The 72,089-nt window shown below is 36.6% G+C and overlaps 4 protein-coding genes, 1 long non-coding RNA gene and 1 other non-coding gene across 6 annotated transcripts; 4 read left to right on the forward strand and 2 right to left on the reverse strand.

The window, feature by feature from the left end:
• Positions 1-18,040: 18,040 nt before the first annotated feature.
• Positions 18,041-19,952, reverse strand: LOC110864525 (E3 ubiquitin-protein ligase BOI). The gene is made up of 4 exons (XM_022113613.2): positions 19,719-19,952; positions 19,551-19,648; positions 19,186-19,460; positions 18,041-18,838 (listed from the first exon to the last, which is right to left on the reverse strand). Exons 1-4 carry the CDS (start codon positions 19,763-19,765, stop codon positions 18,338-18,340), a joined length of 921 nt encoding a protein of 306 aa, XP_021969305.1. The 5' UTR covers positions 19,766-19,952; the 3' UTR covers positions 18,041-18,337.
• An 8,743-nt stretch (positions 19,953-28,695) lies between these two features.
• Positions 28,696-37,544, forward strand: LOC110863706. The gene is made up of 4 exons (XR_002549303.2): positions 28,696-28,835; positions 29,348-29,414; positions 36,402-36,468; positions 37,284-37,544. It is a non-coding gene; the product is annotated as an uncharacterized LOC110863706 (long non-coding RNA).
• A 1,510-nt stretch (positions 37,545-39,054) lies between these two features.
• Positions 39,055-40,669, reverse strand: LOC110863707 (vesicle transport protein GOT1). The gene is made up of 5 exons (XM_022113051.2): positions 40,585-40,669; positions 40,245-40,336; positions 40,076-40,156; positions 39,442-39,539; positions 39,055-39,360 (listed from the first exon to the last, which is right to left on the reverse strand). Exons 1-5 carry the CDS (start codon positions 40,613-40,615, stop codon positions 39,273-39,275), a joined length of 390 nt encoding a protein of 129 aa, XP_021968743.1. The 5' UTR covers positions 40,616-40,669; the 3' UTR covers positions 39,055-39,272.
• A 4,780-nt stretch (positions 40,670-45,449) lies between these two features.
• On the forward strand, positions 45,450-49,721 carry LOC110864526 (ras-related protein RABH1b). The gene is made up of 6 exons (XM_022113614.2): positions 45,450-45,740; positions 47,535-47,605; positions 47,707-47,795; positions 48,246-48,357; positions 49,132-49,222; positions 49,297-49,721. Exons 1-6 carry the CDS (start codon positions 45,621-45,623, stop codon positions 49,435-49,437), a joined length of 624 nt encoding a protein of 207 aa, XP_021969306.1. The 5' UTR covers positions 45,450-45,620; the 3' UTR covers positions 49,438-49,721.
• Positions 49,722-50,806: 1,085 nt separating this feature from the next.
• LOC110864527 (glycine cleavage system H protein, mitochondrial) lies at positions 50,807-52,655 on the forward strand. The gene is made up of 4 exons (XM_022113615.2): positions 50,807-51,049; positions 51,149-51,237; positions 51,715-51,885; positions 52,409-52,655. The coding sequence occupies exons 1-4, from the start codon at positions 50,950-50,952 to the stop codon at positions 52,535-52,537; spliced, it is 489 nt and encodes a 162-aa protein (XP_021969307.1). The 5' UTR covers positions 50,807-50,949; the 3' UTR covers positions 52,538-52,655.
• Positions 52,656-61,920: 9,265 nt separating this feature from the next.
• LOC118479999 lies at positions 61,921-62,040 on the forward strand. Its single transcript, XR_004861639.1, has one exon. It is a non-coding gene; the product is annotated as a U5 spliceosomal RNA (small nuclear RNA).
• Positions 62,041-72,089: the final 10,049 nt, after the last annotated feature.

A 72,089-nucleotide genomic window follows, 5' to 3' on the forward strand; every position in this document is an offset into this window, starting at 1 on the left:
GCCACCGTCTTTCGAAAAGGAGTGTAATTTGTAGTCAAAAAGCTATTAATATTCACGAAATTTATGATAGTAACTTTTCTTTTTTCTTTTGGCTTTTGTGTTTTTATGAAATGTGAAATATAATTCACCTTCTTTAAACTTTAATCTAAAGTTGTTAAAGTAAATTAAACTTTAATCTAAATTTGTTAAAGTAAATAGTAAGTAAACCTTCTTTAAACTTTAATCTAAACTAGTATTAAACCACTCGTGTTGCGGTGGGGCGTAAAACCATGAAAAATAGCACCAATGTCACACCATCGTCAGCAACAACTAACATTGCTGTTGCAGCGTGTTAATGCGAAGAAATTAGACTGAAACATAAACATAGAAAGTAATAACTAAGGCGATTTAAGACTTGCACGTCGCGACGAACCTGTCAAACGGGGAAAAAAATTAGACGGCATAAAAACATTGAACCACACATGCACGTTGCGCCATGTTTACTCGCAAAATTTAGAACGAAACGTAAAAACGTTGAACCACACACACACGTTGCGCCATGTTAACTTGCAAAATTTAGAATGAAACGTAAAACAAAAAAATTGTGAAATATAAAAAGTATAGGGGATCAAAGTTGAAAGTAAAAAAGTTGTGAGGTTAAATTGGAAATATGAAAACTTTTTAATTAAAACTATACAATAAAATAGTTTTGGGCTAAAAGTGTAATATGATTTTTTTTTTTTTTTTGAAAACCCCCCTAAACATAGGTTACAACACCTCTATGCATCAAAGGGTTGCTTACTTATAGTAAATAGTTAACAAAAATTCATGTCACCGGTCCGATTTGCACTTGGGTAATTAGTGAACCATAGCGGTCACCGGATGACATCATTAGATAAAGTTTCATTTTTTTTCTTTCAATCTATTTTACTATTTTAGATCACATCTTATAAGTATTTAAATTCACATGAAGTTACGAGGAGAGTGCGGTGACTGACTTTTACCCATGGGGAACACCGCCGTAGACACCCATGTTACCGCACGGTGAGTATAAAATCGGTGATTAATCACCGCTCCATTATTTGACCGATGTTTATGTTTTGGACCATTGGAGGAGGCAACGGCTTTATAGCCTTTTATAACACCCACAAGCCATGCAGATAATTGGAGTTTTGGGTGTTCTTGGAGTTGTATCAGTGCTCTTACTTTATATATAAAGAGTTTCGACCTCGTTATGGTTCAAACCGAAGAAGATCGAATAGTGTCTAAGAGATCAAGTGCTCTTGTTTTATTTTTTTTTTTAATTTAATGTAATGTTTTTTAAATTTATTGTACTTTTATTTTGTTAAAAATATGTTTTATTTGCTAAAATATGTTTTATTTATTAATGCTAATTTATAAAAAAAAAAAAGAAAAAAAAAGTAGTTTACCTCTACCTAAGAGAGGTGACCACCCCTTAGGGTGGAGGGAGTGGCCACCAAACGGGGAGTGTTTAAACAATTTTCTAGCCAATAATATCATGACATGTTAAGTCCCCACTCCACTTCCTATTTTGCACTCAATCACAGGCAATGGTCAAACACATAGAGAGTAGTAAACAATTTGAAAAAAAATGTAATTGTTTGAAAAAATGTGGGGCCCACTATTAATCTCCTCTCTCCTCTACCCCTTATCTTCCCGCATCGGTGAGTAGTCATCGTTTTAATCATTCACCGAACACCGAATGGGGAGTGGCGGCAATATCCCGATCGGCAAACTTGCTTCCCGCATCCACTCCCCGATAGGACTCCGTCCCCCCTTATGTTTTCGTGCAAGATGAGACTTAGATAGTGGAGTTGACATGACAAGAGATGATTGGATGAATGAAAAGTTTACCTCTACACAAAAAGTGACCACCCTTACACCCTTATAATACCCATTACGTATGATTTAAGGTAATTGATTTGATGATGGATTTTATAAAACCGTTGTTACAAACTTAGTAAAAAATGTTGTAAGACATGATGCGAGTAACTTTTTAACTAATGTATATATTATCACCCTAAATAAAATGTTGTAAGACATGATGCGAGTAACTTTTCAACAAATGTATATATTATTATCACCCATTCGCATTTGGTTCAATTTGTGTGCTTCCCACCCTAAAATCAATTTGTACATTTGCTGACCCTCGTAATAAAATTCTTTAAAAGTGTATAAAGAAATATGAACCATTAATTAAGTCAGATCAATTACTAAGATGACGCGATAACTATTTCGTATTAACAAAGGGTTACATGTCATTTTTGGCCTCTTTTTCTATTTACATGTGTTTTCATCATTTTTTTAAACATAAACAACTTTTATATATTTTACTATTAAAAGAATATATATACAAATATTGTCTCTTTAACTTGAATATAGCATTGATATATTTTCTTTTCTAGAAAATAATGTTTGTTAACGAGTTAATGCACCGTACTTACAACGATGCGTCTAAAACTTGGACAAACATTGCATCTAACCCAATTTTATCGGTGTGCGTAATACTAAATCGACACATCAAAGTATGAAAGTATCAAGATCTCTTTTGTCGTTTGTTATTAGTTTTGATTTACTATCTCTCAATCCTAAAGTACATATGTCGTGTCTTAGTAACTTATTACAATTTTAGGATTTTTGGTCTTCTTAAACAAATTAACTACCTTATAGTGTTCAATACATAACCAACTTAAATTATAAACCTATGGGAGTCTTATAATTTTTTATTTTTTTTTTCAACTTAAGAATATTTCATTCCAATCATCAGGACAAATTACATAAGAATAGCAGGTAGACGAGCAACAAACTACGTTGTCATCCCCTTCTGAATAGAAAATCCTAATCTACTAAAAATAAAGTCTCGCCCCTGAGGGGTCGAAAAGTTGCTGTGGACCACACGTTGAACTCTAGCCAAAAACCGAATCGCCTCCGGCGCCAAGGAGCCGAACATGTCAAACGTCAGGGGGACAAAGGCATGCTGATTATCCTTACAAGTTTTCGCGTGATTTTCCACCTTCATTGACTCTGCTTTCAGTACCGCTTGCCCTACCACAAACCCATTTTCCCGGAACCCGGCTAGGGGGGATACAACTGTGAGATCGACACAAGCATGTTTCCCGCTCTCCCAACCAAAAACTAGCACATCAGTCGGGCGTAGGGTGGACCTCCCTTCCGCCGGGTATGTAAAAAGATTAACCGGTGCCTCTTTCTTTGCCGGTGCCTCTTTCTTATAATTATAAACATATAATGCATGAAAGATAACCATATGTGGTTCCGCTAGTGACACGATGATACTCCAGTCGTGAGTGGTCCGTAACCAAAACAAGTAATTGGTATGCGCACATGATTTGATGATGCAATGAGATCTTCAGAATCTGAGTGGCGTATACGTAAAAATAGTTGAAGTGGAAAGAGGAGAGAATAGAATACATTTTGAAGGACCCACTTGTTGTTCGATGCTTCAAATTTTAAAATATATTCTCCCACTCAATATCATAGCGTGATCATCTTATGTACACTCCGTGTACACATAGCTTGGAGCAACATTTATAAGATCAACAACTAACTTAAAACAAGATATGTCTAAGACTTATAAACCAAGAAAAATAATAAATATCTCTAACTAATTAATATACTATAATGATTGAACTAAACGTCAAAGTAAAAAACGATAAGACCACCCGTAGTGGGGGTTTTTTGGTGTTTTTCCCTTAAAAAAGCCCAATAATGCCCTGCAACCGCCCGAGGGGCGTTGTTTATGGTTTTTCGGGTTGGGCATGCTTAATAAAATGCCTGACTGAGAAGATGGGGGCCAATGAAATATTTTTGATGGGTTTTTTTTTTAATTCTATTACACCTCTTTTAACATAATGCCCCACAATGCTCACATCTCCACTACACCAATTTATGAAAAACGCCCCATAATGCCCCATTGCTGACTGGACTGGCACATGACGCAAAACACTAAGGGTAACGGCATTATTCATACACACTAATGGAAGGGAGGCAAGAAAACAAAAATAAGGCTTAAAAACTGAAAACAAGAAGAAGTAAAAAAGTGGAAACAAAGGGAAAAACTCAATAACATGGGTTGGATATATATGTAATTAGGGTTGATAAAATGAACCGAAATTATCAAACCGAACAAAAACCGACGGTCTGGTTTGGTATTTTATGAATTAATGTATTTTTAGATTTAGTTTCAGTTATGTATTTTGTGGAAACTAAAAAAAACAGAACCGGACCAGACCGAATAACCGAAAAAACCAGTATAATACTTGTTGTTGAATTTATAGATTAGATTTTTTGTTTCCAATGTTATTAAGTGATAAAAAAATACTAAATAATGTAGCCTGAAAAATTAGTCATAAACGTGTAATAATCAATAAACCATTAACTAAGAAAAAAAAATTAACTCAAAATGTTCAATCCCATATTCAATATTTTAAACTATTTTTTTCCGTCCAAAAATTTTAAACTCAAATGGGCAAATCGAAAAAAAAAAAAAAAAAAAAAAAAAAAAAAAAAAAAAAAAAAAAAAACCAAACGCACCGTGAAAACCAAAATACCTACACCAAACGGCTATCAAAATCGTCGGTTTAAGCCCAATCCAACCCAAACCGAAGTATATACAATACACCCCTAGATTTAGGTGATAATGTAGCAAGTGACTCCCTTTCTTCATTGTTTGTCCTCTCTTATTTCAAACATGTTTTTCTTTTTCAGTTTTGAGGTCGATTTTATTATTATTATTAGAGTTAATTACATAGTTAGTCCCTGTGGTTTGCACAAAATAACATACTTAGGTACTAATAGTTTAAAATCACCTTCTAGGGTATTAACTTTTCATTTTGTAACGTTTGGGGGTATTAACTTCTAGGGTATTAACATAGTTAGTCCCTGTGGTTTGCACAAAATAACATACTTAGGTACTAATAAAATGTGATTTTAAACCTACAAATAACGTTAATACCTCCAAACGTTACAAAATGAAAAGTTAATACCCTAGAATGTGATTTTAAACTATTAGTACCTAAGTATGTTACTTTGTGCAAACCACAGGGACTAACTATGTAATTAACTCTTATTATTATTATTATTATTATTATTAATTTTTTTTTACAACTCTACTCTTTTATGGATAAATTTCACTGTTCAGAAGATTAACAAAGATGAAAATAAATTAGGCTCTCTTACTCGTATATTGTGCAGTAGTAATAATAATTAAAAAAAGGAAAATTGGTTTTTAATAAACCAACATTTGTCCCGTTGGTAAATAATAATCTTATCTACGTAATTGGTATACAATAATCCTACCTATCAACATGTTGGTACTCAATGAACTTCCGTTAATTTTTTTAATTGAAGTTAGTTTTTAAGTTTTATTTATTACACAAACAGTCTCTGTAGTTGTAATTTACTAGTTTTAACTATTTTAAAACTAGTAAATTACAGTCCCTTGAGGTTTTTTTTGTTTTATAAAATAGTTAAAACTAGTAAATTACAACTACAGGGACTTTTTGTGTAATAAATAAAACTTAAAAATTAACTTCAGTTAAAAAAATTAACGGAAGGTCATTGAGATTATTGTACACCAATTACGTAGGTAAGATTATTATTTATCAACGGGGAAAATATTGGTTTATTAAAAACCAATTTTCCTTAAAAAACAACAGACTAAAAACATAGAATCATTAAAGTTCATACGATTCTAAGCCTCCAAAAAACAGTGATGCCTATAAAAGATATGAAATTGACAAATGAATAATGGTTGGTCTAGTGGTTAGTGACTTGGTTTCTTTCCTTGAGGTCCCAAGTTCAACTTCCACTAGTTCGAAATAGAGTCGATCCGGGTTTTTCCCGGAACTGGTGGCTTGATGGTTCAGGTATGCATCCAACTCTGACCATTATGGAGGAGGGGATGCATTTGCTCGATTGAGGGTATCGCAGGATACTAATCTGATGATTTAGTCGGCCGTTCAAAAAAAAAAAAGAAAAAGATTCAAAGCCTCACCATGATATATATATCTCATCATATCAATACCCTCATTACTTGTTTTCCAACTCCTCTAAGTGAGTTTAGATACTGAAAAACCTTTTTTTCCCTTTTTGTTGAAGACAGACATAAATTTAACATATTATATATGATCAAGATAATGAGTTTAAGCAAGAATTGCATGATAATGCAGGGTAAATAAAAAGTTAACATTACTTTGTGGCAATCAAGGTCAATGCATGTGGGGTTTCTTTCTACAAGGTCCACCTCACACTATTTCCACACGTTTATGGCTTTTAAGACTCAGTCTCATATACCACCAAACGGGTGTTACGCCAAATGGGAAGTTGAGTAAATCAAACTTCGGGTTAAAAAAATTATTAAAAAAAGTTAATCTTGATGCATTCTTGTGTTGTACTCAGGGAGGGGCGAGGTGGGCGGCCCAATCTGCTTGTGTCTCGATTTTTTAAAGAAAATTATATATATATATAGAAAAAGTGTATCGTACAATTGGCCTTAACGTACATTACGTACGCAATTCGAAATCGCATGTTATACACAGACTCGTACATGTCACAAACTCGGACATATCATAATCGCATGTTATACAAACCCAGACATGTATAAATTCGCATGGCTGATAAACTCGGACTCCCCATAATTGTATGTTATACAAACCCGGACATGTATAACTTCGCATGGCTGATAAACTCGGACTCCCCATAATCGCATGTTATACAAACCCGGACATGTATAAATTCGTATGGCTGATAAACTCGGACTCCTCACACATATCGCGTACGTAATGTACGTTAAGGAATATTGTACAATAACTGGTCTCTCTATATATATATATATATTACATAATATATTTAGTTTATACATCTGTTTATAATACATTGAAGTTTTTGTTAGTTTAGTTGAAAAAACCATCTTAAAGAGAATGTAGAGGTAAAAAAAGGAAATGAATTGATCAAATAGGCATGTGTCTGATTTCTGAAACCTCTTATTGAAACATGTTAACCTGTTCTAGAGGGTTGCATGGTTGGATCTAGGGGTTTTGGGAAGTTTTTAGGAACCCATCAGTTCGGAAAAATTAGTGAAAACCTTGTATTATTTGAAAAAAAAAAAATAGTGAGATTTAGTAAAAATCTACTAATTAAAAAGAATCCTCTAGGACAGGGCCGGCACTGAGAATTCGTGTACCATGTTCGAGCTCCAAAAAACGTGCCCTTAGGCATTAACGAAATTGGGTATTGGACTCAATAAAAGTCTAAACCTAATGCGAATGGGTTAATAACTAATATAAAGCATAAGAATAGTTTTGTAAGTGGGCCTATATTGGCGTTTGTATAGGTATACCCTATTAAAAAAAGAAACTTTTACATATACATATCCAGTTTTTTCTAAAAATAGTTTTGTAAGTGGGCCTCCCCGCCCACCCTCAGGGCCGGCCCTTGTAACACCTCGAAAATTCATGTCCAATAATGTATCGACACGTGTCATAAGCTTCAAACGTGTAAAAGAATACTTTAGAGGGACTAAAGTTGACAAACAAGGAAACTATGTGAATATAAGGGTCCAAAGTGTCAACGATGGATAAATATATTTTTAAAATAGCCCTACAAGATGTTTATACCCTTAAACGAATAAATCATGGATCATACGAAGCGAATTGTGGAAGAAAGTGAGGAATTGCAAACTACAGGGGTTAAAAGTGTCAACATGTTTAAAGTATACCTCTGAGTGACCTTTTAGCAAACCCTAAGTTTTGTAATGATAAATTATACTCACTAAAATGTGTGATAAAAATTTCACAAGGTTTCGATTAAGTATGAGAAAGTTATGACAATATTCGTATACGGGGGGTTAAAAGCGTCAACGTTGAAATTTAAGACTTTTCGGTGAACGTATGAATAACCGGGGACTAAACAAAGTTGGTTTATGACTTGGAGTCCTTAAAAGTCAAGTTTGTGGATTTAAAGTGCAATAAATGAGCTTAAAATCAAGTTTGGAAGGACCAGGGACCAAATGTGCAATATTTAAAAACTTGTAACCTGAAACCAGACTTCACGCGGGGCGCGTAAGCCCAGGCAGGTCCTTTACGCGGGCCGCCTGGCACTGCCAGATGCAGATTTTCATCACAGCTGCCTGTTACAGCCGGTTTAACCGACTTAAATGCCTGGTTTTCAATACTTGGAGCTTGTTTGATGGTTTTAAAGAGTCTAGGGACACTTGGAATGATCCCATAACATCTATAGACTTGTGTATGATGATCTAAAGGCATCAAGAAACCTATATAAAGGCCATAAGTTGGGTTTCTCATTTGCTCATTCACTTGAAACCTTCACAACTCACTTCTTGGAGGTTCCTGGAGCTCAAGACTCATTCCTAGTGATCATTAGTCGTGCTTAGGACTATTGTAAGTATGCTTAACCTCCTTTAATTCAGTTTTGCTTAGTTAATTAGCGTAAAGTCAAACCGTCGTAATTAAGATTTGACTTCGTCATTAATCTTAATTGCTCCAGTCAAATTTCAAACTGAAAGTACCTATGAGTTGGTAATTATGTGGGCATTAAACCCTTAAAAGGTCACCCTCTGATTCCCACTCTAACTAGGTCAATTGTCGAGTCAAACTTGATTATAAAAAGTCAACAGGAAGCCTATTTTCAAATAAATGCATAATTAGCAATGTAAAGGCTATGCAACCTGTTTTGTCATTAATATAACTTGGTAATTAATATAAGAGCATGTTCAACTCGACAATTTTCAGATTAGGCTCGGTTTGGGACCGAAAGTCGCATAGTTTGACTTATGCTTTGACTTTCAGTTCTGACTCGTTTGAGTATGAATTAGGAATGCCTTAGAGCTTTATTAGGACCAAGTTACCTATAAGTATAACCCTCTGAGATTATACAACTTGGTTCATTAGTTATCCGATTCATATGCATGATTCCGTTAAATGCTTAAATGTGGACTATTATGCCCTTATCACCTTAAAATGTGATTTTTAAAAAAGTGAAAGAATAGAAACCTTCACCACTGATTTATAAACTTGTACCTAGAATTTGACATCAGTTTGAGGTCTAGATTAAGAGTTACGCTCAATAGCGTAATTAGAAAACTTTTAAGTAATTAAATGGCGTAATTAGCATATAGCCTATCTAAACCCAATTTTTGATACCAAACTTTTTACCCACTGATGTAGAATAATATTTTGGGATTTTTGGAGATTTTTATTTATTTTTAGGCTGATCATAACCTAGAGTTCTAAGCTTATTTCGGTAGTTGTCGGTTTTACCCTTTTAAGCCATAAAATGAGTTTTACCAAACCTTTTGACACCAAACCTTTTTCTACTGATCTAATATGATAAATAGAAGATTTTAAGCCTTCTGGAATAGTAAAAATATCAGCTTTCCTTTAAGAACCCGGAAATAGCTCAGAATCGCCATTTTAAGCGTTTTAAACACATAGTATGTATTAAAACCATGTTAGATATATAGGACTTGATACCTACTGATGTTTTACGTAAATTTTTATACTTTAGCAGTAAGCAAAAGTCTTAAACTCAGATTTCCAGTTTTGACCCTTTTAAGCCTATGTGAAATTACCAAAATGCCCTTAAGATGCATAGTTTGGTTATAAAGGATAGATTTTACATATATATGATACCCTACTGATATAACTTAGTAAATTAAGTATTTTTACTGATTACATCAGATCCAAAACTCAGAATTATATTTAAACTCTTTTATAACCTTTTAAAATGACCAACATGCCCTTACGAGGCATAATTTGAGTATTGGGCATAATAGAAGATATCTTACTGATGTCACAACATATTTAAGGCATATTAACTTAGGAAACTTGCATATGACTCATTTGGTTACCCGTTACGCACTTTTCGCGTTCGGATTGGCTTATGTAACTAGTTTGCATATATTAGCCGAAACGGGTCAAACCATATCGTTTTTGTCTCAAAATCCAGAATGTATTTAAGTTACCCATATTAAACAAGCATGCAAGCTTGTCGGGTAAAAACCACATTCTGAAACGGTCTTCGCTTTATCATGCATTTGAACCGTGTCTTCCTTTTGAAAACTAGCTGGTCTAAGTCTCAACTTAATTAAAGGCCCGTTAGGATTTTAATAGGTTATTTAAAAACCTTCGTTCCAGATTAGGAGCCCAGTAAAAGCTACGTGCACTTGCTCTATTTGATTTATACTTTGCTCAGGTAAATAATCTTAACTTATTTTCCCTATACGGGCTTGGGATACGGTACTATAAAAGTACCGCTTGGTCGGGTGTATGTAGTCATTTAAATCGTACTGTGATTGATGTATTTACATAACCTGTTTGATATGTATTATTTGGTGTATGGCCCTTGGGGGTTAAATGACCATGTCCCGGATATCCTTGGCATCATTCAAAGAAATGGCCACGACCTAAGCACGGGGTGTAGGCGTACACCTGACAGATGCATTATGTAAAAACTGGTATCCCATGTAAAGGAATCAACCTTATGGGCATTATACCTGTGGCGTGTCAGTTAACTTAAGTCCGGCCTTACAACCGGCCCTAATGGATGACAAATGAGTAAAACTGTATACAAGATTATTTTGAATAATTGTCCCAAGTTATAAAAATATTTTTGCCGAAGTGCATTCAAATCAATTTTCAAACTCTTTTCAAAATGGGTCAGTTAAGTTGTATTTACCAGTGTAAACTGACGTATTTTCCAAAAAGGCTAAGTGCAGGTACTATACGTAATAGGCTGGCTACTCCAGGCATCAATAATCAAGTCTCGCAAGCTCTAGATGTCAAAGTCTGTTGAACAGTTTTCCTTTTATTTGATCCGCCTGTGGATCTATTTCGACTGTTTTGTGATACTTAAACATTACAGATTATTCAGTTGAAATAAATCTATCTTTTGCTTCCGCTGTGCATTTATATGTTGTGTGTTGTTTGACTATGATGATATCAATTACGTCACGATACTCCTCACCGGGCCCACCGGTGACACGTGGAAAATAGTGGTGTGACAGCCCTGCTCTAGGAAAAATTCCTAGATCCGCTACTTGAATGTTGCGAATCTGCTATAGTGCTATTGAAATAATGAAACTCTTATTACACTTAATAGTTTTTGTTGTGAAACTAACCTAATAGCAAAACAATATAGTAGAGATGAAGGGGAAAGGGATTGCTATTTTATTAATAGGTATGATTTACAATGAGATACAATAGTGGTATATATAGGTGTACAAAACTTGGAGAGAAAGCTAATCTATTTTTGGTGTTGGTAACCACATTAATAATAAATATATTCATAACACTCCCCCTTGGTTATCAACATAATACGCTTGATGCTAGCTCGTTAAAAACCTTGCTAGGAAAACCTGGTGGGACAAAACCATACCTAAGGGAAAAAGAGTGTAGCGTGTAATGCGCATTAGTCCCCCCTGATACTTCTAGATCAGGTATGTTGCCTCATTAAAAAACTTTACTAAGAAAACCCAATGGGACAAAACTTAGTCAAGGGAAAAAGAGTGCAACTTAAATAAGTCTCCCCCTCATTTTAACATGTATCCTTTAAGTGACGAGTGTCCATCTTTCTTGAAAGTTGATCAAAGCTTTTGTAGTCAATGATTTGTCGCTTGATCCTTTAATGTGCAATCCTTTATGTTGAGCAATGTTGTATAATCTTCTAACAAGACTTTAGGTGCCTTCTTCCAAAAAAATATCATATGTCCACGACTGTGTTTAGTTACAATCCTGCATCTACAAGACTAACCAAACTTGTTTTGATGGGTTAGTAAAATATAATCAAATATCGTTTATACCTGAAATATTTCGTTGAACTCATTCCAATTTCTCTTCGCTTGACAAAGGTTATATCATGACAATAAGCTCAAGTGAAAGATATTCTAACCATACATAGCTAGCAAAACATTTTTAGTGCACACATGCATTTAACGATGGTACTTCTAGAATGAGAATCTCTACTTTGGTAGGAGATGATAATAGGCATTTCTTATAACAAATGACTTAACAACCTTTAACATAATTTAATGTTCAACTATGTCCATACTAAAATATCCCAACATCATCTTCTAGATGTGATTGAGGGATTGATAAAATATAATTACATATATTCTCGAACTGCAATTCGAGTAATAATTAGATCATGCCAAGGTCATTAAAAAAATTCTCCCTCTAAAAGCTCGACAGTTTCTCTCGATGATGCCTAAGCATCATCACTGTAAACTGCGATTATAATGAACTTTTAAAAGTAGAATGCTGATAAAACATGACTAATTTAATCAAACTTATATCTCTCTTTATGTGAATATCTCGAGTTGTACAACACTCGACTCGACTATTTTAGTCCATACATATTTTGTCAACTTCATATAGTATGCTCTTGAGGTTTTGACATTAATGCTTCTAGCATTATCAATCCATGAGGGAATTTGTTCCATCTTATCCAAATATGCACGTGCTTTCACTCTTTAGAAGTTTTGCTACATAACATTTGCCCATTTAACACATAGATATCTATATCATATGCAAAAATGTCATGAACACTTGCTTTTATCTCCGAAATCCACATTGTACCATGCGTGTACACTATTTATTGAGATATCACAATCACCAGGTATAAGTTTTCTATGTATGTTTCTTGGTGCACAGGTATTACATCGTTAAGATGTTTCAATTAACTTTTTAAGCACTCAATTGCTTTAGAAACTCATCAGGAGTTCCAATTATATCCAACATCTAAAATATTCATAACCTGATCAAATCCGAATATATATAAATGATCACATTGTTCTCGAGAACTTACTTTACATGACTTACATAATTTAATCTTTCAGGACTTTCATGTAAACTTTCAGTATCAAGTGATTCATAAGACACATATTAATTCTCTCTTTATATTACTAGACTAATAAAATATTGGAAAGTCAATATTAATTCTCTCTTTATATTACTAGACTAATAAAATATTGGAAAGTCATGCATCCACCACTGGAGAATACGTCTCCTCATAATCAATCATGGGTATTTGTGAAAATTCTTGTACCACCAATTTTTCCTTATATCGCTCAATTTGATTTTCACATAATTCAAATAAAAGACCCGTTTATATCTAACATATTTTACAACTTCAGTTGTATGGACTGTTGGTCCAGATACTTTCCATGTCATTAGAGAATTCAACTTTGCCTTATTTGCGTCTTTCCATTTTGGCCAATCATTTCTATGTTTACGTTCATAGGTAAATCTCAAATCTTGATCCTCATCATTTAATCATTTCAAGCGCTAGATTATATACAAAAATATAACGACGTCGATTTTTATTTCGATTCCATACATATCTTAGACATGATACACCTTATCGAAATCTCATTATTTTCAGGTACCTGAGGTTCTTCTTGAACCATCATGTCTATTGTCTCTTCAGGAGACCTTTTTAATATAACCTCGACTTGACCATCTTAATTAGTTGCTCCAACTTTCGAGGAATTTTATTATTGGAATCGACTGGTCTACCACGCTTCAGACGTGCAATAGACTCATTACAAAAATGTGGTGATTGTCCTTCTAGGACACTCATCTTAATTGGAGCATTAACAGTTGGTATATGTGACATAGTCACCTTTTTAAGGTCAGTGAATGCGTCTGGTAATATATTCGCTAATATTTGTAAATGAGTTATTCTTTGAACTTCTGGTTCACACTTTTATTTTTGAGGATCAATGATAATTCTTACCAACTCATTTCTTTTCCAACTGCTTTTTATCTCCCCCTGATGTTGGGAATGTTAATCCATTTAGATGGATATCAATTATTGAGCCATAAATAAATATCTCGTGAAAGGCTCTATATGTTATCATATATTCCCAACCACTTTTTAAGGTCCCATTTTTGTGCGTAGTGGTGGATCAATTTCAATATATACCGCACAACCAAAATCTTAGAAAGGGCATCTTTGGTTCCTGACCAAAAACCAACTATAATTGGGGAGAAATTATTACAACATATTGGCTTGATGTGAATTAATTTTATTTCATGTAAAATTACATGTACTCATATATAAACACGAACTTGTTCTCATGATTATTGGCTTTGCTATCAATCGTAGACGTTCAGTGATCGTCTTAAGAAAAGCAATTCGTATATGAACATAATCTACATGAAGTTCAACACTTATTCCGTCGATCATTAATAGCTAGGGAAATAAAATTATCGTCACTACTAATAAATACATGCAATCTGGAATATTGTGCTTGCTATCTTATTAGCTAAGCCATAAATTACACAAACATCCAGTTGTGAATTTGATAACCACTTAGACGATGCATCGATTTAAAACACTAAATGGTATCATGTTGGGATATGCATTTCAGAAATATTTATGAATAAATAATTAAATATTATTATCAGTGTAGTGGTGTACCATGCCAGAGTTTCATTTTCATAATCATTAGTATTGTTGAATGATTAATTAAGGATTGTATAAGTGAAACCTGCCATGGTGCTATTGAAACCTGTTATTGTTAACCTGATCGATTGAATTTTGATTTTTTGAAACCTAACTAGTGATCAAACAAGGAGGGCATGCGGATTTTGAATTTGGTCGTTTGATATTGTTAATCTGATTAATTGTATATTTGTATTAAGGATGTCTCATTGTGTTTCAGAAGCCTATTTTTTTCTAGTCGCTCTGAGCCCTTGAATTTTTTGGGATTCCCAGGGACAACCCTGTTTGTACTATGCAAGTCAATAATGCATACTGTGACAAAGGATGAAAGGAAATATATGGTACCCACAATTTGGATGTAGAAAAATGGCGTGGACAAAAGAGGCCGAGTTTCATCTACAAAGGCGAGAAGAAAAGGCAAGTGTACATAAGAAATAAAAATAACAAAAAGAACAACAAAGGATTAAAAGTAACAAAAATCAGGGTAACAAGACTCGAGCCCGGGTGATAGATTCGTAGAAAAGCGACGCTTGCCACTTGGACAAAAGAGTTAGCATCTATATGCTGCTAGAAATAAGTAATTTTGCTACGAAGCAAAAAACATCAAAACTTCCTAAAAATTTGCCACGAAGCAAAAAACATCAAAACTTCCTAAAAATTTGCCACGAACCTACTATGCACCAAATCTTTGCAAATGCCTCAGAAATTTGCGACCAATTTTTGACCAAACCATTTGATAATATTGATAATTAATAATAATAATAATAATTAATATTATCACTGTTGCTGTTATTAATATTATTATCCGTCAGAAACGTGTAGAAATAATAATAAATTTGTCGCAAATACGTAGCAAAGTTTGTATGCAGATACGTAGCAAAACTAAAACAAAATTAAAAATAAAACGGTGATAGCATATAGAGGAAAATTTGTCACAAAAATTTGTTAGGTCTATCTAATCCAACAAAATCATTTTTGTCACAAATGGGTGTTTGCAACGCATTTGCCATTTTGTTTTTTTTTGTTTTTTTTTTTTCCTTTTGTGATTGGGTTCGATAAGGGAGAATGAACTGGTTTAAGTATATTCATGCATGTTGAGTTGAAGATACATGTTTATTTATTTTGGTTACAATTGCGAACTTGGTTAAGATTACAAGTTGGAATTTTCGTTGGGCTTATGACTGCTTTAACTATTTTTGGGTTCAATTAAAGTTCGTCTCAGTCTCACATTAATTTGTGACAACTTTTTGGGTTCTATGATTGTTTATAATTAATTTCTATGTACATGTTGGTAACATGTATTATATAATCCGATCGATGATCAAAGCCTCTCAAATTAAAAAGAGATTTTTTTTTGGCCCATTGTAAGTATTGCTAGTAGCATCTTGGGGTGAGATAAGTCTTAGAGACTATTAGGGTTTGGGTTTGATTTCCAGAAGGGAGTTTTTCCCAGATTTGTGGGGTTTTCTCCTAAATTTGTGTATATGCATTATTGCTTAGTGGAGATGGATATGATCAGGGGCGGACCCACCTTATGGCGTGGGTGGGGCGACCGCACCCCTTGAAAAAAAAATTTAGTGCTATTTTCCGCGAAAAATCCTGACCGCACCCCTTGAAAATTTTCGTCCGCACCCCTTAGAAAACATGTTAGGAATTTATATAAAAAAATGTGAACACGGATTGAAACCCGGCCTAATTATGTAAACAAGTTAGCCCACTAATCTTTTTAATAAAACTTGTATTCTTGTCACCAAACATCAAGCCCAATTATGTAAGTTAATATCATTCAAAGCCCAACCCAAAAACTAATTCAATTAAACAAAAATCAGTCCACTAACCAACAAACCTAATCGACGATTCCAACTCCCGCCCTCCCTCTGCCTCTGCTGCCACTGCCAGCGACGTGCGACGACGTCAATCCCCATCCCATTCGACGACAACAAAAATTTCGGCCACCAACAAGTTCAAATCGCAAATATTATACAGGTACTTGTTTTGTTTTTAGTTATTATGATGTCTACGTGGTTTGTTCGAGAGATAATAGACATATATTTGTTAAAAAGGTTTAAACTTTAATGTCTTTTGAGATATTTTTGGGTTGTTCTAGTCTTTATAAGATGAGTTTGTTGTCTTTTATTTATTATATGATTCTAGTATAGGGTTTGAAAACTTGAAATTCAAAACTTGTTGATGTGAATAATCTTGAAAATTAAGGAATATTGATGGTTGAACTACTTCTTTGTATGAGTTGTTTGAGTCCGTGTGATAATTTTAGTGCGTTTGACATTCCAAATATACTAAAACTAGCCGAAAAGTATCCATATGATTTCGATGAAGCCGAAAAACGAAGGCTTCTGGCTCAACTCGGAAACTACATTGGTTTTGTGAAAAAAAAATACATGATTTGCCAACTTGGATGGTTTGTCGAGTCTTGTGAGGTTAATGGTTTCAACAAATATTCACATAAATTTTACATTGGTATTCGTTTATTGAAGTTTGTTCTCGTATTACCCGTCGCAACCGCAACCGTTGAAAGATGTTTATCGACAATGAAGAATGTGAAGACCGACTTGCGTAATCGGATTGGCAATGAGAATTTAACTGATAGTTGTATATGTTATATAGAGAAAAGACTTGCTTAAGAAAGTATCTCTAGACGATGTTTTGGATAGATTTCAAAAAATGAAAACCCGCATGGCGACATTTTAAATATGTTTGTAACAACGTTTGACGTGGTTTTGATGATTATATAAATTTTAGTTTGATATTTTTTTGTTTTACATGACCCAACCCGAACCAAACCGAATTTTTATTTATATATCTAGGCGCCTAAAATTTTTAAAAATATTCCGCACTCCTATGGAAAAATCCCTGGGTCCGCCACTAGATATAATCGGGTGGTTTTGCTGGTGGCACGATGATATTCCAATGGTACGTCGTTGATCCAAATTTGCCGCTAAAAAAGGTGTTACCAAGTCAACCCAAATCCGAGCTTAATGATACTCGAGCTTGGGTTTTTAAAATTATAAAAGATAGAGCTTGGCTGGGTTTGAGCTTGCGTCTTCAAAATCAAGCCCAACTCATTACACAACCATAAGGCCGGATTACAAATTGAGATGGACACACGTGAACTATGGACTTAAGAAGTCGAGATGGACACATGTGAACTACGGGGTTTGGTAGGATTACAAATTTACAATGATACGTGGATCGGATAAATTTCTCTTGTACCAGCTCGTTTAGACTAGCGAGGATAAACACTAGACACTCTTTATAAGCAACTCTCTCACAATCTTCGCCCAATGGTAGATCAAGACCATGGTTGGTAAAATCCGGACTAGACGCTGATTAATTACTGATTAATCAAAATTAATCTCGATTGATCGCTAGTCCCTACTCCCGCCCGACTAACGACTAGCGATTATTTAACACTACACATAAGAAACTCACATCAGTAATCTGTTAAATTATGTGGTCATGATCACAGTCACACCCATAAAACATTTTTAATGATAAAAAAGAAACTCATCATTAATTTAATTTAAAAAATTGTAATCAATGAAAAGAAAATGCCACATTTATTATGGCTATGTACATAGTACATTACGTCTAAGACACCAATAACAAATAAAGAAAAAAACAATGTGTTTGGTGGGTGGGTTAAAGAGTAAATTGCAAAATAACAAAATAAAAAATTTTGGTAAAAAAATATAAAAGAGGAAATTTAATTATTATTCTTAATATATATAATATAATCTCTCCTCACATTTTGGAAACTTTTTTTATTTTTTCCAAATTTATCTTTACCAAATTCCAATTTTACCCTTGGTCAGAATCTGGATTCGTGGGGCCCCTTTTATGACATGTAAACTTCAATGCTTGAACTTCTCAACGAAAGGCATAACGGGCACGCCTGAACGACGTCGTCACACTCACTACAAACACACAGATGCCGACACGGCAACAGCACCACTGAGGCGACTCGTTTTCCACACGCTTTACAACCGGGTCCACTCACCACCACCACTCGTTCCGGGTCAATGTATGACGACTCGGCGTCAGCCGCCGCCACCTCTTCCACCTGAGACACACAAGTTCCGGCCACCACCGCCTGCTGCAGCTCCGCCTGCAAAGCCGTCGCAACCGCCTCTTGTGCTCTCGCTTTCGCCTCCCATACCTGCGCTTCTGCGCTTAGTTGTGTGGCTCGAGCCTCCAGCTCGGCGTTGCGCCGAGCCGCTCGCTCCGCCACGGCTTCTTTTTCTCTTATTATTCGTGTCGCTGACTCTTTCACTACTCCGATTAGCGCATGATAGTGCCGTTGCCGCTTTTCTGCTAACTTACGCCTTAATTCCTCTCCCTGCAAAACGGATGAAAAGTTTGTGAGGAATTGTCACAGGCCCAAATATTTGAAGGTCGGAATAATACAGGCTGTGCTTAAACGCTAGTGTTACTAGCTAGTCCGGGACTTTATTGGGGACGGAGTCAGTGTGAATGAAAAAGTGTACGTGTCTAGCCGTGCCTATGCAACGGATGAACACACCACTGGTTAAGAGCTGGCTCCGCTCTCTTGATGAGTCTGATGAAACCAGTGACCCACACTAAGAAGCAGGATGGATTGGCTTGTCTCCGAGGATTTGGAGACGCCACACGAGGTCGAAAACTAACCTTACCTGAGATGCCTACACTAAATGATTATTTTGTTACCTGCGCTTGGAGATAATGCTCGATTTCGTCTCCTTGTTGGTTGATTAGGTTGGAAAAATCTGACGGTGATACGAAACCGGAGGATTGAGGATCGAAAGAGTGGTGGTGTTGTTGATGGTCATTGAAAGCCAACCGGAGACCGGTAGAAACGTCGACGTTTCTCGAATGAATCTGAGAGACATCCATGAGTTGATTACTATAAGATTGTTGATGAAGACTTGACATGAATTGATTCATATTATCATCTTCTCTTCTTCGTTTTCCTTGATTCACAACTGCAATGATAGAGAAATTCAATTCTTGTGTATTAGATCAAATATGTAATAGCTTATGCATCACACATATATATATTTATATATATATACCTGGATAGTTGTTGAACATTTGATGATGAAGAAAATTACCACCTGGTTGTGGTGGCAAGGAATAGTTATTTCGGGTATGGTGTTTGCCTAAGGAGGTTCTGCATGGAAAAGGGGATGATATAATCCGATCTCAGAATGACATTGGGTTAATTAAGAGGATTATCAAACCTGTTGAGAAGGAGAATATTTGAAGAAGAATGAGCTTGAACCGCCATTGTTGTTATTGTTATTACAAGAGGTGATTTGTGATTTGAGTTGAGTTGAGTTGAGTGGAGAGAAGGTGGAATAGAGAGATGGGTCAGCGTTAATAAATGCAAACACAAACACAAAGACGCATGATAGAGAGGACGATGCGATGCGATGTGGATGCTCTATTCAAAACATATTGGGCGGAGTCTTCAATGTACTTTATTTATTTTTTACACAATTAATGTGTTGATATTATGAAATTTACTTTTTTAATACTTATCAAAAGAATATATTGAAATCCATTATGTAACGGCACTTTAATAAGTACTACTATTGTTATTGTGAGAAAGGAAAGTGTTAAAAGATGAATTTTGTACATGGCTGTGACGGTACTGGAACTAGGGTTGTTCACTAGTTGATCCGAGACAAGTCAGAACAAGCTTGGACTCGGCTTGATTATAAATCGAGTTGGCTCAATTCAGATCGAATTTGAAATTGAGCTGAATATCTTAGTTCAAGTTGGGTTTGGTTTTTAACCGAGCCGGTTGGCCGATTCGATTTGGCTCGAATTTAACAATAAATATTAACTATTGCTTTTAAAATTTAATAGTTTAAGATATCATTCAATAGTTCAAAATTACAAATCCAAAATAAGTTATACCTACTATATTACAAGTCAAAATCAAGTTCAATAAAATAAAATAAGTTTCAAATGTCAACGAAATACAATGTAAGTTCATTAGCATCCTAATCAACCCCCAAATATGTCATGAATATCTAACGACACTCCTACATATCTGCAAATAATAACCAAATTTCTATGGTATACTATATGTATATAAAATAAAGCATGTTAAAAGTAAATAATCCGAACTAAGCCGAGCCGAGCTAACAAGCGAGCCAAACCGAGCCTCGGCTCGACTCAATTTCAAACCGAGCCACATCAAGTGAACTCCGAGTCGCGAAGTTTTTGGACAGTCCTAACCGGAACTTATTGATAGGGGGAAATAATATACCATTATATGTTTTCTTAACGGCTAAAGGAGGTTTCAACTTATGCCTTTTCTTTTAACGTAGATTATATAAAAAAAACACACACACAATTCAACCGGTCAACAGACCTTGTTACCTTCCCCTTAGTACCACCCCTAGTAAAGGGAATCAAGAATCTCTCTTATATGTTGAAATCTAAGCGCATTCATAATGAAAAGATAGGATGTAACGAAAATTAGGCCAAATGCCCTTAGCAAGTGGCAATCTTCATGGACCGCTAAATCGAATACAAATTACAAAAAAAAAAAAAAAAAAGAGAGAGAGTTGAGATTTTAGATTATTACATTTATATGACAACATACATACCATGATATTAAATTGCAAAACTTTGTAGATAGCTTGTTTTGGTGTCTAATTATTGGAATTACGAAATGCCCATGACAACCCATATGGACCATCATTTGGTTGGGTGGTCATAAGTAATTGCAAAGGAATAGAGAAAGCAACGCCCATATCTTTATGTATGAGCATTATTTTCTTTGTGGATTAAGACCATATTATAACACCTAAATAAACCAACCCTCGACTCAAACATTGCTTTAAACATGGTTTTTGTTGACCATTATATCCACTTTCTTGTATACTTCTGAAATACAACCAAAAAGATACCTAAATGGCTATATGAATATGTATGTATCCATGGGCGTACCTACGTTATTAAGATGAGACCGGTTGACCCCTATGAACTCTTTTCATGTTTAGTGTATGTAGTGCAATCTAATTGTGACCGACCCCTAATATATTTTGACACAAGACCCGGAATCATCTAACTCAAAGTCTATTTTAAAGATAAACAATTAAATTTATATCTATTAACAGAGGACTTGAAATGAATAGTGGGTGGACACTTGTCCACTTGTTGTTCGCTGTTTTTTTGTTTGTCTTTAAAAGTTATTGTTTTCGGATAAATATGAATAGTTGCGTTGGTTCACTGGTTTAGGCGATTCTTACAATGAATAATTCGGTGACAAGACAAACAACTTTATAATAATTCAAGCCAAATGAGCAAGGCAATTAAACGAGTTTAACAAGTGGTTAACGAGTCTAACAAGTGATTATTAGATTTATTTGAACAAGCAAGCAACTTTGTAATAATTTGAGCCAAGCGGTTATTAGATTTATTAGAATGTTAGCTTGAAACATGTTGGTTAATTACTTGATTTGGGCTTGAATGTGTGACTCGACCCAAATTGAATTAAAAATTTTAGTTAATGATGGACAATTGGCCCTCGAAAATTTCTGACCCCATCAAATTTTTTGAGTCCGCCACTATGTGTAATTGTGTATGAATGCATGCATATATACACATGTATATAACTAATGCAAAATGCATGTATGTATGAATGTATGTGTGTATATATGTACATGCATGGATGGATGAATAGATAGATGTGTTCTTTAGAGAAAATTACAATACACTTCTTGTCATACACATTTTTTATGTAAAATCTAATGTATTTCAACTTTTGTTTAACAACAAATTTTTTTTAATTGATATATTCTTTACTTACACAAGAAACTTCGTTTTATAACACGGGCAATTTTTGGGACACCTTTGTGTTGCAACTCCCTTTAACTTTAAATTGAATCATTAATTGATATTAACTTACAACCATTCAAATATATATTTTGCAAGTCATATACATCTCTTTTTAAATCATACAATGATCCCACTCATGATTTAAATAACTTTTTTGTTGAAAATCTGTTCAAGTTATGTCTTTGTTTCAAACATGTGAACAACTTTCACCACTATGTTTATTAGATCTTGAATGATGAGTATAAAGAAGAAAAAACCATCTCTCCCATTACCTAATTTGTCAACTATGTATGCATATAAAGGTGGAATATATGCTAAGAAAGTTAAAAGGGTTGGTGGTAGTGGTGGTAATTAATCCTCAACCAAAGAAGGCCATTATTTGCTTTAATCAATGAGGGTGGTAAGAATTAAAGAGAGAAACCACCAAACAAAAGTTGAGAGACTTAAAGATTAAAAAAACACAAGAATGTGAAAGAGAGTGGTATCATGCCATTTTTCTTCCCTTTGGTCCCATGGTGATGGTGGGTCTCCTTTCTTTGATACACAAGGTCATATGACAACATCTTCCAATGTCTTTTAATTATTAAAATACTATTTTAATCATTTAAAAATACAATCAAACATTTTCTTTTTTTATGAAAATAAAACTTAGTTTCTCTCTCACATGCACACAAAAACAACTCATGAAAATAATTGTTGTTTTCTCCCTCTTGAAGGTTAAGATCCATTGATGCTCCTTAAGAGAATCCCCTTTGTCTCTTTCCTCTTAGGGTTTTGCTTGTGCCTTTAATAACGTATTGTGACTTTGAAATCGGTGAGATGCATAGAAACTTACAATTTACAGAATATCACATTGCTTGTTCCTTTCATAGGGGGGCTCTCTAGATGCTAAATATATAAAGTAACATACAAAACTAGATTCGGGTGTTGTATATACGTGGTATTTTATACACTTTGTACATATATACACGGACGCGACGCGTCTATTAAAAATCAACCTTAAATCATCACCATATATTAATACTAAGCTAAGAAAAATGAATTTATCGTTTGTTAATATCTTATAATGTTTATAGAAATACTATAAATCAGAGGATTTTCACCAATAACAAAACAAAACGTTAAGATCTTATGATTCCAAAATCTTGTAAGGTTTGTGTTTAGAGGCTATGATGTTCATGGAATTACGGTATGTTTATGACATTCAGTGAGAAACCCAGTCGTGAGTAATTGGCTTCACTAACAGATCATTGTCGAAATGTTCACCAACAACGATTGTGGCACAACGGATATATATTGTGTTACATATCACTATCGGTCTATCAATGAAAATTATTGTTTATATATGACGTTTAAACCAATTGCATGACATTTAAACCAATTACATGTTGCCTAAACCATCTTATTTGGACAAAGTTATTTCTAAATGCTGCCTAAACCGTCTTATTTGGACAAAGTTATTGCTAATTCTTTATACAAAGGTGCATTACAAAGAATATAAAAGAGCCTACTTGTTAGCCGTATGCATGATACTTTTTGTAGGTTAATAATTTAGAGTTTTAATTAATGATGTAAAAAGATAAGATTGATAATATATTACGTCGGGTCCAATAAAAACTCCTAGAAGAAAACAGATCATCCATCGTCCATGTATATTCTAGGAGCTAGGTTAGAAACCCATGTGTTACATGGGTAGAATAAATAAAATATTAAATAGTTAGTAATGAAAATTTAGAATTATAAAACGATATTTTAAGATAAGACATGATTAATTAATTTTAATTAACTTTTTAAAATTATGAAATAGTATACTATACCAAGGATGATATATAAGAAGCGGGGAAAATAATTTTACAAAATTGTGATAGATGACGCACAAGTAATTTATTTGTTGTTAGGTATATATATCATATATGTTTACATGTTTTAAATTCATCATGTTTTTATTGGTAGGATTTGGTTGAAACTTTAAAACGGAATCTTGAAAACACACCAAACATTTTTCCACCACCATTGTAGTACCTCTTGGTCGTGCATGACACATTGGAAGAAAGTCATTATAATGGAGCATTTTCAGTGATAAATACTTCATATATGTGTGTATATATATATATGTATATACAGTCTGAGAGGTATATCAATTCAAGAGAAACTTGTGATACGAAAGGATAGCTAATTAAAAAGGAGAGGATGACACGTCTCATTCTCCTAGATATCCAATTTTTTAGTACGTCCCATTATTTACTTCATCCCTGTCCCAACTTTCTAAGTGTGCGGTGGACGATAAAGAACCACGTTTATTTTTTAAGTAATCTGATAGAAATAACGTGTCATGTGTTAGAAAGTAATCTGATAGAAATAACACGTTATATGGTATAGAGATGTCGATGATAAAGGATTAATGGTGGTGGATGGGCAACTAATTGAGACGAAGTTGGTGATGCCGATGATAGTGCTTAACATGGTGATGACTTTTTTTATTTATTTATCCCATATCCTTTTTTTAGTTCTAATCACTAAGATGGTTTTAAAAATATTAATTAAAGCAAAACAGTCCATCATGTCATTAGCAACGAAGTTGTAGGTGAGACATCTAACTTAATTTAGTGTTAGTTTCATTATTCTAATTTCATCATCATTTTACCGCTACTTTTAACATCTTTCACACGTATATGTCGGATGAGTTAAGTAAAAACTATTGATAAGTGTGAACCAAAAGAGGTACCTTTAAGCCTTTGATCATGGAATAAAATCTGGGAACACTTACGATTTAAGAAGCGTAAGAGATATAAGAGATGACGATCTTGATTCTTGATGATCCACTGAAATGTGATTAGTTGAAAGGCTAAAAAGTGGTTTCTCGCCTGAAGTAGTGTGATTACCCTAACTAAGGCCGTGGGGTATGGTGAGGCGGGGGTTGGGACTTGGGTTGGGCATTGGTTGACATGTGGAACCGGGTGGCAGAGATGGGAAACCCACTACAACACACGGTATGGTGGGGCGGGAGTTTGGGGGCGTGGGTTTGGTGGGCTTGTGGGCTGACCGGCTGGGCTGACCCGCTGGGCAACCCAATAACACAAATTTATTTTTTTTAGTAATTTTAAATAAAGAAAATTACAAAAAAGAAGATTACAAAAAAAAAAAAAATCCTAACTTTTATATTTGTTTTTTTATCTCTTCTCTCAACGCCAAGACTATTTCTAACTCGTCACCCTGTAGGTGATCAATCGGCTGGGATAGAATTTTCAAATCATCCCGTCTTTGTTTCAGGGCATCTCTAGCGGCATCTCTAGCTTCTTTGCTCCTACGTATTTCGGCCCTTTGTTGTTGGAATACATTGAATGTATCCAACTTGCATGAAATGTCATCCAACTGGTCGCTGTATATTCCCCTACGCGAGCCAGAACTCCCAGTTGAAGGCGACGCCGTTTGTTTTTTAGCACGCCTTCTTGATGCATTTCTTCCATGCTCAGGCCGGTTTGGGCTTGGCGAATCATCCAAAAGGTCCTCAAACTCTTGATCTCGTGCATCAGATTGAGCTTGGGATGAGGCCCTTGACCTTTTGGAAGACGAGTTAGTTTCGATACCAATGGGGACAGTGGACCACTTTGGATGGAATTTACAAATCTCCCAACAATGCATGAAACGGAAGTCGGCCTTCATATTTGACTTGTATCCGACCAGTGCATTTGTCAAAATGTCGGCTTCGGTTTCACCACTTTTAGGGTTTTGCTTTGCTTTATTTAAACACCCACTAAATTTTGTAAGTTGGGTGCTTATTTCGGTCCACTTTGAGGATAAGCTATCGTTTTCACGATAAGTCCCCCTACCCATTTCTTCATGGAATTTCCTACTAACGCATTCCCACAAGGCGGTTCGATGTTGCGAATTTCCTATTTTAATAAAAAAAATACTAATATATTACAAACTCATATAAAAAATATTCATTCCATTAATATAAACTAAGGTTAAGAATACCTAAAGTTGAATGTTGAGATTGTTCACACCAAGCCCTCGCCAATGCAACTTCTTCAGCATAGACCCATTTTTGTTGTTTTCGTTTGGAGGTTTCAACTAGTTTATCATCCTCGGTTTTTTTCTTATGACTTCTTTTTTTGATGGGTTTCGATGCGGAAGGACCCTCTTTGGGTGGTTGAGTTTCGGGAACGGACTCGTTTAGTGAAAGGTCGATGGAGGTTGGTGAAAGGTCGATGGACGATTGTGAAAACGGGGTAGGTATTGAATCTTCGGTTTGTGGGAAGTTAGTATATATACGATTCCCGATATACGATGCATAACCTGCTAAATCGGGCGTAGGAGAGTGATGAAAAACAGACGAGCTATTGGACGAGTGGGTGGTGGGCTAGGATTATTTTCATGGAATGCATACGGGTTGGTCGGGTCATAACCACGGTTATAAGGATGCATTTTTCGTATTGTAGAAGGAGAATTTGAAGATGTATAGAAGATGTGGTTGATGAATGTGGTAAAAAATGGAAGAAAAATATGAGTTTTATAGTGAAAAAATGGAAGTTTTTTTTATTATAGCCGTTGGCCAACGGCTCTTTTCTTTGGGTCATTCACAAACCGCCATGTCACCTCTTTGCCCCGCCCCACGCCCGGCTTGAAACCCAAGCCCCAAGGGGCCACGCCAAAACTCCCGCCCTCCCGGGGTGGTGACTTGGGCGTTTTACCCCAACCCACGCCAAAAGTCCCGCCCCATACCCCACGGCCTAAGCTTAGGGGCTGTTTGTTTTAGCTTTTAATGGACTCTTACTGAGTCTGAATGGTTAAGACCACTTATCTGAATTGGTCAAACATTTGCATCTAAATGGTTAAGCATTATACTGGCTCTTAATGGTTCAGACCTTTTACTGGTTCAACACTTAATGGTTCAGACCTCTAACTAGTTCAACACTTACCCATTCAGAAGATGCCATGTAATAGATCACGGAGTCATTAAAGGTTAAGTATAATACTATACATTATTATTCTTTGATGGAGATCAAAGGAGTATTAGGTGTCTAGACAGACAATGGTTGATGTGCATAATAAGTATTTTAAAGTGATTGCATATGTATATGTTTTAACATGTTCTCTTTTATGTTTTTTTGTGTATTTATATTCTAGTACCACTAAGAAAGAGATAATTATTTATGTAACTGTGAGTAGTAGAATAAAGAAAAAAGGAGAGTGAATAATATGGAAAAAAGGACCATAAATTTAAAGTGGTTTGGCATCACATGAGTGAATATATAATAACAATAATGGTGGTCACAAGGGACTTGGGAGGAGGAAACCATCTAAGGACATGCATCACACTCATCAAGTCAGGTCAGTGAGCCATTTAAGTCATGGGATAAAGCAAGGGCAGGGCAGGGCATGGTGGTGCATGGGGTCCTTTCTTCTTTGTTCATTGTGGGACTTGTCAATTTGTCATAACAGGCATTTGGGTTAACTTGTATACCTTAAGAGAAAATGTATATTATCACCTAATGTGAAATATCTATATATATTGTTACCTTTTATGATGAGAGTTAACTGCATCAAAATATATGAGGTCAATAAAATGTTAGTATTTCGTTTTTTAAGTTATTGTAATTTATTTTACCTTTATTATGCACATTTTATTATTGAACTTTGCCTGACGATAAAGAAATCATGGTAGTAAAAATATCAAAGTTCAAATTACTCGTCTCAATATTTTCTTCCACGGAACCTGATGACTCGTGAAAATGGTGGAAGTTGAAATTGAAACGGATATATTTTAAGATAGATTAGAAATATATTGGGTGAGAAAATTAGTTTTTTTGTTGAAAACATAAATAGAGTGTTGAAGTGTATATATGTTTTTTTTTAAAGACCCCCCTCCCCTCTCTCTTGAACGATCCAAAGATAGTAGCTTTCTTTTGGGGGATTTCGGTATTGATTCGTGAGAAAAAACACTAGATTCCGGGGGATGTTGTTCCCATCCGGGGAACTTTTTCACCGGTCAAAGAAATTACTTTCCTCGGGTTGACTTTACACGGCCTTAGGGTCAAGAGAGTCCTCCCATTTTCCCAAGATTTCCTTGCGTGACATGTCAACGTCACATCAATTTTTTCTCTACTTTTCTCAGTTTTTGTAACACCCCGAAAATATAAATATTTATATAAGAAATTTAAGGATTTCATAAACAAGAAATAACCATGTAGAAATTTTAACCTAGTTAAAATTTACAAGTCTTGAAAATAACCTACACTTGGTTAAAACTCTAGTATTTAAAAAGAAATGATAAGTGAGGGACTGAAATTGCCAAAGGATGAAAGTTAGGGCCTAATAGTAACAAAATTCACCAAACACACCATTTGTGGATGTGTCTGGTCGATCAGGAGGAAAGGGGCGACCAGGGCTTTCTCCAAGCCCTAACTTCTTGCTAGAAATCTGCAAATTGAAGCCCCAATTCAGTTCCAAATCAAATTCTAAACACGAATTAGTGATCACCTCGTCACAAGAATCAAAAGGTATGTAAAATTTTGATGTTTTGGTTCACCATGAATACTAGGGTAATGGTGAGAAACTGAAATTTAGCCCAAATTTGCTATGCATGAACAAGTCTTGAAGTAATATGATGTTTAGGATTGAACCCTAGATGATTATTAGTGAAAATTATAGCATGACACTTGAAGAAATTACAATCACCATGGTGGGTGAATTATGATGTTGTAAAGCTAGACAAACACTAGGATTGTGATTTTTAATCTAGTGAAAAGCTAAATTGCATGATGAAATTCAGCTATTTAAATGTTAAGGATGTAAGACTTGCTTAATTGAAGTGAATTTAGATGTAAATAACAAGCCATGAACTAATTAACGACTAGGTAAAAATCTGACCCGTTAGGTGTTTGATGAAATGCCTAAGTGATGATTTTTATGCTAAATCTGATAAAAAACGCAGAATTTGATCATGTTTCATAAATGATGTGAATATGGTCATGAAAAGAATTCTAAACAAGTTAAAAACTGAATTTATTAGGCAAAGAGTCCGGATCATCAAGCGGACAAGCCGGGGGGAGTTCAAAGGGAAAAGGCGCGCTTTAAAGGTATGAAATTTATCGTTTCATTACATTACACTTGTTATTATGTTTATCTCATTATTCAAACACGATGCCCGAGAGTTACCCCTATGATATGAACTCGGCCAAGACTTTAAACAAGTAATAAACATGGTAGTTGGGCGTCCGTAAGGTGCCTTATTTAGTACCCAAACGGGTCAAAACAAGTTTTGGTATCTAGCATGAAGTTAGATATCATAATATGAAGCACGGTTAAAATTAATGTATGAGTTGCACGTTGGTTGCGTTAAACTTGTTGCGAAGATTAAACTTTTCATACAGGAGTTAAGGATCCGAATTTGGTAAGCATGTTTAAGTTGTATAGCTGAAAAACATGAAATCCTGAACTGGCAGCTGATGCACGGTCATGCATCCAACGGCACGACCGTGCAGTCCCTACGACGTGGGGGCACTGGCAGTGCACCAGCCAGTGCACTGGTTTGCTCGGAAACGCACGTCCGTGCGATTAGGTGCACGACCGTGCACCACTGTGCGTCGGCCAGCTTCGCGTAGGCAGAAAGATAAGGCGTCGGGCAAAAAGGGTAAAAGCAAGGGGCGTCGGCGACGGCCATAGGGGCGTCGGCGACGGCCCCTAAAGATGTTAAATTGCTGCTGAATCATATTTGTTGTCCGAAACGCTAAAACTTGCGAAACTTTTTAACCGTTTACCCGTTTAACCTCCCGTTTCTTCCTACTTGCTTGTAATTTCGTAATCCTCGATTTCTCTAGGTGGTTTTAACACACCTTTTCATTTATTTCATTGGTCAAGGACCATGATACTAACATAGGGTTAAAATCCTCAGTTTTTCAGGTTTTCTAGTAGATGGGTGATGATCAGGCAGGAGCAACTGAACCGAACACTCTATCAAACGCTTCCGCACATGATCTTATGTTTTAAAAACTATGTAAACATTTGTGGTCAACGACTCAATTATGGTTTTGTACAAACAATACATGTATGTTGTGTCTAGTTATGGTCTAGAATATTAAAAGATTTTGTAAACTCTAAATTTTTGGCATCAAGTGTAAGGTTCCACGTTATTAATTCTAGTACTTTAAACTGATTGTTACAAGTTGGTAATCAGAGCCCAAGGTTGCCAATAAGTGTTCGGTTCAAGCTTGATCAAGCATCCGGTAAGAGTTAACCGTTTAAGTAGAAATTAGAGAATATAGAAATAAATCATGAACAAATATGCATGAAAAGAGTGTGTAAACACACTCAAATACAAGAAAAGCATGAAACAAGAACAATAGAACCAAGAGTGTGTAAACACACTCAAACACAAGAAAGGCATGAAACAAGAATGATGGAGTCAAGTTGTGAACTTGATCGAATCAAAGCAAGAGTGATTAAATCAAGTTGTGAACTTGATCGAATCAAAGCAAGAGTGATTAAATCAAGTTGTGAACTTGATCGAATCAAAGCAAGAGTGATTAAATCAAGTTGTGAACTTGATTGAATCAAACAAGTAAAACATGTGTTATAAATGGAATGTTTAACAACTTATGTAAACATTTCAGAAACAGAGATGGCAAATAAAGGTAATGACGATGCGGTGCCAAGAGTCACCGAGCAAATGAGGGAAGTGATTGCCGAAGAAGTTGGAAAGGCGATCGAAAACAGTTTGTCAAACTTCATTGATAAAATTCAAAACACGGTTTTATCAGTGGTAGAAGAGAGAATCAAGAAGCTAGAGGATAATTCCAATGTGGCAAAAGAAAAATCAGGAGGACGAAAGCCTTGTTCATACAAGGAGTTTATGGCTTGTAAACCACCCATATATAATGGGGAGGTTGATCCCATTGTGTGCCAACGATGGATAGGAGATATCGAGGGAGTATTCGAGAGAACTCATTGCGATGAGAATGACTACGTAGCTTATGGTACGGGTCAATTAAGAGGTCAAGCGAAAGACTGGTGGGATAATAAAAAGAAGGAGATTGGAAGCGAAGCGGCTAAGGCCATGACATGGGAGGAGTTTAAGACACCGTTTCTTAAACACCATAGTCCCAAAGCGGTTATAAACAAGATCAAGGAAGAGTTCATGCAACTCAGACACAAAGGTGAATCCATAGACAAGATCACGGGGATGTTTATGGATAAGATGAAGTTCTGTGATGATTTGATAACAAATGAAGAGCAAAAGGTCTATTACTACCATAACATGCTAAGCGCGGAATATAGGGAGTTCATAACCCCTTCAAAGTACGAGACCCTTACCGAGATTGTCAATGCCGCTCGGGAAAGGGAGATCGAGCTGAAAAAGAGTATTGAGCGGGGTGAACGAAGGGCACAAGACGTAAATCCAAGCCCTACCAAGAAAGCAAGAACGAATGAAACAACGAAGAAATCAGATACAAAGGGTAGTACACCCAGTTGCAAAATCTGTGGCAAGAATCATAAGGGTGAATGTCGCTTCAAAGATAAGCCCTGTCCCATATGTCGAAAAACGGGACATATGGCTATATCGTGCCCGGAGAAAGTGACCGTTTGTTACAACTGTTACCGAACAGGTCACAAAAGATCGGAGTGCCCAGAACTGGTGGGAAAGAAAGAAGGGCAAGACTCGAAAGGTGAAGCCTCAAAAGCCAAAGCAAGATCTTTCCAATTGACCGCTGCTGAAGCAAAGGTCGAACCTGACGTGGTCTCAGGTATATTCACTGTAAATTCAATTCCCGCATGTGTGTTATTTGATACTGGTGCAAATAAATCCTTTGTTTCATATGGGTTTATTCGGCACCCTTCATTTGTTCTAACAAAATTACCTATGCCTTTAGAAGTAGAGATAGGTAATAACAAAAGCTTTCTTGTTTGCGATGTATGTAAAAACTGTACAATGAACATTGATGACGAGGAATACGCAATAGACTTGATCCCGATGTCGATGGGAGAATTTCAAGTGGTAGTGGGAATGGATTGGCTATCCCGTTACCACGCGAAGGTGGTTTGTTTCCGAAAGGAAATAAAACTAACGTCTCCTAGCGGAAAACAAGTTACGATATATGGGGAAAAGGGAGGTAACCCAGTGATATGCACAATGCTAGAAGCTCATAAACTCATGAAACATGGATGCAAGGCCTTTATGGTATATGCAAGCGAAACGGAAAAAGAACTCCTCAAAATTGGGGATGTACCAGTCGTGCGAGATTATGAAGACGTGTTCCCGGAAGAACTACCGGGGATACCGCCAGAACGGGAGGTAGAGTTCGGAATCGAGTTGATTCCGGGCGCGAAACCCGTGGCCAAGGCGCCATACCGACTTGCACCATCGGAGTTACAAGAATTGATGTCTCAAATTCAGGAATTTCTCGATAAGGGGTTTATCCGACCGAGTGTGTCTCCGTGGGGCGCACCAGTCTTATTCGTGAAGAAGAAAGATGGCAGTATGCGCATGTGTATCGATTACCGAGAGTTAAATAAACTCACGGTGAAGAATCGAGTCTTATTCGTGAAGAAGAAAGATGGCAGTATGCGCATGTGTATCGATTACCGAGAGTTAAATAAACTCACGGTGAAGAATCGATACCCGCTCCCAAGAATTGATGATTTGTTTGACCAACTACAAGGAGCAAGTTGGTTCTCCAAAATTGATCTCCGATCCGGTTATCACCAATTGAAAGTCAAGGAGGAGGACGTACCCAAGACGGCTTTTCGTACGAGGTACGGGCATTATGAATTCCTTGTAATGCCCTTCGGACTGACCAATGCACCCGCGGCTTTCATGGACCTCATGAACCGGGTTTGCAAACCCATGCTAGATAAGTCGGTAATTGTATTTATCGACGACATTTTGGTATATTCAAGGAGTGAAGCCGAACACGTGTGTCATTTGCGGGAAATATTAGACACACTCAGACGAGAGAAGCTGTATGCAAAATTCACGAAGTGTGCTTTCTGGTTACGGGAAGTACAGTTTCTTGGGCATCTCATTAGTGCTGATGGAGTACTCGTAGATCCATCAAAGATAGAAGCTGTGTCGAAATGGAGCCCTCCAAGAAATCCCTCGGAAATCCGAAGCTTTTTAGGGCTTGCGGGATATTATCGGAGATTCATACAGGATTTCTCCAAAATTGCCTTACCGTTGACCAAATTAACTCGTAAGGAGGAAAAGTTCGTGTGGGGCGTTAAGCAAGAGGAAGCCTTCCAAACGCTCAAAGAAAGGTTAACCCACGCTCCGGTGTTAACATTACCAGAAGGGACTGATGACATGGTGGTATACTCGGATGCTTCTCAATTGGGGCTCGGGTGTGTTTTAATGCAACGAGGTAAGGTCATCGCCTATGCCTCGAGGCAATTGAAGATTCATGAAAATAAATATCCGGTTCACGACTTGGAATTAGCGGCGGTAGTGTTTGCCTTAAAGATATGGAGGCATTACTTGTACGGGGTAAAATTTACAATCTTTACCGACCATAAAAGCTTGAAATATTTCTTCGATCAGAAGGAATTAAACATGCGGCAAAGGCGGTGGTTGGAAACAGTCAAAGACTTCGATTGTGAAATACATTACCACCCCGGTAAGGCTAATGTAGTGGCCGATGCGCTGAGTCGCAAAACAGATTACACCCCGATACGAGTAAGATCAATGCAACTCGTTGTGACGTCAAGCCTACTAGAACGAATTCGAGAAGCACAGGATGAAGCTGTAAAGGCGGAAAACTGGAAAAAGGAAAGAATTATCGGCCAAGTAAAAGACCTTGAGATAGGCAGTCACGGTCTAAAGACTCGTTTTAATAGAATCTGGGTCCCTAACACATGTGAAGTTAAGAAGCTTCTGCTTGATGAAGCTCATAAGTCCCGCTATTCCATTCATCCGGGAGCGACCAAGATGTATAACGACTTGAAGCAAAACTATTGGTGGCCCGGAATGAAGCGTGACACCGTGAAATACGTGGAAAAGTGTTTGACGTGCCTACAAGTCAAGGCGGAACACCAAAAGCCATATGGTAAACTTCAACCGTTAGAAATCCCGGTTTGGAAATGGGAGCAAATTACGATGGACCTATTGACCAAACTGCCTAAAACAAGCCGTGGCTTTGATGCTATATGGGTAGTCGTGGATAGGTTAACTAAAAGTGCTCACTTCATCCCGATTCGTGAGACTTATACATCGGAGAAAATGTCGGAAATATACACCAACGAAATCATAGCAAGGCATGGGGTACCGATATCCATTGTGTCAGACAGAGATACTCGGTTTACTTCAAAATTCTGGCGTGAATTTCAAGAACAAATGGGAACTAAATTGTTCCTTAGCACTGCTTACCACCCACAAACAGATGGGCAGAGCGAAAGAACGATACAAACGTTGGGAGATATGCTGCGGGCTTGCATTATTGACTTTGGAGGTAGTTGGGATGTCCATTTACCCTTGGTCGAATTCGCATATAACAATAGCTATCACGCGAGCATTAAAATGGCCCCGTATGAGCTATTATATGGCAGAAAGTGTCGGACTCCGGTATGTTGGGGAGAAGTGGGTCCGCGAGGGCTAGCACCAACTGATATAATCCGAGCTACAAATGCGAAAATCGACATAGTTCGGGCACACTTGAAAGCGGCTCAAGACCGGCAAAAGGCATACGCAGATAAAAGAAATAGGCCAATTGAATTTCAGGTTGGCGACATGGTAATGCTGAAAGTTTCCCCATGGAAGGGCGTTATTAGATTCAGAAAAAGGGGAAAACTAAGCCCAAGATTTATTGGGCCATTTAGAATCACCGAACGGGTTGGTAAGGTAGCTTATCGACTTGAATTACCCGAAGAATTGAGTGGGATTCATAGCACCTTCCACGTGTCACATCTCCGAAAATGTTTGGCCGACGAAACTGCTCATATCCACTACGATGATATCGAGGTGGATAACAGCCTCAATTATGCAGTAAAACCAATTGCGATTTTAGATCGTAAAGAGAAAAGCTTGAGGAACAAGGTGATAAATCAAGTCAAGGTCAAATGGGAGCACAGAAAAGGATCAGACACTACGTGGGAGTCTGAAGAGGAGATGCGACGTCTCCACCCTACATTATTTGGTACGTAATTCGGTTTCGGGGACGAAACCCTTTTTAAGGGGGGTGGACTTGTAACACCCCGAAAATATAAATATTTATATAAGAAATTTAAGGATTTCATAAACAAGAAATAACCATGTAGAAATTTTAACCTAGTTAAAATTTACAAGTCTTGAAAATAACCTACACTTGGTTAAAACTCTAGTATTTAAAAAGAAATGATAAGTGAGGGACTGAAATTGCCAAAGGATGAAAGTTAGGGCCTAAAGTAACAAAATTCACCAAACACACCATTTGTGGATGTGTCTAGTCGATCAGGAGGAAAGGGGCGACCAGGGCTTTCTCCAAGCCCTAACTTCTTGCTAGAAATCTGCAAATTGAAGCCCCAATTCAGTTCCAAATCAAATTCTAAACACGAATTAGTGATCACCTCGTCACAAGAATCAAAAGGTATGTAAAATTTTGATGTTTTGGTTCACCATGAATACTAGGGTAATGGTGAGAAACTGAAATTTAGCCCAAATTTGCTATGCATGAACAAGTCTTGAAGTAATATGATGTTTAGGATTGAACCCTAGATGATTATTAGTGAAAATTATAGCATGACACTTGAAGAAATTACAATCACCATGGTGGGTGAATTATGATGTTGTAAAGCTAGACAAACACTAGGATTGTGATTTTTAATCTAGTGAAAAGCTAAATTGCATGATGAAATTCAGCTATTTAAATGTTAAGGATGTAAGACTTGCTTAATTGAAGTGAATTTAGATGTAAATAACAAGCCATGAACTAATTAACGACTAGGTAAAAATCTGACCCGTTAGGTGTTTGATGAAATGCCTAAGTGATGATTTTTATGCTAAATCTGATAAAAAAACGCAGAATTTGATCATGTTTCATAAATGATGTGAATATGGTCATGAAAAGAATTCTAAACAAGTTAAAAACTGAATTTATTAGGCAAAGAGTCTGGATCATCAAGCGGACAAGCCGGGGGGAGTTCAAAGGGAAAAGGCGCGCTTTAAAGGTATGAAATTTATCGTTTCATTACATTACACTTGTTATTATGTTTATCTCATTATTCAAACACGATGCCCGAGAGTTACCCCTATGATATGAACTCGGCCAAGACTTTAAACAAGTAATAAACATGGTAGTTGGGCGTCCGTAAGGTGCCTTATTTAGTACCCAAACGGGTCAAAACAAGTTTTGGTATCTAGCATGAAGTTAGATATCATAATATGAAGCACGGTTAAAACTAATGTATGAGTTGCACGTTGGTTGCGTTAAACTTGTTGCGAAGATTAAACTTTTCATACAGGAGTTAAGGATCCGAATTTGGTAAGCATGTTTAAGTTGTATAGCTGAAAAACATGAAATCCTGAACTGGCAGCTGATGCACGGTCATGCATCCAACGGCACGACCGTGCAGTCCCTACGACGTGGGGGCACTGGCAGTGCACCAGCCAGTGCACTGGTTTGCTCGGAAACGCACGTCCGTGCGATTAGGTGCACGACCGTGCACCACTGTGCGTCGGCCAGCTTCGCGTAGGCAGAAAGATAAGGCGTCGGGCAAAAAGGGTAAAAGCAAGGGGCGTCGGCGACGGCCATAGGGGCGTCGGCGACGGCCCCTAAAGATGTTAAATTGCTGCTGAATCATATTTGTTGTCCGAAACGCTAAAACTTGCGAAACTTTTTAACCGTTTACCCGTTTAACCTCCCGTTTCTTCCTACTTGCTTGTAATTTCGTAATCCTCGATTTCTCTAGGTGGTTTTAACACACCTTTTCATTTATTTCATTGGTCAAGGACCATGATACTAACATAGGGTTAAAATCCTCAGTTTTTCAGGTTTTCTAGTAGATGGGTGATGATCAGGCAGGAGCAACTGAACCGAACACTCTATCAAACGCTTCCGCACATGATCTTATGTTTTAAAAACTATGTAAACATTTGTGGTCAACGACTCAATTATGGTTTTGTACAAACAATACATGTATGTTGTGTCTAGTTATGGTCTAGAATATTAAAAGATTTTGTAAACTCTAAATTTTTGGCATCAAGTGTAAGGTTCCACGTTATTAATTCTAGTACTTTAAACTGATTGTTACAGTTTTACTCAGATTGCATGGTGTCTTTCCATGTTTCCTCAAAACTAAATTATTTTAATTTGAACTAAACTTTAAAACATTTATAAATTTAAAATGTTTATAAATTTAATTTAAAATAAAAAATACATAAATAAAAAGATAAAGGTACATAATAAAAAACTACATGCTTAAATAATAAAAACAAATTACAAAAATATAACCTACAACATTTTAATAAAACAAACCTAGTTGTTCATTTGGAGGCAGGCTTGGTGCCGATGTTCCAAAATCCAAAACCCCGATAAGATCCATTTAAAGGTTTATGTGCCGATGCTCCAAATCTTCGCATAAAAACATTGAACGTCAGTGAAAGTCGGTCTACGAAGAAATTCTCTAGAATACAAACTAATAAAGCCATCACAAAACTCTTGCAACCTTTCACGGGACGTTCTCTCAGATATTTGCAAATAATCATCTAGCGCATTAGGAGTATTTTCGTAGGCTAGTTATCGTATAGCTGACATATGCATCGAATGTAGTATGAAAGTATGTAAAATTTCTCTCAAAATCAACTACAATCTGCAAAAACAATTCTTTATTCATTGGAAGCCGTATTCGAAACTGCTCGGGCGTGAATATTTGATCATTGTTAAAATAGTAACTAAGTAGTCGTGCATGAGACGCTTCACTGTTGTCTATATGAATATACCTAGTTGAAAATACAACATTTTATTAAATAATAATATAAATAATAAATAACAAGAACAAATATTAAAATAATAAAAATAGAAGGCAACATTTTATGAAATTTTTTAATTAAAAATAATATAAACATTTTAATAAATAATATAATTATAAATAACAAATAACAAGAACAAAATATTAAAAATAATAAAATAGAATGTAACATTTTATGAATATTTTTAAATATTTAATACCTTCTTGAGAACGACACGGTGTGTAGAGTTTGGTTTATAGATGACGCGGCTACGGTAGTCAAATATACAAAATGTTATTCCGTTCTCTATTTGGCGGTCTCGACTATTCAAAGTTTTGTCCATTTCACAAATACGTAGCGTAGCAGCTAAAATAACGGAGGAAGGAGGAGGGGGAAAGTGGGCTTGGTTAGCCTTTACCTGACCAACTACCTAATACTACGCAGGCTCATCAAACAGCGCTTTGATGAGGCCTCATCGAGTTTTAATGAAAAAAGAAACCTCAGATCCGGGGGTGGTATTACTAGTAGGGGCAGGGTCTCCCTAACCCTTCCCCGAACTCAACTCTCTTATAATAACAAAATAAACACTTCTTTATTAAAGTGCCCTCTAATATACATGTAAGAAAAAGTGAGGTAACACTCATTTTTTACCTGCTATAACCAACACTAAAGAATAAAGATTTATCACATCAACTAATAACCAAACACACTCTTGTCACTTTGACTTCACTCTTGGTATGGTCACATCAGTTGCTGAATCCAATTAGCCCAAATCTTAGGCCTACTCCAATTTTAACCCAATATTTATGGCCCAACTATGAACATTAGGATTTAGGATGATCTTGCCAATAAACTAAATTACCAAATCAATGAACTTAAGTTAAGTGTGGCCAATCTAAACAACCAAAGCGACAAGATTGATTGAAAAAAAATGATATAAATCAATCTAACAAGCAAAAAAAAAAGGTTAAAGATCGACGGTAAGATTTAAAAACCCGCACATGGATTGATACCCAGCATCTTACTACGGTTGATTGAGCCCAAACCGTTGAAAAAGCCAACCGATAACAGGAATCTTCTGCATGAAAACTGATATTGTGGACCAGAAGCCACTGCATAAAGTGCATCACAAGTAACTATTAAGTAATAACACAAGGGATATGATAACCTCATGAAAATGACCTCAAGCAAACCTGCAAAGAATAATGAATCCATAAGCCTCTGCGGCCATTCCTATAACGGGCCACCCGATAATTACAAGGAAGAACCCGATACCAAAAGAAACCGTGCCCTGAAAGCGATGTTAGGTATAAAGTGACGTAGTGGAACCAACACACATGCACAAACGATATAATTACGCAATACAAAAAAATAGTATACATGACACAAGAATTTAGGTGGTTCGGTCCCAGTGAGGGAGTTACGTCCACGAGCTGCAACTAGGTTATTTCGTTAAGCTTAGACAAAGATTACAATACAAGACTAGGATATATATAGAGAACAATTAGGTTAAACAACTTAGAGACCAAGAAAACTAAACCGGGCCTGGCCCATGTCTTCTAATGTCAACCCCAAAAGCCCAATGAACCAATGACTTCACTAACCCAACAAGCAAAGGCTAAATCATCATCATCATCATACTCAGTAACTCCTATTAATAACAAAGCAAAGAACAAAGCAAAGGTAGGGTCTAAGAAGGGTAAGATGTAGACAGCCTTACCTCTACCCCGTAGGAATAGAGAGGCTGCTTCCAGTGAGACCCCCAGCTCGATGAAAATGATAACACATAAACATATTTTTTATGATATAAAAAGATATAAGTAGAACCTTAAAGTTGCCGCGTTTGGTGAAGAATTGCAAGGAGGATTGGACTCCAATGGTCGTCATAACTCCCGAGACGAATAGGATCTGAGTTAGTACCGAATAAAACTGACCCTTTGTTAGTAACTGTCAGTTAAGTAATAAGAAACATGAATAAGCAGTTAAAGAAACCAACATTTCCAACGGCGAGTAGCCCCTTGTCAAAGAAGAAAATGACTCCGAAAAACAGGAAAAAGACACCAAATCCGGTCAGGCCCAAACCGATCTCTGTTTCATCAAAGAACAAATTGCTTAGTGAGTAAGTGAACCGATACTAAAAAAACAAAGTGGTTCATGTCACTAAGAAATCCTAATGAAACTTTTTATAAATAAGTTTGCCTTAGATTATGTGTAACACAATCGGTAGTGGACAACTTTTTAGGGGCTTAAAGCGGATAATAAAAGTGGGGGCCCTTTCGTAAAAAAAAAAAAAATAGATTATTTATCTGAGCGAATACAAGCTATTGAAAACTTACTTTTCAACTCGTTCATCTCTAAACCAACCATCGTGTCGAATCTATTCAGAAGAAAGTTTCCGACTAGCCGCGATCAAATGATTTTCGACTGAATCACAAGACTAATTCAGATAAAAATATAAAATACATCAAGATTGATACATTAGTTACATGTAATATAATAAAGGAATGATCCAATAGCAGAGATAGAATTTTATAAATTTGACAATAGTTTCCAAAAAGAAAATGTGTATCTTCATAAATCTTAAACGGATAATAAACCTGTTTCAGGGAGAGGCTATGGCGGATTAGCGTGCGGTTTCGTATAGTTCTCGTCTCGTGTGTCAAGAAATGGATCATTGTCGATGTGTAAAAACAGTTTTTAAAATTAGTTATTTTAATCCTTGTACTTTTACAGGTTTAGCTACTTGGGTATTGTTGTTTTCCTTTTCTTGTTTATGGTACTTGTTACTTTTCAACCATTTAAGGGGCTGTTTCTTTACCTCTTAATGAGGCTCCTAATGGTTCAGACCTCTTACTGGTTCGGCACGACTGTTTGTTTCGCGAGCAGATGTCTGAATGGTTCAAACATTGCCTCTGAATGATTAAGCATTATACAGAGTCTGACTGGTTAAGACCTCTAATCTGAATTAATTAGACATTTGCCTCTGAACGATTAAGCATTATACTCGCTCTTAATGGTTCAGACCTCTTACTAGTTTAGCACTTAACCAATTAGATGTTGTCAAACAACCCCTAAGTCATTTAATAGGTTCGGTTTGTTTGGATACTTGCCAGAGGCGGTCCTGAGGATCCAGGTGCCCTGCCGAGCCAAAAAAAAAATATACACGTTATCTTTAGACCTTAACAAATTAAATAATGTAAACTAATTTTTTTTAAACGACCATTAAAGTTGCAATAAACACGAAAATTAACAAAATCATGGTATTAAAATGAGTGTATGACATACCGTAGTAGACTAATAGCTAACCAAGAATCAACCTATCATATATATATATCTATGCTATATTATAATGCATGAGGGAGGGGTATTTTAAGATACCCAAAAAATAAGAACTTTTCTCTCCTTTATTTATAGAAAGGCCCTTAAAATGAGGGTAGTTTGGTCTTTTAAACACTATTTATTTTTTAGCCCCTAAACTTATTACACTTAAGTCCCTGAGGTTTTAACAAAATTATAGATAATTAATTATAATTCACCCCTCCACAACAAACTTATAGTTTTTTTTAGTATTCTTGACATATCTTATAAACTATACTGTTTAAAAAAATCCAATGATAGCATGACGATCTACACATTTTTGTCGACGTTTTGGTAGTTGTCTTGTTCAATATCAACGCACGGATTAAAAGGTACAAGTCGATAATGCTTTAATGTACAAGTGATTAAAGAAGAATATAGCAACTAATCTATACTATATACTCATTTAATGAGTTAAATAATAGGTTTTATAACATTTTCATTCTAAAATTTTAAAAACTAAAACTATTATCAAATAATTGATTAAACAATTTCTTTATAATTTAGTTAAATTTTAACAAACTTTCTAATTTTAAGGAATTAGTCAAATGTGAAATGTCAACACAAACTAACAAAAAATTCAATATAAAAGATTATTCAAATTTCAAAAGAAACTAACAATACTATCCATCTCCATGACCTGCTGCTTATCCCCCCCCCCCACATAGTTAGTTAGTTAGTTACACAAAGACACAATATAAAGAAAGAGAGAGCGCGGATGAGAGAAGCACAATCAAGTCAATATTGGAGCAAGTCGTATCTTCCGAGGTTCTGTTCTTGAACAACTAAGGTTTTAATAAACCAATTCATATCTTTTAGTTCCTAACATGGGGTTTTTAGGATTATAAGTTTTCTATTTTTCAAGATCCGATTTTTGTTCTCGCTCCGATTATGATCTCTGTCACCAGAGAGAGGATTCTGAGAGAGAGGAGAAGAGAGAATATTGTTGGAAATCTAACCTCTGGCTGCAATAGATGGTGACGGACCACAGTTTCTGAACACGAAGTATAGTTTGATAATGTGGTTGCACTTCACAATGCAGAAGCACATATGTCTCTCTGAATTGCTTAGATGTGTTCATTGTATGTTCGAATTTTTTACATTATACCATTTGAAGTGCATGTATGAGTATGTTTGTCTTATTCAACATTCGAAAGTACCATGACGACCTGCTCATTTATAATAACTTTTATATTAAAGACTTATTTTCCTTATCCGTGTGTTACTGTATTGCATCAATGGTTTCTTGAAACATTGCCAGGTTAAATGCTAAATTTATTAGTTACTAGACATGTGCAATGCTTATTACGTCTATCCAATCACAATGATGCTACAATAAATATTATACGAATAAAAAAACTACCAGAAACGAGTGTCACAAGGCAAAGTGTCGCCCTCGCCGCATCGCGCGGGCACCGGACTAGTGTCACAATAAATCAGGAATCAACCTATTATATTTTTATATTTCTTTTTCACTTTGAAAGGGTTAAATACAAAATAAAGTCGTCTAAATTTTACCGGATGATCATTCACATCTATATATAACTAGAAATTTTTAAAATTTTTGTGTCTCCGAAAAAAAAAAAAAAAAAAAAACGTGTCCTAGCTCCCACATTGCCCCTCCTGTGCTTACAATATTATTATATCACATAAAATACTAATCATTCAAACTAGATACTTGACTTGAATTGAGAAACTAGATATCATAAAGTTATGTATTAAATTTTAACTTACAAAACTAGTGAATCAAAATGCTCCAGATACACTTATTGTATAGTGTTTGATTCTAAATATCGTTTACTTGGTTCGGATTTGTCTTTAACACTACGATCCTATTGTTTGGAAAACTAGTCCATTGTCTAGGGTTTTCAAAAGACTTAAGTCTTCAAAATCTAACAAAAGTTTTTGTCATTTTATGTGTAACTTTATATTAGATTTTGTTTGCAAAAATATAAGATCCAGTTATACAGCCTCCTCACTTCCATATTATGATTTAATTTTGAAAAATCCTGCCATCTTGGAAGACCTAGGCTTTAGTATCATCAAACTTTATGAAAAAAGATTAATAACCAACCAATTAGAAGAAAATTGTGGTGTCATTCATGTTCACAAGGAAATGGAGATTGAATCTACATTTTAACATTTTAATTATTTTATCTTAACAAAATAACAATGATATGTGAAAAGGGCCCAATTTTTCATTTCATCTAGGGCCTCCAAAATTATTAAGTCGACTCTGGTCTCTAGATGTATGGTAAAGCATAACTATTAATAGTAAAAGAGTTAGGGTTGTCTGTTCCTGAATTTACCTTCAATTGGAGTAAGTTTCATCTAAAAATGTGTTTAATCGACTAAAAGATGAAACTTAAATATAATTCCTTCCATCAAGTTCCTTTAATCATGTTAAGTGTAACTTTCATTCATATGAAATCTTAAAGCATTACAATAGAATTGGTAGAAGATTACCAAAAAGCAAGTGCTCACTAATGTTCTACATTTGGGACACACGACTCTACTTTGCTTTCTACCATCTTCACGCTTATCATACCACCGTCATACGCTACCACTGACAAGTATGAAAGATGTTGCTAGAGATCTGTGCCTAGTACCAGAAATTTGATAGATTGAAAGGTTGTTAGAGATCTGTCGTCTGACACAACAGATTTTACATATTTTAAAGTTAATGAAATCACTAGTGGAGACCATTAGGGAAACATAGCACTCTCCTTTACCACTTGAACTATGACAATCAACCACTCCTATTGTGACATCTCATCTCCATCACCTGAACCCCCCAAGTGATCAAATTAATTGCGGTGTGTTCTAACTCGTCGTTTGAACCCCATCCCCGCTTCCCAAGAAATTCCCCACACTTCCTTTCACCAACAAACAACCACATTGCGACACATGTCCTCTTCCTCGCCTTTTTTGTCAGTTACGGCTGGGTTCATGAACCCGTGAAATCTCATCATGCCAAAGATGAAAAGGTTGCGATGATGTTCTAGTTAAACCCGCCAAACCCAAGGCTTCATCATAGAAGTGCGCCATCCCCCTTAAGAGTCATCTTGAGCGACTTATGAACGGTCAAACTATGAGTGGCAGGAGGGCCTATGATGGATATTGATGACGATGACTAAGAGGTAAAAAAATGAGGGTTTAAGAGTCATAGACAATGGACAAGTTAGATTATAGCTGAAAGATAAACATAGCAAACGATTAATAAACAAATGTGATATTAAGGAAACTTTTATTATCTAACCTTTTTACTATCTAGTTTCTTTAACAAATTAAACCAAACATCACCCCAACTTTTAATGAAATCAATTCTAACTTCAAATTAAAACTCTTAGAACAAAACCCTCTTTAGGTTATATTATGAAATGTTTTTTGGGATATTATATTTAAATAACCGCAATTTTCTGACCGATAGCACTCCCAACTTTCGATTTGTACGACACCACTCCAAACTTTCAACTTATTGACCGATAGCACTCCCAAACTAACCCAGTTTACTGACATCAGCTGTAACGTCATCAAACTTGTGCCACATCAGCAACCATGTCATCAAAAAGCCAAGTCAGGTGTCACCTTAGCTGCCATGTCATCAAAAAATGCGGGTCAGATACCACATCAACACTTAAGTGTCACCTCAGCAAAAAAAAAAAAAAAAAAAAAAAAAAAAAACTAACTGAGTTAGGGTTCGTTAATTTGAGAGTGCTATCGGCCAATAAGTTGAAAATTGAGAATGATGTGATACAAATTGAAAGTTGAAAATGTTATCCGCCAGTTAGTGAAATAAATGAAAGTTGCAATAAACAAAAACATTTATACGAAAATCCACATAGTACATTTTACAAATCGGAGACTTGATCAATAATATTGCGACCCATTTCAAATCAATTCAAAATCGACTGCGCAAAACAGAGTATCCACAACCAAATTATTCACAAGATCATCAAAACCCACCAACACTTGATTCTTCTGATTCGATCAAATCAACTTCAAGATCAAGAAAATGGCAAAACCAGTATCCGCACTAGCCAAATACAAACTGGTGTTCTTGGGCGATCAATCCGTTGGCAAAACCAGCATCATCACTCGCTTTATGTATGACAAGTTCGATACCTCTTATCAGGTACCATAATGCCAAAATATTATCCTTAATTTCATCAGATCAAATCGGCGATCTGCTGTTTTTATTGTAGATCTGTTGGTTTTGTTGCTTTAGTTTATGTTAGTATGAGTTTAATGTTCTTTATTTGAAATTTTGAAGCTTGTTTTGTAAGTTGTATAAGGGTTTTATGTTTTGGAGTTTAGTTGATTAATTATGTTACAAGAAGCAAGGGCCTGTTTAGTGTTAGTTTTAGTTTGTTTAGATGGGTATGGAACTATGGATGCTGCAAATTGGTGAGATTTTTCGTGATCCGAAAGTCGGATAATGTGGTGCTTGTTTTGGGTATAAGAAATGAACATGTGAAGTGTATGATTATTGTTACATGGGATTAACTTCTTGGTTGTTATGCTTTTGATGGTCTTTATGGAACAAGTTTTAGACTTTAGTTTGAAATACATTTGGGATTTACCGTCGGTTGGACGTATGTCTTTTGGGTCATAGTTATAAAAGGCGTTAGGCGTACCCTATGTAGCACGGGGACTCCATTTATGTGGCCGTACCCGTCTCGGGTACTTGTCGGGGACGGAAACACCATGGGTACTCGTCGGGGACGTTTCCTAAACGTTTCCAATGTCGGGGACGTATCTGGTAGAAGTATCCGGCCCGTTTCCATTTATTTTTAGGGTTTTTACCCTTTCAAATTCCACAACTGGCCATTAAATAAATAGACCTATCATATTTGGCTTCTCTAATCTCTAAACTCTCAAGTCTCATCATCTCTAATTCTCTATCGATTGCCGATCTCTCACTAGATGAACCGGAATTTGAAAATGATTTGATTATTGATAATTAATTACCTTTGGAAGATGTAGTATTTTTGGAATTTGTTTAATGTATTTTTATTTTTTTATATTTTTTATTGCCGTTCCTCGTTCCCGTATCGTCCCCGTACCCCGATCCCGTACCCGTTCCAGTGCTACTTAGGGCGTACCCAAGGCGCATAGGCCTCGCCTGGGGCCTAGGCGCAAGGCGCAAGAAAAAATTAAAATATTTTTGTGTAATAGAAAATTAATACTATTCTTCAAGTAAAATAAACTGAAGCTATTATATAACATTTAATATCGTCTATTTAGTACCAAAAGTTATAAAATGCTAGTTTAGTAGGGTAGAAAAGTAGTTTCGTTAGATAAAAGTAGAAATCTAGCTGTAATCTTGCCGGAATTTAGAGAATTTGGCCGGAATCTGCGCATGAACCATCACATAGAGAATTAAAGCGCAATTGCCTCACCTCGCTAGGAAATTGGGCCTAGGCGCAAGAGGCGATGGCTTTTAACAACTATGTTTTGGGTATAAGTTGACATAGCTAGTTTTATTAATATTCTTGCATCACGTAAACACAACGCATCAGCTGTGGCGATGCGCTCTCATCAACGCATCAGGCATTGGCACATCACGCATTATGCGCGCATTTTAAAACCAAGGCAGGTTAAAGGCTTAGGGTGCTTACAAAGGCTTATCACACAACCCTTATGGTCTTGCTACAATTTTGCTACCCCTTTATCCTTGATGCAATAACCTCTTAGCGTCTTATCTCTCATTGTTGGTTGTGCCGTTGTTCTTGTGTGAGCAATGAGTTGCTGTGTAATGTTTTTTTTTTTAAATGATCCTACCATATCTTCAGCTGTTTTAGTAACTTCTTACAAGATCATAAATTCACAATGACGTTAAAACAGTGTTCTGTTGTATATAATTGTTAAAGAAGACATGTTCTCTTATCCATATGCGTTAGGCTAACTTGTGTTCTATATCGATCAGGCAACCATTGGAATCGACTTCTTGTCGAAGACAATGTATCTTGAAGATCGGACAGTTCGCCTGCAGTTGTGGTAAGATGTTCTCTTGTTAGGGCATTCACTACTTGTCTTGACATTCTCTTGCACTTTCCTTTTAATGATCTTTTTAACCATTTATTTCGTATTATCTTCAGGGATACGGCTGGGCAAGAGAGATTTAGGAGTCTCATACCAAGCTATATTAGGGACTCTTCAGTTGCAGTAATTATCTATGATGTCGCAAGTACGAAATAAATAATAAAACGTCATTTTTAATATATATATATATATATATATACAGAGAGAGAGAGAGAGAGAGAGAGGAAAGTTAAGGTACATTACGGCTTAACGTACATCACGTACGACAGGTAATTACGCACGTTCATTTTAAAATCACACACGTTATAACTCAAAAATCCAAAATCACGCATGTTGAAACACAATAATCACGCATATTGAAAACATTAATCACGCATATTGAAAACATTAATCACGCATGCTATATAACAAATCACGCACGTTGTCGTACGTGAAGTACGTTAAGCCGTAATGCACGATATACTTTTTCTATATATATATATATATATATATATATAGATATATATTAGTTAATCCGTCTTCAGGATTAGCTTACGACCTGTAACGTGGCCCGGGTTATCACTTACAAATTTGTTTTCTGCCTCTGTGGTTTTAGGTCGACAAACTTTTCTAAACACTATAAAGTGGATCGAGGAAGTTCGTGCAGAGCGAGGTAGTGATGTCATTATTGTTCTTGTCGGTAACAAGACTGATCTTGTGGAAAAAAGGTGATCCTTCCGACTGTGAACTTCCCACCGGTTAATCTGATAGGCCTGTAAATGAACCGAACGAACACGAACAGAGGCATGTTCGTGTTCGTTCATTTAACTTTAACCGAACATGAACATATAATCGAACACATTTTTTTGGTCACGTTCGTTTATGAAGAAAATGGTCATGTTCATGTTCGCTCGTTTAAAACCTAAGCGAACAGTTCACGAACATAAACAAACAAACTTAAATGAACATAATTAAACAAACAATAAACAAAACAAATGAGCATAATTAAACAAACATAAATGAACACAAACGGACATAAATGAACCTAAAGTAACTATTTATATAAATTAATGATTAATTATGATAAATTCTATTGGAAAACCCATTTTTATTACTAGAAAGCCCAATTACCAATTAGTTATAGTTATATAAGTAGTAGAAAGTTCTTTTTATGTTTAATATTTATATAAATATAAATATAACTACTTATGTATTTTAAATGAAACAAACATAAACAAATGTAAATAAACGAACATAAATGAAAGAACATAAACGGACGTTCACAAACATAAATGTATGAACAAAACGTGTGTTCATGTTCGCCCGTTTAATTAAATGAACAAAAAATTGTGTTCATGTTCGTTCAGTTATTAAAAAACGAACATAAACGAACTTCCCGCCGAACAAGTTCACGAACAGTTCATGAATGTTTGGTTCATTTATAGGCCTAGTTAATCATGCTCGTTGATATATATAAAACTTAAACTTTGATGACTCACCAGGCAAGTTTCTGTAGAGGAAGGAGAAGCAAAAGCTACCGAGTTAAATGTAATGTTTATAGAAACGAGTGCTAAAGCTGGGTTCAACATTAAGGTATCCAACACATACAAGATTTGTTACGTGCTTTTTCTGTTAAAAAGTTGTTAATATTGTTATTGTTACTGCAGGCTTTATTTAGAAAAATAGCAGCAGCGTTACCAGGAATGGAAACGCTTTCCTCAACAAAACACGAAGAACTGGTTGATGTGAATTTGAAGTCTTCGAGTGTGAGTTCATCGCAGCCTGAATCGGGTGGCTGTGCTTGTTGATTTATGGATGCTAATCTTGATAATGGTTCGACGATTTTCAAGGTCAGAAACAGAAGTATATCAATCGACGCCTTCATGTTTATTGCTTTGGTATCATCATTTTCCACAAATTTATTATTTATGTAACCATTTCTCTTTCTTTTTTTTTAACCTTCCAATCATTCGGTTTGTTCTTGAGTTGCGATTTGTCGTGTGTAAAAAAGATTTATGTAGATTATCAAGATGGAGTTTTGTTTTATATTGATGAAAGATATATATCTAAGACACATGTGGTTTGAACTTTATTTTAGTTTAAGAATTGTTACCTTTTTTTTATAAAGTTAGCAACAAGATGAAAGTTGAAACCCTGTTTTTCTATGTATTGTTCAAAACACAGGGTTAATTGCATACTTACAACAACAACAACCATACCCAGTAAATCCCACAAATAGCAAAGCTACTTATAGGGTCTAGGGAGGGTGGGATGTAGACAGACCTTGCCTCTATCTCTAGGGATAGAGAGGCTGCTTCCAGAGAGAACCTCGGCTCCAAAACGAACAGCATACCAATGCACCAAGTCAAAGAATATAGAAAAAAGAAGTCACCAATACCAAGAAAGTGATCAGAGTGACACAATATAAATTGCATACTTACAATGACTATTAAAATCAATATGTACATAATACATGAGAAACCAATGCAACATATGTCAAATTGATTGAGCACGTGCATAAGTTCGCTCTTGAACTACTCATCCAGTTTAAACAAGCTCGAGTCTAAATTGAACCCCATTTAACAAACGAGCCTAAACAAATATTCATATACCAAGCTTGACTAGGCTCGTGGGCCTTAATTAGTCTTTTTTATTTATAAAGATATAACGTTACTTACTAATAAATAAAAAAACCTTTCTAAAAATATAAAAGATAAAATTACATAATATATTATTATATACATGTATACCCCCTCCCCCCAAAAACACACACATAATTTTGATAAAAAATAATAATTGAAAATACACATAAAATTGTAATATTTTTGATAAAAAAATAATAATTGAAAATACACATAAAATTGTAATATTATACAATAATATTTATATGTCTAAATAAATTTATAAAACAACTAATAAATAATAAACGAGGTGAGTTGATCAAACTTGAGCTTTAGAAACAGAGAACAAATGAGCTGAGCTCAAGCGTAGACAAGTTCAGAATCGACCCGACTCATTTATGCCCCTAATATTGAGGTTAACAAGGAATATTAAATCCCAGTATTTATAACTCAAAAGATTATACATTAGTAGTTTAAAATACAAAATTTGATTATTTATAATTCAATATTATATTATATTATATAGATAGGATATCCAATAAAATTGGAAAGCCCATGACAAGAGTTCACAGGATGAGGCCTTGAATGGTCACCATTCATCTGAATCTGAAGATAACAAAAAACCTTCTCAAAACACAACTCTATCTCCATCATATGTGCTTGCTTGTTTAAGCACACACACACAACACACACACACAAATGGCTCTTAGAATCTGGGCTTCTTCCACTGCCAATGCTCTAAGGCTATCCACTGCTACCACACCTCATTTCTCCCCTCTTTCAAGATGCTTCTCTTCAGGTAATTTACATCCCCCCCCCCCCTCCTTCTTGAATTTGTGTAAAGTTCTAGAGGACAAAATAGACATTTGATGTATGCATGCATTTGTGTGTATTGCAGTATTGGATGGGTTGAAGTATGCAAATTCACATGAATGGGTGAAGCATGAAGGCTCTGTTGCTACTATTGGTATTACTGACCATGCTCAGGTTCTTTTTCTTTCCTTTTTATCAGTGGCGAAGCTTAAAAATTTCCACCGGAGGTCGGAATTCACCAAACCTAAAAATTCTATACAAGTAAAAAAAAATTTATAAAACCGGGTGGTCGAAAATGTATATACCTAAAAAATTCTACACGAAACGTACATACATAACACCACTGAAAGCTACGCCCCTGCTTTTTATATTTAGTTTACTTTATATAGCTCAAAAATGTATAATATTATTATTATTATTACATACAAGTAGAATAATATATAATTTACATTAAGTAGCTAAAATAGTGTATTCCTCAACCAAGTGGTTATGGGTTTAAATACTGTAAAGGGCAGGCGTAGTGAGATTTTAGCAGTTCAAAAAAAAAAAAAAAAAAGAGAGAGAGAGAGAAACAATGATTTATACAAGATACTAACTTGTATGTAATTAATTAAAATGTAGCTTAAAATTCCTGTTTAAAAATAAATGCAGGACCATCTTGGAGAGGTGGTGTTTGTGGACTTGCCAGATACCGGTGGCTCAGTGACCAAAGCCACCGGATTCGGGGCGGTAGAAAGTGTGAAAGCCACTAGTGACGTGAACTCCCCGATCTCTGGAGAGATCGTGGAGGTGAACACGAAGCTCAGCGAAACTCCTGGCTTGGTAAATCTTCTTGTTTCTTTTCCCTTAGAGTGAATTGCCATTTTAGTCCCCGAGGTTTGGTCCAAATTGCCATTTTAGTCCAAATTGTTTTTTTCTCTCCTCTGGGTCCCTAACTTTTCGATTTTTTTTTGCCATTTTGATCACATTGCCTAACTCAATCTTAAAATCTGGTTATAACTAGGGGTATTTTTGGCATAACTGTTGTGTAGTGATAACCTTTGGTAGTTTACAACATAATTTATAAACCTCATCATAATTTAATGCCAAAAATACCCCTGATTATAACATGGTTTTTAGACTAAGTTAGACAATGTGATCAAAATAGCTAGAAAAAAGGAAAAGTCAGGGACACAGAGGAGAAAAAAAAACTATTTGAACTAAAATGACAATTTAGACAAAAAACTCGAGGACTAAAATGGCAATTTACTCTTTTCCTTAAACATAACTTATAAACTTAACATGCTTTTTGATAACGGATATGATTAAGTGGTTAACTAACAAGTAAAGTTAATGAATGTTGAAGATCAATTCGAGCCCGTATGAAGATGGATGGATGATTAAGGTGAAGCCGAGCAACCCATCTGAGTTGGAGTCACTAATGGGTGCAAAAGAGTACACAAAGTTCTGTGAAGAAGAAGATGCTGCTCACTAGATTTGTAACATGTGATTTTTTTTTCTTCCTCAACTCGACCCGTTGTTTTAAATAATCATATGATTCAAAGGGTGATGTCGATTTACCTATATATCATGAATCTATTTCCGTTACCATGTTGACGTTACAAAAGCGAGAAATGCTAGATACGTTCTAGCAAATGTTTATACAAAGTACAAATGAGAGAAATTATTATCATATATTAAAATTGTCTCAAATATTACAAATGACCTCGTTCTAGTAACCAAAGCATGAAAAAAATATTTAAAACTTAACTAAAATAAATAAGTAAAAACCTTTAAAGTAACTTAATGAAAGAGAACTAAATTGTCAATATACAAGTGTGTATAGAAGTAACTTGCTAGGAAATGAAAATGGAGAGAGCTCAAGAGAGAAGTTGAAATCTATCCCACATCGGCTCGATAAATGATTTAGAAAGAGAGCAAATGTGTATAGAAGTAGACTAGCTGCACATGGATTAAGCACGCAGCTATGCAATGTGTAACACCCCAACCCGGAAGGGCTGACGTGTCACAATAACGGTAGCATAACAAAAGTCATAATTCCATTTATTTATTTGATAAGGATACAATCATACGATTATTAAAATTTATACACAAGCGGAGATATTGATCTTAATTAACTTAATATCTTCAGATTTATTCCTATGCTTTATTCTTCTCTCTTTTCCCCTCCCAAAGTAACTTGTGGACCTGTATGTACAAAAAGTTTACGGAATGAGCCGAATGCTCAGTACGGAATTATAGGCTCAAATAACAAATAAATGCTTCATATGAAATCTTATCCGGATGGAACTTTAGGCGAAAATGATACGATGCAAGAACAAAATTTCATAATCATATCTTACGGATGTACCCATGAGCAAACTTAAAACGTGACAATACACAGGTAGCTACTCCTGTATATTTATCACATGAGATGGCGAATTGGCATACCCGTTATCCACCTCCTTATACTTATACTTAAACTCTAGGATCGATCCATACGCCTCCTAATAGCTTTATGTACCACACTTGTACTTAAGAGACGCCGTGAACTAATCTCTCCGTCACGGATGGAGCACATGATGTTGATGCCACAACAACATGCTCGTGGGACACTCCACGAGAAGCGATACTCAGGGTATCAGAGTACAAATGGTCTTATTCACATAACTTATAAAACTTATTTTCATAACAAAACGGAACATATATCGGAACATGCGATAATGAGTGTAACAACATAATACTATCGCATGACATGAAAACTAAATCAATTGATAGGAATTGAACGGACTGTCAAATGAATTGATAATCAAAGACGTGAGGAGTTTTTAACAGATATAGTAATTTAGTAGTTTTATAACAATTTGAATATGAAGCAATAAAGAGTGGGGTAAGGATCCGTACCTTAATAACTCCAAAGTGAAGCTGCCTTATGCTAATATTTTAGATTTATATGGGCAGAGTTTAGACTACTGATTAATCTTTTAACCTAATTTCACAATAATGCACACAAAACAGAGTTAGTGATCAATACAACGATTACGATAATTCCCCGAGATCAATTTGGACAATGAATGTCCAAGTGCAATACTTCGGCTCATTTATCAAAATGACAAACGATAAAGTACAGTACTTCGGCTCGTATATCGAATCATCGACAACGATAAAGTACACTGCTTCGGCTCAGTCATCGGATTACCGATGATAGATGAAGCATAACCCAAATATGGGCAGCACTTAGATATTCTTTGGGATATATTGATTCCGGACAATGAATCGTAATAGCGATCGAGTAATTACCCTGATTGCGGCAGCACTTCGTGATTCGTGTGTGTTTGTGTAGTATTTTGGCTATAACTCAGTGTTTATAACGAATTTCTTCGTCGTTTTTGTGCCAGAAATCAAGTCCCAAACTGCTCTATTTATACCCGAATTTTGACCCTGTCGCGTAGCGCGAGGGGTATCACTTGTAGGCGTCGCGCTACGCTATTGGTAATTTATGTTAGGCGAAATTTGTCCCTGTCGCGTAGCGCGAGGGGTAACCCCTATACGTGTCGCGCTACGCGAGTGGTCACCTATTTTCTATAGGTAGCTTCGTGTCTAAGTAGCTTAGCTGAGTTGATAAAATTGTAAAATTCAAAACGGCCAGCAAGTTATTTAGATAATCGTAACTAGGGTTTTGCCCCCCCCCCCCCTGAGTTTTAGGGGCCCTGATCCTGATTCCTATTGTTCTAAAAATTTTTAGGGTTCATGCCAATTTACTTGGGTGTCTCATTTAGGGTTTCCTTAATAAATAATTACTATTATTCTTTTTATTTCTATAATAATGATTTTAAATTTAAGGGCATTACAACTATTACTCCCTTAAAAGAAATTTCGTCCTCGAAATTTTTCAAATAAGAATATAACCTATCGTATAAGTAACAGAAACGAAAGGTCTATAGCGGAGTTACTAACTTATATAACCAGAATCGCCTAACCACACATGTGTATTTGGAATTCATAACTAAGGTCATGACTGTAGTTGTCAATTATCTTACATATATGTGCCCTAATGGTCCTTCTTAAAATATTCTTTCCGTATGAAAAGTTAATAGAGATTTACAGATACTTAAAGTGACTATTAGTACTGACATTTCCTACATAGATATACTTAGTCATAACTAAAATATCTTCTCATAAGGTAAAGCATAAATGACCGTAAACAGAAACAAATGAACATATATCAAATAGCAAGATTTACCGTTACTTGACTAAAATTCTATTGCGAGAATAGATTAGGGTATAGAGAACGAATTGATTCTTCAGATTCCCATGTTGCTTCGTGTTCAGAGTGATTTTTCCAAAGGACTTTAACAAATGGAATTACTTTCCTACGCAAAACCTTTTCTTGTCGATCTAAGATGGCTTCTGGTTCCTCTTCGTAGGACAAATCTTCGTGAATTGTAAGTAACGGATAACTAATGACATGGAGTGGATGATAATTATATCCTCTTAAAGAGGATATATGAAAAACATTATGAACGTGAGAGAGTTGAGGCGGTAAAGCCAGTCGATATGATACTTCTCCAATTCTTTCAAGGATTTCAAACGGACCGATGAAACGGGGACTAAGTTTTCCTTTAATTCCAAATCTACGAACGCCACGCCAAGGTGATACCTTTAAGAATACGTGGTCACCAATTTTAAATTCGAGGGGTCGTCTATCTTGATCGGCATAGCTCTTTTGTCTACTCTGAGCTTCTTTCAATTTTTCTCGGGCTATAGTGACTTTTTCATTTGTAATCTGAACTAATTCTGGCCCTTCAATAATCTTTTCTCCGACTTCATCCCAGCATATGGGTGCGCGACATTTCCGACCGTACAAAAGCTCAAAGGGTGCCATGCCAATACTTGCTTGCCAACTATTGTTGTAAGCGAACTCAACAAGACATAGATATTCATCCCAGTTTCCAGACCATTCAAGTGCACACGCTCGGAGCATGTCTTCCAAGGTCTGAATCGTACGTTCTGACTGCCCATCTGTTTGTGGATGGAAAGCCGTACTAAACTTTAGTCGTGTCCCCCAAGCTGCCTGAAAGCCTTTCCAAAATCGTGAGGTAAAACGTGGGTCTCTATCGGAAACAATGGAAGATGGTGTGCCATGGAGTCGAATAATTTCTTGAAGAAATATTTCGGATAACTTATTAACCGAAAATCCTTGCTGAATTGGTAGAAAATGTGCTGACTTTGATAATCTATCAACAACAACCCATATAACGTCATTCTTCTTGAACGTCTTAGGTAAGCCAGTAACAAAATCCATTGTGATCTCATCCCACTTCCATATGGGAATATCCAATGGCTGCAACAGACCGCTTGCTCGTTTGTGTTCAATTTTCACTTGTTGGCAAGTGAGGCATTTACTTACGTATCGAGCAACGTCTTCCTTCATGCCATTCCACCAGAAGTTCTGTCTTAAATCTCTATACATCTTGGTAGATCCTGGGTGAATTGAAAATGGTGAGCTGTGAGCTTCGGCTAACAATGACTCACGAAGGGTGGAGTCATCGGGTACACAAAGTCTTTTGCCACACCAAATCACCCCCTGATGGTCTATACTAAATTCAGATTGCTTACCCACCTCGAGATTTTGCACAATTGCCCAAAGTTCTCCATCTTGCTTTTGTGCATCTTTGATCCGGGATATGAGGTCGGGTTCAATCTGTATTTTAGCTAGATATCCATCAGATTTACTATCCTGAAGCCAAATGTTCATCCTTTCAAGATCCCTCCTAATATGAGGTTGAATTTGTAGGCAAGATATAGTCCCGGAATTCTTTCGGCTTAATGCGTCAGCTACAACATTGGCTTTGCCGGGATGGTATTGAATATTTGCGTCATAATCTTTTAAAAGTTCTAACCACCTTCTTTGCCTCATATTTAGCTCTTTCTGCGTAAATATATACTTGAGGCTCTTGTGGTCGGTAAAGATATCACATTTTTCACCATACAGATAGTGTCGCCAAATCTTAAGTGCAAAGACGACTGCGGCCAGTTCTAAATCATGTGTAGGATAGTTAACTTCATAAGGCTTCAACTGACGGGAGGCATAAGCGATAACCTTCCCATGTTGCATTAGCACACAACCTAATCCTTTCTTTGAGGCATCACTGTAGACTTGGTAACCTCCTGATCCAGAAGGGAGAGCGAGTATCGGAGAGGATACAAGTCGTTTCTTTAATTCTTCAAAGCTTTTCTCTTGTTCCTCATTCCATGAGTACTTCACCCCTTTCCTTAGGAGTTTTGTGAGTGGTAAAGCAATTACCGAGAATCTTTCAACAAATCTTCGGTAATAGCCAGCAAGACCCAAGAAACTTCGTATTTCGGTAACAGAAGTGGGTCTTGGCCATTTTGTAATAGCTTCAACCTTTGTTGGGTCTACCATAATTCCCTCTGCTGATATGACATGACCTAGAAATGACACTTGGCTAAGCCAAAAGTCACATTTGGAAAACTTCGCGTACAACTTCTCATGCCGCAAGGTTCCAAGTACTATATGTAGATGTGTTTCATGCTCTTTGCGACTCTTAGAATACACCAGAATGTCATCGATAAAGACAATAACGAATTTGTCTAGGAATTGGTGAAATACGCGATTCATCAAATCCATGAAGACTGCGGGTGCATTAGTTAGCCCAAAGGGCATAACCAAAAATTCGTAATGACCATATCGAGTACGAAAAGCAGTCTTGGGAACATCCTCATTCTTGACCTTTAACTGATGGTACCCAGACCTCAGGTCGATTTTTGAGAAGAACTGAGCCCCCTGAAGTTGATCAAAGAGATCATCAATGCGAGGCAGAGAATACTGATTACGAATAGTAATCTTGTTCAGCTCTCGGTAGTCAATACATAAACGCATACTACCGTCTTTCTTCTTCACAAATAAGACCGGAGCACCCCAAGGTGAAACACTGGGTCTTATAAATCCTAAATCTAACAATTCTTGCAATTGTTCCTTCAACTCCTTCAGTTCCATCGGGGCCATACGGTATGGAGCTTTAGAAATAGGTTCGGCACCAGGGATCAAGTCGATGGTGAATTCTAACTGACGGTCGGGTGGTAATCCCGGAAGTTCATCCGGAAATACATCAGGATATTCACGGACAACGGAGTGGCTATCGATACTCTTAATACTAGCAGAAATATCCTTAATCGATGCTAGGAATCCAGCACAGCCGTTTGATATGGATTTTCGAGCCTTAAGCGCAGAGATAATTTTAAGAGATTTATGAGCTTGAGTTCCCTGATATATAATATCAGGATGATGAAGATTACCGAAAATAACACGGCGAGAATGACAATCTATAGTTACCTGATGTCTAGACAACCAATCTATTCCTAGAAGAACATCAAAGTCACACATATGTATTGGAAATAGGTCTGCCTTACACACAATAGATTCAATACGGATCGGACAATCCTTATATACGTAAGTGATTACGGACGAAGTTCCTATGGGAGTGGAAATGGTTAAAGTATGATCTAAGAGAGTTGGTCTTATCGGAAGATACTTAATAAACGAGTGGGATACTAAAGAATGAGTCGCTCCTGTATCGAATAACACATAGATACTATGTTCACCAATCTGAAGGATTCCAGATACAGTACCTGGAACATTAGCAGCGTCAGTAGCAGAAAGTGCGAAAACTCTTCCTCCAACATTGGGTTGATGATTCTTCTTAGTATCTTTCTTAGGACATTCCTTAATCATGTGTCCAGTTTGGCCACATCTAAAGCAGGCTCCTGTACTTCGGTGACATACGCCTTGATGTCTCTTACCACAAGTATTACATAGAGGGTATGTAATCTGATTCGGGTTTACTTGTTGATTTAGTGGTTGAGCTCTAATAGGTTCTGCATACAACTGAATTTGGTTTTGAGCAGGCCTTGGGTTTTGAAGTCTAGGTTGCCATGGACGTGCTTGATTTCCAAAGTTTGGATTTCCTTGCACTTTGCGAGCTTGATGTGGTGGTGTAGTGGATGATTGGCCGATTTCCTGCTTAAATTGGCCTTCCCTATTTCTCTTCTTATTATCCCCAGTTCGAGATAGGAATTCTTTCCTTTCGAATTCAAAAGTTTTGATTGCATCAGCAACTTCGGTGATATCCTTAAATTTTATGTACATGATCGACTTCCGAATTCGATCATTAACTGCCCACTTGCATTTTTCAGCCTGGACTTCTGCTGATCCTGCAACATCTCCTACAATACTAGCCAATCTTGAAAATCGAGTAATGAACTCAGAGGCTGGTTCATCACTCCCCTGTCGAATCACTGCATACTCCCTGATATAAGCTTCTTTATCAGCGGTCGAAAAATACTTGTCGTAAAAGATATTACGAAAGTCGACCCATGAAAGATTAGCGTCAAAATCATCCCCTCCTTTGACTTGCTTATATCCTTCCCACCAAGTTTGTGCGTCATCTTCAAATTTGTAGGTAGCCAGTCTAACTTTGTATTGCTCCGGAACTCCAAGAACTCCGAAGATCTTTTCAATGTGAGCTATCCAGTTTCTTGCTTCGACTGGATTAGTAGCGTGACTAAAGGATTTCGGTTTTTGTTTTTGAAATTTACTAATCCATATGTCTATAGTATAAGTAATATTGTTCGTGGTATTCTCACAGGTTTGACCACCAGAGATTGGATTAGTGTTAGTGTGTTCTAGATGACGAGTTTGTTGAATAACGGCCTCAGCTGTTTGGGCAACAAGGTTTGGAAGCAACCCAGCAACAGCCTGGTTGATAGCATTAACTATGTTTGGATCAACTGGAGTCTCATTCGAAGAAGTGTTATTACGTTCATGGTTAGTACGAGTATTCCTACGTGGCGGACGACGAGGAGGCATCTATAAGAATAGACATAGGAGTTAAACCAAACAAGAGATCAAGTTGAATCCTATCATAGATATCTACCCATTCCTCACAGGTCTTAATTACTATCTTCAAGTTTTCTACAGGAAAGAGCCTTTGCTCTGATACCATAGCTGTAACACCCCAACCCGGAAGGGCTGACGTGTCACAATAACGGTAGCATAACAAAAGTCATAATTCCATTTATTTATTTGATAAGGATACAATCATACGATTATTAAAATTTATACACAAGCGGAGATATTGATCTTAATTAACTTAATATCTTCAGATTTATTCCTATGCTTTATTCTTCTCTCTTTTCCCCTCCCAAAGTAACTTGTGGACCTGTATGTACAAAAAGTTTACGGAATGAGCCGAATGCTCAGTACGGAATTATAGGCTCAAATAACAAATAAATGCTTCATATGAAATCTTATCCGGATGGAACTTTAGGCGAAAATGATACGATGCAAGAACAAAATTTCATAATCATATCTTACGGATGTACCCATGAGCAAACTTAAAACGTGACAATACACAGGTAGCTACTCCTGTATATTTATCACATGAGATGGCGAATTGGCATACCCGTTATCCACCTCCTTATACTTATACTTAAACTCTAGGATCGATCCATACGCCTCCTAATAGCTTTATGTACCACACTTGTACTTAAGAGACGCCGTGAACTAATCTCTCCGTCACGGATGGAGCACATGATGTTGATGCCACAACAACATGCTCGTGGGACACTCCACGAGAAGCGATACTCAGGGTATCAGAGTACAAATGGTCTTATTCACATAACTTATAAAACTTATTTTCATAACAAAACGGAACATATATCGGAACATGCGATAATGAGTGTAACAACATAATACTATCGCATGACATGAAAACTAAATCAATTGATAGGAATTGAACGGACTGTCAAATGAATTGATAATCAAAGACGTGAGGAGTTTTTAACAGATATAGTAATTTAGTAGTTTTATAACAATTTGAATATGAAGCAATAAAGAGTGGGGTAAGGATCCGTACCTTAATAACTCCAAAGTGAAGCTGCCTTATGCTAATATTTTAGATTTATATGGGCAGAGTTTAGACTACTGATTAATCTTTTAACCTAATTTCACAATAATGCACACAAAACAGAGTTAGTGATCAATACAACGATTACGATAATTCCCCGAGATCAATTTGGACAATGAATGTCCAAGTGCAATACTTCGGCTCATTTATCAAAATGACAAACGATAAAGTACAGTACTTCGGCTCGTATATCGAATCATCGACAACGATAAAGTACACTGCTTCGGCTCAGTCATCGGATTACCGATGATAGATGAAGCATAACCCAAATATGGGCAGCACTTAGATATTCTTTGGGATATATTGATTCCGGACAATGAATCGTAATAGCGATCGAGTAATTACCCTGATTGCGGCAGCACTTCGTGATTCGTGTGTGTTTGTGTAGTATTTTGGCTATAACTCAGTGTTTATAACGAATTTCTTCGTCGTTTTTGTGCCAGAAATCAAGTCCCAAACTGCTCTATTTATACCCGAATTTTGACCCTGTCGCGTAGCGCGAGGGGTATCACTTGTAGGCGTCGCGCTACGCTATTGGTAATTTATGTTAGGCGAAATTTGTCCCTGTCGCGTAGCGCGAGGGGTAACCCCTATACGTGTCGCGCTACGCGAGTGGTCACCTATTTTCTATAGGTAGCTTCGTGTCTAAGTAGCTTAGCTGAGTTGATAAAATTGTAAAATTCAAAACGGCCAGCAAGTTATTTAGATAATCGTAACTAGGGTTTTGCCCCCCCCCCCCTGAGTTTTAGGGGCCCTGATCCTGATTCCTATTGTTCTAAAAATTTTTAGGGTTCATGCCAATTTACTTGGGTGTCTCATTTAGGGTTTCCTTAATAAATAATTACTATTATTCTTTTTATTTCTATAATAATGATTTTAAATTTAAGGGCATTACACAATGAGCACAAAGCGAACTATTCTTTCGCCTTTTACTAAAGAATACCGTGTGCTCGTTGCTCTAAAATAGCATACGCCTATTTTTGGAGAGCTTCTTTCCATTGGAAAGGACTCCAACAAATTAAAGTTCAAGGATTATGTGGTGATATCACTTGATACGGCATGTATTTTACAATATAAAAAAGTAAATTATTCGATTCGTTATGGTAGCTGTAATCAACATAGTTTATTATAATTTTTTTTTATAATGGTCTCATATTACACAAAAGTTGTCTAATGTAACCCAAAAAATAAAGTCATGAAAAATTGGTCTCACATCGATCGAATATAACGATGTAATACATAAAGTCGTGAAATCCAAAATAATAAAGTCATGTTTTACATTGATCGAAAACAACGGTGTAAAAAATAAAGTTGTGTTTTACATCGATAAAAAATGACGATACTTGTTCCGATAATACAAATATCGGTACTGATGTTTAGTTGGTACCTTTTTTCTGTCATGATACGATACAACATTGACACTCGATATAGCATATGATTTAAAAAAGTACTCCATTTCGGACACAACTCCGTTTTCAATAAAATTTAAACCAAAATGACAAAAAAATACAACTGGTTATTCAGATTTTCTAAATATAGTTTATATTGTATACTTAAAAAATGTCACATTCAAAACCTATCATTGTTAAAAATACAAATGTAAGATTTTGCTATTAAAAATAATCTTATTTTTTATACTTTGTATTTAGCCTTTAAATAAAATCATAATTCCTTACTGCAAAATTATGGTCAAAGAGATAAACTCTACAGCCCAAAGGGCTAGATTATGACAGATGTTTAGATCGCTGCCAAAACAGAAACCTAAAACTTTGTGGTGAAAATGAAAAAGCAAAAAGATAATTGTAGCCAACTACTTGTTGTTTAGTATATAATAATAATAATAATAATAATAATAATAATAATAATAATAATAATAATAATAATAATAATAATAATAATAATAATAATAATAATAATAATAATGTCAAAAAAAAAAAAAAACACAACTGATTATTCAGATTTCTAAACATTGTTTATATTGTATACTTAAATAAATGTCACATTCAAAACCTACCATTGTTAAAAATACACATGTAAGATTTTGCTATTAAAAATAAACTTGTTTTTATACTTTGTATTTAGCCTTTAAATAAAAGCATAATTGTTAACAATGGTATGGATCAATCACAAATAGACAACAACACCAAATATAGTGACAAAACGGCGACGGAAAACTTTTATTATGTTAACTAATCCAGAAAACACCCTACAAATCAAGATCTTACCAATGGTAAGATCTATATAACAAAATACAAAGAGATATGATCAACCGATGATTATCAGTTGATTAATCAGAACGATACAACCAAAATACAATGATCCACAGTATCAAACAACAATACTGGATCCACAACGGATCAACAACTAAACAAGATCTTCAACAGATCAACAAAAGAGCGTAACAACTTGAACGGACAAAGAAAGAATAGGCGTGTGTTGTAGGTGAAAAATGTGAGAGAAAATAATCTCTCACAACTAATGAACACCTTTTATACCCCCAACACAGAAAAATTACACTTTAGTCCACAAGAAAGCCAAGAGATGATCGTGGTCCTTCTGAACTTACACATATAGCCCTCACACTTTCAACCTGTAAACACCTTAAACCCTTATCAGCCCACAAATACTCATAAGCCCAAAGTATAGGCCCGGTAACAATATAATTATATGTAACAGATTATAAGCCCAAACGTATAACAAATAAATGACATATATATACATATATATATACATGTATTTCAACAATAATTCCTTACAGCAAATAATGGTCTAAGAGATAAACTCAAATGTTTAGATCAATGTCAAAACAGAAACCTAAAACTTTGTGGTGAAAATGAAAAGAAAACCTAAAAGATAATTGGAGCCAACTACTTGTAATTAATAATGCAAAAAAAAAAAAAAAAAAAAAAACACAACTGATTATTCAGGTTTTCTAAATATTGTTTATATTGTATACTTAAAAAAATGTCACTATGGTCCCAAAAACGCCGCGCAAACCTCCATCAAGGTTGCGCGAGGAACCATACTCCTTATTCAATAAACTTCCTACCACGAGCCTTGCGCGAGTTACACCATCTCCTACTATACGACGCGCGAGGGTTAGCTGACGAGAAGCTCCGATAACAGCACTTAGCATACTGAAGGAGCACACAGTCACCCCAAACCCCGCGCAGGTCAGTTACGTGCTCAGCAAGAATCACACAAGGAAGCAGCGCAAAGCTGCTCCAGGTAGTACACAAGGTACAAGTGGCAGAGAAAAAGAGCCAATGAACATCCAGCAGGCTCTGTTCAATCGTGCGCCACGATCGTTTGACGAGAAGTACTTAAGGACGCCTACGTGGCACCAATCAGAGGACGGAGACATCTGTCCCACGATCTCCACTTGTTTGCTGATGGCAGAAGGACGACAGGGCCGACAACAATGACACGTGGCTCCAATCAAGGCGCGCCAGCGCCGAAGAGCTTCTAGAAGCCACTAAACGGTCGACTCCAGTGAGACAAAGAGCATATCCATTATGTTGTCAATTACCGGCCCAAGACCCATCAGCCCATATCCTCTTACACCTCTCCGGCTATAAATAGAGACCTCACTCCACAGGTTAAACATTCTGTTCCCTCTACTCTCACTCTTAGCACTTAATTATCCTCCCAAAGCAGTTGCTTATTCTCACGCCGGAGCCCGGTTAAGAGGGAAACCCCCACATTCCCCTCTTGGCGAGTGACGGTGTTCTGTTTTGCAGGATTAAACATCAAGTCGGAGCTCAGATAATTCATTAGAAGATTAACCACTACGGTAGAAATATAAACTAAACTGATTAGTTGCCTAATTAGTTCCGTGTTTCTTCACATTCAAACTATCATTGTTAAAACTACAAATGTAAGATTTTGCTATTAAAAATAATATTATTTTTATACTTTGTATTTGGCCTTTAAATGAAAGCATAATTCCTTGCAACAAAACAGAAAAAACCAGCTTTAGCACTCGTTTAGCTCACTGCCAAAACAGAAACCTAAAACTTTGTGGTGAAAATGAAAAAACCAAAAAGATAACCGTAGCCAACTAATTGTAAATTAGTATACATAATAATTCATTATTAAGCAAAACTATTAAATAAATTCTTCTGCATTTCAATAGTGCGAAATGCGCTTTGATATGTTAGTTTGGTTTTTCTTTGAGTTATATTTAATAAGACTAATAAACTAAAAAAGTAATAATCAAGTTTGCTATATATCATAAACTTGATTTAAAACTCAAATATAAAATAAATTTGAGTTATATTTAATAAGACTAATAAACTAAAAAAGTAATAATCAAGTTTGCTATATATTATAATTTATAAACTTGATTCAAAACTCAAATATAAATAAAAATTACATATGAACATAAGCTGGTATATAAATTGGATTTAGAACTCAAATACAAAATAAAATAACAAGCAAATACTGATACAAGACCAAGTGAGAGGTGGGCTTGTCTCACATAGGCTGGTTGTTGGTTAAGGATAATTGGAAGTGAAGATGTGTGCATATAAGCAGCCCAATTCTTTACACTTTTATACTTTAGAATATACTTAAGAATATTCTATGCTGTATGAATTCAGTGAAAGCTACTCAAGTATTTTACAAAACTATGGGTTCAAGTGGCGGACCCGAACTTATTTTCTGAGAGTGCAAACGAGGGGTTTAACCAAACTTTCAAGGGGTGCGAGATTTTTGCCTATAAAATACACATTTGGGTACGCCCCTAATCAGACATATGATGGTACAAGTCTCGGCGTCCGTCAAAAGTCTCGATTGACACATCCGTCAACAGTCTGGACGTCAATCGTCCGACATGACAGACACCAAATAATAATATTAAGGCTGTTGGAAAAATAGGTGAAAATAGCATTTTTCACAAATATAGGAAAATAATTTTTTCCTATTTTGGACTAGAAATAAATATAATAAAATGAGCGGGTTTTATGTATTTATTTGTGGGTTTGTGTTCTATGTTGGAAGAGCTTCGCAACGAACTAAACCGCGTCCAAAACCGAGCTAAGATGAATGAGATATCGATGCTCAAAGTTGGGTGTTTGGAACATTCAATGTTGAAACTAAAGGGAAAGTAGCACCTTGTCCCACATAGGAGGAGAGATGGAACTTAAATGGGTATTTAAGGTGGAACTCTCCATCCTTATTGTTTCATGGAAGCACACTCTAGTGTCCTCGCGAAGGGTGCGGAGCACCCTAACTCGCACTCGCACACGCTCGCGCGCGCGTGGCGTGGGCGATGAGGCGCAATGTGGCGCTTTGATGGCGCACTTCGCACGCTCGCATCGCCGAGAGCCGCCTTTGTATTTTTGACCGCGCGCGCGTGGTGAAGCACAAGGGTTGCAAGGACCAAGTGGTAGGTGATGCGGCGCATGACGTGGCAGTCATGCGCATGCGCGCGCGGGTACACGAGGCGCGCGGTTGGGCGCATGGTGCATGGGTTCTGCTGTGCCGTGCGCGGCGCACCAGAGTGAGCCAATACGGCGCGACTGTGTGGCGCGCATGTATAGACTCACAAGGTGACGTGGCGCACGCCGCACCGCCGCATGGACGGACTTGAGCTGCACCGCCGCACGCCGCATGGACGGACTTGAGCTGCACCGCCGCACGCCGCATGGACGGACTTGAGCCGCACCGCCGCACCGCGCACGGCAGTGAGCCAAGAGGCCGCACCGCCGCACGGCAGTGAGCCAAGAGGCCGCACGCCGCACGACAGTGAGCCAAGAGGCCGCACGCCGCATGGCGCACCGCGCATGGGCGCGCGCGCGCGCAGAAGCTTCCAGCATTGAATGACAGGGCAGTTTCAGTCCAGCTTCGTAACTGACGAGTTAATAGGCTTTGACTGAGAATTAAATGACGTATTAAATTGCATTGAAGACGTTTAATGCAATTTAAACCTCTCATTTAATTCATTTTGACTGTTTCAACCTAGGAGCTGTATAAATACAGCTCCATACCCACTTCAGAAAGAAACCAGCAACAACAACAGCAATCAACTTTCTCTCTACAAAAATTAAGATCTTCTCCAGCATTCTTCAAGGTAGCCTTCGGGTTGTAGGCTTTCTCCGGCAGTACGCTGCTCCGGCTGTTGTACCCTGGGAAACAAAACGAGTACTCTTGGGAGACTCGGAATTTGTTTTAAGGGAAGCGTGTTGAACACGTGCCTCAGTCAAATTCTGCTTCTACACCTTTCTTGTATTTTGGATTTTTCAGTTGTAATAGTATTGTTTCTTTTTCTGCTTTCTTTGTATTGTAATCAGTAATAAAATTTGTTTATTTTATTTAATTTATGCGAACGGTTCCTACAATCTTAAAACAATTTTTTAAAACCGTTCGTGTAATCAAAACCTTTCTGTTTGTGATTCAAACCAGTTTTGATTTCACTCAGTTTGTGTTTTAAAAACAGATTTTTTTTAGTTTTCATCTTCAAAGGAGCGACTTTGGTTGAAAACTATTTTTGGTTACATTTAAACTTGTCCTAAATTTGCTAAAACTTTCTGATTTGGTCTTCAAAGTTGGACTTAGAAGCCAATCAGTAAGTTCTAAAATTTATAAAATTTCTGTTTTTTGGTCTTCAAAGTTGGACTTAGAAGCCAAAACAGTAAATTGTGGTAAAATTAAAATTTAGTAGTTTCCTTCTGGTTTGTGCGTAAATCAGAATTTTTTGACTAAAAATTTTAATTTTAATTTTTTCAGAATGTCGACCTCAAACAACAACAATACGAATGTTGTAGTTGGAACCCCTGCCAACACTGTGGGAGCGTCCACAGTGGCAAATCATGCTGAAAGACCTGAGAAGTTCTCGGGTCTACACTTCAAGCGGTGGCAACAGAAGATGTTCTTCTACTTGACCACCATGAACCTTGCGAGGTTCTTGACGGAAACCGCTCCCCAACCTGCGGAAGGGGAGACCGACGCTCAGGCTCTGAGCGCGGTAGATGCGTGGAAGCATTCGGATTTCATATGTCGAGGCTATGTACTCAACGGTCTCTCGGATGCTTTGTATAATGTGTACTATAATATCAAGACTTCCAAAGAATTATGGGAGTCCTTGGAGAAAAAGTACAAAACGGAGGATGCGGGAACAAAGAAATTTGTTGTCGCCCGTTTCTTGGACTTCAAAATGGTTGATAACAAGCCGGTTATGAATCAAGTCCAAGAGTTGCAAATTATACTAAATGACATCCATGCCGAGGGAATGATACTTAGCGAGACATTTCAAGTGGCAGCCATGATTGAGAAATTACCTCCTGCTTGGTTGGATTTTAAGAATTATCTTAAACACAAGCGGAAGGAAATGTCGGTGGAGGACCTTGTTCTTCGTCTTCGTATAGAAGAGGAGAATAGGATCGCCCTAAAAAACAGCCTTGTGCAGCCTAGTGCTAGCGCAAATCTGGTTGAGCATGGGCAATCCTCAAAGGGCGCGAAGAGCAAGGGGAAAAAGGACAAAGGAAAAGGGAAAGCAAAGGCTAGCAACCTTGGACCGAAGAAAGGGGTTGTGAAAAAGAAACCTCAAACGTTCCAAGGGACTTGTTACAACTGTGACGAGCCGGGGCATCGGGCTAACCAATGCAAGAAACCAAAGCGTGAGCGTGCGCACATGGTGGATGAAGACGGAATGCCTTTGGTGGCAATGATTTCCGACAAAAGCGCAATGATGGATGAGGTCAATACTGTGACCAACACTCCAAAAGGTTGGTGGGTTGATACGGGCGCGACCCGTCACGTTTGTGCAGACAAAAGTCTCTTTACCACCTTCAAGGCGCTTTCGGGAGAAGAGAAGCTGTATATGGGAAATGCAGCCACCGCTGACATCATGGGTGAAGGAACGGTGATCTTGAAGTGGACTTCGGGGAAGGAGCTCACTCTAAGCAACGTGTTGTATGTCCCAGACTTGCGAAAGAATCTAGTCTCGGGATGGTTGCTTAACAAGTTTGGATTTCGTTTAGTTTTTGAGAGCGATCAATTTGTACTAACTAAACGAGGAACGTATGTAGGCAAGGGTTATGCCCAAAATGGAATGTTCAAATTGAATGTAATGGCTGTCAAGAACATGAATAAAATTGCTACTACTTCTACTTATATGCTTGAGTTTTCTGAATCGAATAAATGGCATGGTAGATTAGGTCACGTAAATTTTAATTCAATACGCCGTTTAATCAATTTAAATTGTATACCAACATTCCATATTGATTCACACTATAAATGTGAAACATGCGTTGAATCCAAACTTACAAGAACATCATCAAAATCGGTTGAACGAATAACCGAACCCCTTGATTTAATTCACACTGATATTTGTGATTTAAAAGCGGTACCCACAACAGGTGGAAATAAGTACTTCATCACGTTTATTGACGATAGTACTAAATATTGCTATGTATATTTACTAAAAAGTAAAGATGAAGCAATAAGTAAATTTATCTTGTATAAAAATGAAGTTGAGAATCAACTTCAAAAGAAGATAAAAGCTTTGCGAAGCGATCGAGGAGGCGAATATGTTGCACCTTTTGCGGAGTTATGCGCAAAAAGTGGCATTGTACATGAGTGTACACCTCCTTACTCTCCACAATCAAATGGCGTGGCGGAACGAAAGAACCGCACATTGAAAGAAATGATGAACGCCATGTTGATAAGTTCTGGGGTGAGCCACGAACTGTGGGGGGAAGCCATTCTCTCGGCTAATTATCTTTTGAACAGGATACCACTCAAAAAGAGAGACGAAACTCCATATGAGTTATGGAAAAGGAAGAAACCTTCATACAAATACTTGAAAGTGTGGGGGTGCCTAGCAAAGGTGACTGTACCACCTCCTAAGGCTCTTAGGATAGGACCCAAAACTGTTGATTGCATATTTATTGGGTATGCACATCAAAGTAGTGCACATCGCTTTCTTGTACATGAGTCCAAGAATCCTGATGTACACGTAAACACTATTATGGAGGTGAATTCTAACGTTGTGTCTTACTTTGAAAATGTGTTTCCTTTGAGAAGACAAACACATGCAACGTCATCAACACCCAATTTTGAAGTAGGTGAAAGTTCATCTACACCAGTTGATGAGGTGGTTCATGATAAGACACATGAACAACCTGAGGTTGAAGAAACCGATCGTAGGCGAAGTAAAAGGCCAAGGGTTGAAAAATCCTTCGGTCCAGACTTCGTTAGCTATATGGTTGAGGGCGAGCCCAATACATATCGCGAAGCGGTTTCCTCTTCAGAAGGACCTCAATGGAAAGAAGCAATAAGAAATGAAATAGATTCTATATTGCAAAATCATACTTGGGAGTTAGTAGATCTTCCACCTGGTTGCAAACCACTTGGATATCGTTGGATATTCAAAAGGAAGATGAAAACTGATGGAAGTATTGATAAGTACAAGGCTAGGTTGGTGATTAAAGGATTTAGACAAAAGGAAGGTCTAGATTACTTTGATACCTACTCGCCTGTGACGCGCATAACCTCGATTAGATTGGTTCTTGCTATAGCGGCTTTAAGAAATTTGGAAGTTCACCAAATGGACGTTAAAACCGCATTTCTAAATGGCGATTTAGAAGAAGAAATTTACATGGAGCAACCTGAAGGTTTCTCCGCCCCAGGTCAAGAGGGTAAAGTATGTAAACTCGTCAAGTCTTTGTATGGCTTGAAGCAAGCACCAAAACAATGGCACCAAAAGTTTGATCATGTCATGATTGACAATGGTTTCAAAATAAATGAGTGCGACAAATGTGTTTATTTCAAAGACACAAATGAAGGTTATGTCATCTTATGCCTTTATGTAGACGATATGCTTATCATTGGGAGTAATGATAAAATTATCAAAGCTACTAAAAGCATGTTGAAAGCGAGATTTGACATGAAAGACATGGGGTTAGCGGATGTGATTCTTGGAGTAAAGATCATAAGAACCCAAGAAGGTCTTGTGTTAAGTCAATCTCACTATGTGGATAAAATTCTTGAAAAATTCAACTCGGGAGATACGAGTGTCGCTCGAACTCCAGTTGATACCTCCCAACATCTCAAGAAGAATAAAGGAGATGGAGTTGCTCAGTTAGAGTATTCAAGAATTATAGGCAGTCTAATGTATCTAATGACATGTACTAGACCCGACTTGGCTTACGCGGTGAGTAGGCTAAGTAGATACACCAGCAATCCGTGCGCGGATCATTGGAAGGCTATCACGAGGGTGCTTAGATACATACGATACACAAGAGACTATGGACTGCATTATACCCGACAACCAGCAGTGATCGAAGGATACACTGATGCAAACTGGATATCGGATAATAAAGATTCCAAATCAACAAGTGGTTACGTGTTTACACTTGGAGGAGCTGCTATTGCTTGGAAGTCTTCTAAGCAAACGGTCATAGCGAGATCCACAATGGAATCTGAATTTATCGCCTTGGATAAGTCAGGCGAGGAGGCGGAATGGCTACGTCAATTCGTGGAAGATATTCCAAGATGGCCAAAGCCTTTGCCAGCCATATGTGTACATTGTGATAGCCAATCAGCGATTGGTAGAGCTCAAAGCTTGATGTACAATGGCAGATCAAGGCATATGCGACGTAGACATAACACGATACGACAACTACTCTCAACGGGTGTTATCACAATTGATTATGTGAGATCAGCGGATAACATTGCGGACCCGTTTACAAAAGGCTTAAGCAGAGAGTTAGTAGAAACGTCGTCAAGAGGAATGGGACTAAAGCCCGTGGTTAATGGGAATATGAGGGAAACCTAACTTAGTTGACTGGAGATCCCAAGATCTAAGTTCAATAGGACAACTTAATCATATTACCAAAACGGAGTCACTGTGGGGGAGTACCCCAAACTAAATAAAAGGGAGTTACATATACTTCCTAGTCCATTCCAATCAGTGACATGAAGTGAGGTTAAGCATATTAAGGTTAATGATTTCGGGAAATCAAATAACCATGATGCTTTTAATGATTCATGGGAATCACCTATGTTAGAGAGAAGTGGGGTCGCTTCAAATGGATTTGTGGGGTGCGCAAATCC

Source organism: Helianthus annuus, chromosome 6 (genome assembly GCF_002127325.2).
Source record: "Helianthus annuus cultivar XRQ/B chromosome 6, HanXRQr2.0-SUNRISE, whole genome shotgun sequence".
Classification (NCBI taxonomy): Eukaryota; Viridiplantae; Streptophyta; class Magnoliopsida; order Asterales; family Asteraceae; genus Helianthus; species Helianthus annuus.

Coding starts and splice junctions, on each gene's coding strand:
- LOC110863707 (XM_022113051.2), bottom strand. CDS start 40,615: ATGGTTGGTTTAGAGATGAACGAGTTGAAAA. Junction 40,337..40,584: donor AGAGATGAACGAGTTGAAAA/GTAAGTTTTCAA, acceptor TTGATGAAACAG/AGATCGGTTTGGGCCTGACC. Junction 39,361..39,441: donor GGATTCATTATTCTTTGCAG/GTTTGCTTGAGG, acceptor CACTTTATGCAG/TGGCTTCTGGTCCACAATAT.
- LOC110864526 (XM_022113614.2), top strand. CDS start 45,621: ATGGCAAAACCAGTATCCGCACTAGCCAAATACAAACTGGTGTTCTTG. Junction 45,741..47,534: donor AGTTCGATACCTCTTATCAG/GTACCATAATGC, acceptor TATATCGATCAG/GCAACCATTGGAATCGACTT. Junction 47,606..47,706: donor ACAGTTCGCCTGCAGTTGTG/GTAAGATGTTCT, acceptor TATTATCTTCAG/GGATACGGCTGGGCAAGAGA.
- LOC110864525 (XM_022113613.2), bottom strand. CDS start 19,765: ATGGCGGTTCAAGCTCATTCTTCTTCAAATATTCTCCTTCTCAACAG. Junction 19,461..19,550: donor AATGTTCAACAACTATCCAG/GTATATATATAT, acceptor CTATCATTGCAG/TTGTGAATCAAGGAAAACGA. Junction 18,839..19,185: donor AGCATTATCTCCAAGCGCAG/GTAACAAAATAA, acceptor TCCGTTTTGCAG/GGAGAGGAATTAAGGCGTAA.
- LOC110864527 (XM_022113615.2), top strand. CDS start 50,950: ATGGCTCTTAGAATCTGGGCTTCTTCCACTGCCAATGCTCTAAGGCTA. Junction 51,050..51,148: donor TTCAAGATGCTTCTCTTCAG/GTAATTTACATC, acceptor TGTGTATTGCAG/TATTGGATGGGTTGAAGTAT. Junction 51,886..52,408: donor TCAGCGAAACTCCTGGCTTG/GTAAATCTTCTT, acceptor TGAATGTTGAAG/ATCAATTCGAGCCCGTATGA.